Genomic DNA, 72,089 nt, shown 5'->3' with positions numbered 1-72,089 from the left:
AAAATGCTATAAAAAAATCACCAAAGATTCACTACGGAGACATTTGCAGCTGGTAAAAGAACTCAGTGTAGCTGTGCCAGGACTGATCACTTACCTCCTCTGAATCCTGTGGGAATAGTGTGAGAAACAAAGTTAGAGAATGTTTTAAATTGCATTGAGAGGCGAAGGTAGAAACAGTTTTATTCATTCTTTTAGGATACTAAGGTGCCACTTAAGAGTTTTGTCAGGCCCTTTAAAAGGTCCACTTGGGTACTGTGAGTGCACTAATTACGCGGGGTGATGTGACGACATTAAAACACATCCTTCAACAAGCAGCTTACTCTGGAAGAAGCTGGCTCAGAGGAGCACTTTGGCACTGTTTTAACAGTGCACGTCAGCAAGACCACCCATTTACTTAAAGATTCCACAGCAGAGCTTGGCAAGACCAATTTATAAGTTTAAGTAAAAGGTTAAGAAAGGTTCTGGTCTCCTTATTCAGCCCAAGAGAGACAAAAGCACTGGTGTTTGTGCTCATGGTCTGCTAAGCAAGCAAAGTGTTTTACAGGCCCTCGGAAGTACTGGAGTCCCAGCACAGTGCTGACGTACAGGGAAGGAAGCAGAAGGGGGTGAATAGCAATTGGAGCAGTTTAACAATGGGACTGGCTTTCTGAGGTTAGACTCAATAAAAAAATCATCAGTGAACAGAAGAACTATGGGACGGAGGTCTGCAACACTTTCCATTATTAGAACAATTGAAAACTGTTTCCGGCTGCGTGCCAACTGGGATGTATGGCATTTCTAATTTCTCTCAAGTATCCCACTGTTCAGTGTTACAGTCCCTATCTTGTGCTGTACTGTGTGTTCCCATGGACATTATGGTAAGTGACACATTTGTCCACAAATATTTAGGCCCATAAAGAACTTCTTGTTTCACTTAACTCTATCTGCAAATTAACTTGGGGTATTTTACTTACTATGCTTCCAGACTTTTCTGTAAAACTCTCAACCAGGAATCATGACCCATCCAGACCACTGTAGTGAGAAACAAATTTGTTCTCCCAATTGCCTCTTGGAGGCAAGTTGCCTGCTCAAGTAGTATGTATATTAAAAGGAGGACATTACATGATGTAAAAGGCAAGAAAACACAGGGGTCACTATGAAAACATTAGCATTTAATGAGGATAGCAGTGGAATGATATGTTCTTTTTAAAACAACCAACTATGCCAAATAATATTCCATTTTCAAGACCCTCCACTCATTCATGCACTCACTCACTCACCCACTCATTCACTCATTCACACTTTCAACAAATGCATAGGACTGTATGCTCTGTCCCTGTTTCCAGGTCTCCTCAGTGAAAGACAATAAATGAATGCCACCCAATCTTTGCCCGCAAAGAGAAAACAATCTCGCCCCAAAATAAGTGCTAATAAAAATGTTGAAAATGCAATACTTATTTTAAAGTACAATGAAATATACAGTGATAATGTGTTGTTTTCCTTTATAAAATTTCCAGAGTATTAAATTATATGTCACCCAGGTAGTAAATTACTGCTTCAATATTACATCAAAGGAACGGTTTAACATGAAATAATAAACATGACTTTTTAAATCTGCAGGATTTATTCATATAGTGTCAGAGTGAATTTTGCTTTTAATTTCTCTGTATCTTGAGTATTATGTTTATAAAAGGGACATAATTTGACTTCTAGGATTGGACTGAAGTTATAATAGAAAAGCTTTTGACTGTCAAATACAGCAAAGGCAGGCTGTTTGAGTGAGTCTCGAAAAGTAAGCCATTGGTTTTATTAAGTAAGCTATGTGGTCTGGTTTAATTCCATCTTCGGGGAGAAAGTATTTGTTGGAGTAAGCCATTGAGCCATTTTTTTTCCCAGTAATTTTGGACATAGGTCCAGGGAAGCAGGTTTCCTTGATGATTCCCAACCACAAATATGAGGGAGCACTTGTGAACAAACTTACAATTTGGGTCCCTGAGAAGGAAAAAATGAGAACCAATATTGAGAAAATGAATGTAATACCAAGTGATATGTTGCCAGCAAATCCCTGCTCCTCCACAGGCAAAGTCAACTTTGTATGTGCTTAATATGAACTATGGCAAGATCAAAGTTATACATTCGTGAAATGTCTGAATATTACGTGCTGGTAATAAAAGTTACTGCTCGAAAAGTTTCTACAGTGTTACCTATTTCCTCACACCAGACGCTTGACTCTCAAGAAATAAATTATATGGTCCTAGAAGCCATAGAAAGGGTGATGGAAAAGTTGTGTGGCTCTAGGAGGGTTTATAGGCAATGATCATTTGGGAGCCTGTATCTTTTTCAAAAGGCTTTGTGAATTATGACTTTGGAAAACCAACTTTGGATATCACTTTTCATTTACTGTGTATCCCAGAGCAACAGAGAAGTCATCAGCCAAAGCTTGGAGGGATACACAGCAATCTTTCCCCTTACATAGCTGCTTGCCTTCTCTCTACCCCATCGCTTTTCCTCCTCCTATTGCTCATATCAGTTTATATTTCCCTGTTGTATTTGCATTATGAAAGCTGACTTCTTGAATAAATATTGTTACCTTCAGATCCATGTCGCTGTGAAATTTGTTGGAAAGTAGTATTTTGAATAGAAGTTAAAAGATCTTATTCTAAGGATGTGGTATTTGGATCCATTTTGGCTAATAGATCTTCCATTTGTCACTTCTACAACTGGATAATTTCTTAATCTACTGAATTTTCTTCTTTCTTTGCTCTAAAGTGACAAGAACATCACTGTCCTTCATGCCTCAGGGGTTAAAAGGGCTAACAAACAGCCATAAAATAACATACATTAAACACTATGGGCTGAATTTATATGTTACAGTACTAATCCCCAGTATCTCAAAATGCATCCTTACTTGAATAATTATATTGCATATGTTATATTAACATTAATTAAGTGTTATAGTAACAAGAGATCATGGGGATGGATTGTAGTTCAATAGAACTATGTTCTTATAAACATAATGCTCACACATAAGACCATGGAAAACTGAGGTCAAAGGTCTAAATGGAACTTATAGTAAGACAAGAAATATATATATATATATATATATATATATATATATATATATATATATATATTAACAACTCCAACTCCAGAAGTGTCTACAGGCTTGTGAAACAGATTTCCCACAAGCTCTCAGTAGAAACCAACTGTGCTAACACCTTGTGTTAAACTTCTAAAATCCTGAAGGATGAAGCAGTAACACCTTTCCTCTTGTTAAGCTGTCAAGCTTATTGCCTGGTCATGGTAGTGCTAACAAACTAGGTGGCTAGGGACCAACAAGGTATTAACCAACTAAGAGCTTCTGCAGTGATGTTACTATAGATCACTGGTAATGCAAGCCTTGTTGTTGCAGAGACACTCACTGTGTATAACTTCAAAATATGTACCTGTATAAATAATTAAGCATGTACATTAATAGTACCAGTTGTTCCAAGTTTCAAAATGTGGTCACGTCACATACATTCTATGTAGAAGCAGTCACCAGCCTTGAATTCATCTAAAACAGCATAATGTTATCATGATATTCTAATGGAAATAGAAATGACAGTTGACATTTTCAATAATGACTCATTAACTGGAAAAAAATTTTATAACCAAATTTAGCTAAGTACTTTACAGGGCTGTCTTCCTAACCAGATTAGAATGTAAGCATTTTAAAAAATGAGAACTGAGTATGCATAGTTTAAGGGCTGACCACTCTGCGTTGGACAATCAATAAAGGGTCTCACACTGGAAGCTAATTCTCCCTCTCCCAGAAGTCATTAGTTGCCTGTAGTTCTTTGTCTAGGGGTGAAACTCCTTGACATACTACCCCCTTCACTTTAACATGCCTTTTGATATTGCCATTGTTCTGGTCTTTTTTATGCAGCCATTTCTAGGAGAGATCAATTCAAGGCAGACTTTCTGGTATAAAATAATGATTCCTGAGTACTTTTGAGACATGTTATTTGTTTGCTTCTTTGTTTTTGTGACATGCTCTTTTCGTAGAAGTATGATTTAGAAGAGTGTACATTCAAGCGTACATTTTTTTTCTAATCATCAGGCTGTGAAAAGCAACTCACATTTAAATTGCATTATTGGGAAAGCTGTAGACCCTGGGGCTATATAAAGATTCTGAAAAACATTTAGCAAGAAATGAAGTACTTACTGGCTGTGCAAGCTGGGAAGAGTCTCAGCTGAGTGGTATAAGGCTGTGGGAAAAACAACAGGAACATACTATCAAATATATAAAAGTCAACCTCTTTCCAAAAGGAAAAACACGAATGGGACTGAGTTTTGTTGTCTATTCCCTTATAAGATGTTTTAAACCACCTGAAACAGTGTTTATAAGACCTATGTGAAGGGGAGATGGATTTTTTTTCTGGGGGACTCCTTTATAGAAATGATTTATAAGTGTGAAATCATGACAACACCAATTTGCTTGCTGCCATTGCCACTGTCTAAGAGCCTCACCTAAAACAGACAACACAGCTCCCCCCAGAGTTGAAAACCTAGCAAAAGTTTGTTTTTGCCTTTAATTAAGGCAATACTATAATCAGAGCACATTTTATTCAAGATTCCTAATTGTGTGAGGACTTCAGGAACTAAGTATAAGTAACAAAAGAACACTTCTCATTTGAAAAAGCTGTTAATAAACCAAAGGTCCTATATCCATCCATTTATTCATTCTTTTAGCTAATGTGTGGTTGGATTCATCCTAAAGAAGACATACTGCTAAGTATTAGATATATGGATTTTTAAAAAGCAAGGAACATGCCTGGTGTCACAAGAAATGTCCTAAGCAATGGGAGTTAAAAGCAAATATGGATTTATTTAAGCTAAAAATTTGAAATTCTATAAAGAAAACAGATTAGATGCTTTAGAAGGGAATAGTGCGGTGGTTCTCAACCTTCCTAATGTTTGACCCTTTAATACAGCTCCTCATGTTGTTGTGACCCCCAACCATAAAATTATTTTGTTGCTGCTTAATAACCATCACTTTGCTACTGTTAGGAATCATAATGTAAATATCTGATATACAAGATATCTTATAAGTGATCTTATATAAAGGGGTCGTGGCACACAGGTTGAGAAACACTGTTCTAGAACATAGAAATAGTTCCCTCATTCAGTGTAGATGAAGAGGTCTCTTCACCAGCTGTGTTGGAGTCTTACCATTGTGTCTCAACCACTGCTACACTTCTGTCATAATGACTACAAGTTGAAACAAATAATTTCATCCCACATGGGTTGAGAACCACTAGACTAAAAATAAATTTTAAAAAGGTGTACTAAAGAAATTCAAGCTCATATTGGAGTTATAATTAACATAGAATTTGGCTCTGAACTGGCCTGGGGAAATCAGTAGGTTCTAACGATAGTTACTTCATCAATTTGAAGACATTGCTGACATTCACATGAATAAAGGATAATCAAGTTAAAAAATAATCCCAGGTGAACTTCCTGTCACTTTACGGTTGTGTGTGTGTGTGTGTGTGTGCATGTGTGTGTGTGTGTGTGTGTGTGTGCGTGTGCGTGCGTGTGTGTGTGTGTGTGTGTGTGTGTAAAAGAGTAAACCATTCCATGAAGAAACTGAGTTCTGCAAGTTTATTAGAAATTAAAATACTTAAATCATTTTTCGTGAGCATCTATTATGTATAAAGCAAACATTTAAGAGCTTGCATATCTCCCAATTTTCACTTCAGTTTCACACTATAGTTCAAAAATTAAGCTAATATAAAATTGAGGTTGTGATAATTACCAATTTCAGTCCCATTGAAATTGTTAATTGTATTTCACATCTCTCTGTGATTTTATTTTTAAATGCATTTGAAATGTGATGAGAACAAACCCCTTACACAGATATTACTAGAAAGTAAATTTTCAAAATTAACCTTCATAGAGAACCAGATCTTTGAATTTCATTCTCAATCAGTGGTTCTCAACCTTCCTAATGCTGAGACCTTTAATACAGCTCCTCACGTTATGGTGACCCCAAACCATAAAATTATTTCATTGCTACTTCATAATGTAATTTTGTTACTGTTATGAATCATAATGTAAATATCTGATATGCAGGATATATGATATGCAACCCTGAAAGCAATCTTGACCCATAGATTGACAACTGCTGTAAATAAAGGTACAGTGGTCAACAAGTTACTTTGATCATACATTGAAAATTCCTGTGTCTTTCTGTAGTCTAAAAAACATTAAAATTACTGAAAATTTTAAAATCTTAATCAAAATAAAATTATGGCTAACAAACTAAAACTCCTCTTTACTTTTGTTTTGGCAATTAAAGTATAAATAGATCTAATATGTTCTCTTATCAGCCTCTTTTTTTTTAAATCAAATAATCTGCTAATGCTCTTGGACACTGTGTGTTTCCACCCACCATCAGGAAGTTTGCACCTGATGTTAACAATGGGTTCATTCTTTTAATCCACTCATCATAAGATAGCATCTCTTTCTTGTAAACCAAAGACTACCTCACTGCTCACAATATTTTCCTGTCACAGAACTAATGCGAAAAAAGCATAGCTTGATCATGGTGTCTCCGCTGGGAAGCTCTGAGGAATCCACAAGGATGACCCCATCTTGGAATACTGGCAAATGTCAAGAGGGTTCCGGAATGGTCTACTAAGGTGACCAGTCTAGTGAATACCCTAACTGTCATCAAATAGCCTTCATTCAATGAGTGCTGGAAGCAGATGCAGAGATCCAAAGCTGGGCACCAGGCTGAGCTACTAGAATCCAATCAATGAGAGAGAGGAGGGATTCTGTGGTAAGGGACATCAAGATCATGATGAGTAAACATGCAGAAAGGACCAGCCACACTAGTGGAAACTCACAAACTGTGGACTAAATGCTGTGGCTCCCCCATAGGACTAGACTAGGCCCTCTGGAAATGGAGACAGTTGTTTTGTTGAACTGTTTGCAGGGATCCACCAGAAGGGGGATCAGGATCCATCCCTGGTGCATGTGCTGGCTTTTTGGAGCCCAGTGCCTAGGGTGTAACACCTTGCACAGCCTTGGTGCAGGGGTTAAAGGCTTGGACCTGCCTCAGCTGAGTGGGGCAGGCTGTGCTGACTCCCCATGGGAGACCTTGATTTGGAAAATGTGGGGATGGGGGTGGGTAGGGAGAAAAGCTGGGGGGTGGGAAAAGGGAACAGGGAGGATCTGTGGTTGGTATGTACAGTGAATAGAAAATTTCTTAATAAAAAAAAAGAAAAAAAACATAGCTCAATCAACATTCTGGGACATAAGACTGAGATTTAGTCTATCTTCCTGTTATGCCACTGTGCTGCCCTGCTTACGTACCCCAAGGGCCAAGATGCTCCAATTCTCTGGTAATCTGTGACATGAGTGAGTGGGTATGTGAGAGAATCTCTGTTCTTGATGACAGACTCGTTGCTTCTTAGGCTTTTCTCAGCTTCAAATCCATTTCAATCCTTTGAAAAACAAATAAAAGCCAACTATATCAGACTAACATGCCTAATGAAACATTGAGGCACCTTGATAGAAGGATCAGATGAAATCCTGTTATGGGAACAGACTCACTCCATTGCTATCCTCTTAGTTTCTTCTTGAATTTAAATTTGGCTTATATTACTTATAGTGGATTCATGTAAAATATGCAAAATAAATGTATTGTTCAAGATGATAAAAGGTTGACCTACTTTGTATGGTGGGAAAATGAAGGTAGAATTTTATAATTTGTTTTCTCACACTGATTTCTCTGTTGTCAGGACTTCTAAAACCAATGCTGGCATCAATGTTTAGGATGTGTTTTCTCATCCTTCTAATTTTTTAAACTACATTGTCATCTATGTAATCAGTGCTTTAATTCTTTATTAATATTTTAGGTGAAAGCAAAATTATACAGTGTCTAACAATAAGTCTTTTCCACACTCTTATGGCACAATAGGAATAGTTAAGAGATAGTGGTGAACTCGCATGAAAGAGACATGGTATTCACCAAATAACTACAAAAAAACATTCAAAAATGATATAAATCCATTTGAAACTTTGGCTATCATGTCTACTTCGCATATTATGGAGAAAACACAACAGTCAGAATTATCATTACTCAGGATAATATGTTTTAAGTAGGTTGGATTACAGACATAGTTAATAAAATGGAAAAAGAAAAAAAATGATAGTATGTACCTACGATTACAGACATAGCTAATAAAATGGAAAAAGAAAAAAATGATAGTATGTACCTACTTGGTTATCATTGTACTATAGTGATGGACAAGTAGAAAGTAGACTAAAAGTGAAGAAAGGAATCCTGAACAGTATTTGTGACAAGATGACAAATTCTAAGCAGAACAGGCATTTTGGAATTAGGATGCAGAGTTATAGAACAAAATAACAAACTGTTGTGAGATAAACAAAATACAAAGTAGGAATTCTCAGTGTCTACTTAAGGCAGCTTGACTGTGGCCACTCCATCTTTACTTACCTGGAAATAACAGCTTTTATTTTAATCTCTTGTGTGTGTGTGTGTGTGTGTGTGTGTGTGTGTGTGTGTGTGTGTGTGTGTGTGTGTGTGTGTTTATAAGAGTATATTACACTGCATATGTGGAACTCAGAGGACAACCTCAGCTGTCAGTTCCTACAGGTTCCATCTGGTTTGACACAGGTTCTCTTTGTTTTAAGAATGGCAGACTACAAGCTTCTCCCGCCCCAGACCACTATATAACTGTTGAAGCATAGGGTCTTCAAATACACTTCCTCACAAGGATTTGCATGGGTTCTGCAGAACTAAACTCAGTTATTCACACTTGGGGAGCAAGTGACCAATCCGCTGAATCTTCATCTCTTCAGCCCTGTCGATGTCATTGTTATTAGTTATGTTAGAACATTATAAACATTATAAAACATTATAGATACATACGCACATCAGCACCATTCCTTCTCCCTCCCGCTGAAGATTCAAAGTAACTAAAGGCAGCCATCTATGTAAATATATAATTGACTGCCTTTTAATGTAGTTTATGTCTTGTAAACTATCACAACTCTTAGTCATCTATTTGAACCAGTGTATTTGCTTCCTGGTTACATGCTAGCTTGCTTTAAATGATTGGCAATATTTAAAAGTAACAAAAGGCTTGTAATGACTGCTCTCAGGAGATGGGAAAAATAACTCACAGTTTTGTGAGAAAAGGGAAGAAAAACTAGGGAAGAGAAGAAAGGCATTTACTTCCTGTCCCATAAACTTGAAATAGCCATATACTCTTGAATAAAAAATGAAAATCATATAATGTCTCATTTAATATAAACATATTATCAAAGAAAAAGAGACTTTAGGGCTCTTTTTTTCAGTCTAAGCTGGTTTCTATTGATAAGTTAATACCAAAATCCAGTAAAACTTGAGGGTATATTCGCCAAAAGTAATTTGATTTCCATAAATGTGTTCTTTTTCTTCCCAGATGTTATTACCACATTTTCTGCTTTGAAATAATTTCCTAGGTGACTAAGTAACTAGTAAGCTTTACAAATTAGACTCTGTGGTCAAAATTAAAAAAGAAATAGTATTATGGTATGACCACTTCTCCATGAACCTGTCAAAATTCTCTATCATCCATCTATCATCTATCTGTCTGTCTATGTCTGTCTTTCCCACCCACCCTCCCTCTCTTCCTTATTCACATCTGAAATTTAGATATAGCAACCTAAATAAAATAAATGCAGCCTTATTAATACAGTGATATCAATCTTGATCATATAATCCCTTTGATTTTCCTAACACATAAACTATTTTGTCAATTTTTTGACATGGGGAGGAATCTTTATTATTTTGATATTCTTATCTGGCAAGTCTATCTTAAAATACTTCATCAAGGTCGTCTACTACATATAATTATGAGAGTCATAGATGTGTATTTACACTATATTTTGTGAGGATATGTTTATTTTCAGAGGTTTTTTTTTTCCCTAAGAACCTATCACCATGACCTGTTTTAAAGGGTTTCATTAGAGGCCTTAAGTGGATTGTAGAATTCTTGCTTTGGGAAACTCCCAAACTCAATGTACATTGGCATCTCTGCAGGAACTGTAGCTCCTTCCATTCTCAGGAGATGCCTCTGGGTGAAAGACTGGGTTGCCCGTTCCACCATCAGAGTGTCACCAACAGACTCTATACCCATAAAGTTTATCATCTGCAATTTTCCCTTTTCCATATGTAACTCGGTTTCAGACTGAGTTTCAAAACTCACAATAGAGCATTAAGCTTGTCTTTCTATCCTTAATTATACCCAGAAACTAGACTTAGCTGAAAGCAGATTTAGTAGACATAGCATTATTGATATCTTATAGACAGTACAGAAAGACGGAGAAGGATTGGATTAGAACTGATGGCAAGTTGACGACCCCTTAGTTTCCACAGCACAGATACTGAAACCATCCTTACCACAGACACCATAGAATAGCAGCAGTACTCTCACTCTGGAGGTGAGCATGGTAAAGATAAGTAGCCATGTTTCCTTCCCAATCCCACACAACTGGAAGGAAGTCAGTTAAGACTCTCAACCTCAATCACACCTTCCTCAGTCAGCTGTGCAGCCAGCCATGTATTTGAGGTGATTCACTAGGGACTCAACAAGTATGATACCCTGAGGAGAGTAACTGGAATACACATCAAGGTCAATAATTTTTTGTGTCATTTTTTATATTGATCCATCTCTCATTCCCATTGTCTTTGATAAAATACAGAACATTATAATGGGTATAGAGTCTGAAAACTAAATTTTAGTGCTGGTCTCTAGCCATGAACTCTGTTAAGATCCATTGAATGAAATGGTGAAAAATTAAAGTTGAAAATGATTCATTCTATATTGTCTCAGAAACACAAACACAGATGGCTTTTTTGTCTTTTTTGTCATTATTTTGCAATGCTGGGTGTTAAGCCCTGCATTGTACATGAAAGATTAACTGGGACCACAAGAGTATACCCTTGAAACACAGGCCATAAGTCTCTGGGAAGCACACACAATAAATAAATTAATTAATTAATTAATACATGTATACACACATACTGTAACTTTATTCAAATAAGTTTTTAAATCTTATAAATAGTATATCTTTCAATAATAAATATCTCTTAGAAATACTGAGGTAAAGGATCATTAAAGGTTTCTTCCCATAGGTGAATGTTGGTCCTCATTTATTTCCAAATATTCAGTGGAATCACAGTAAGCATTAGTGAGAATTCTTCTGGTGTCAAAAAAACATAAGCACAGCCCCCAAAGAATTGAGATGGAAAATAAACTTCAATATATTATGTTGGTTTCATGTAATGCAGCAGAATATCAAAAAGAACGTAAGTGTACACAACAGGATTTTAGGATCTCTTCATCTTGCACCACTTCCCCTTTCTTCTGTGGGTCAAGTCCACCTGGTTTAAAGCATGGTTGTAACAAATTCCAAGTTTGCATGTTTTCCTGTCTTCTTAGGAGAGAAACAATAAAACTTGCTTGGCTTCCACCTTCTGGGAAAAGAACTAATATGAGTCAGAGATCTGTCCTTGGACAACATTGTCTGTGAGACAGAGGGTAAGATCAACCAATAAAAATATCTCTGCCCCATTGTACCAGAAAAGTGAAGTCAAAAAGCAAAGTTAGGCAATTCCCAGAAACAGAGGAATGGAATGGGAACATAATAACGATGTGCATTTATTTGATTGAGAATGGATTTTATTAGTCATTGGACATAATTGTTAAGTCACTCAATTTTTATGCTCACTATAAAACTTCAATATATAGACTTGGAGTACATTCTTTTGCCAAGAGAAATAACTGGTCTATCTCAAAGTGTGGTTGCAAAGTTTCCCTAACAGATTTCAAAGCCTGCTGAATAGAGTATCTGAGAAACACTTCACTAAAGATAATTAATCCTCTCCTTGCTTCTTTGTGGAAGTGTCCATAACTATGGTTATAAAGCTCAGACTTCATTTTCAGGCAATAGGAAACAATTAATTGATGTTTTATGAGTTTGTTGATGGCCAGTCAACCACTGTTACTCTACTTTATTTCGTTGTTGACTTTTCAGTAGCTTGATAATACAGAAGAAAATGAGATTCAACTTAGCCTCTTCCTAATGGCAAGAACTCAATATGCTAAGCCAATGAATGTACTGAACTGAATTTTGTGCAGAGAATATTCTTCCAAAATCTATATTGTTTGCATTTTGACTAGGAAGGAAAATAACATTTAAAACTAAAATTGAATGGCATGGCAATGCATAATTGTTGAAATAGGAAACTGAAGAAATGCTTTTGCTGTGCTCTGATGTGGCTGGTGGCATGACCCTCCCTCTTGGGAAAGCTGGTGTTGGAGGACAGATTAAAAAAAGTGCTGATTTGGGGAGCAGGTGAATTCATAGAGCTTGTGTGTCCATCTCCGTCAATCAGTATTTTTCTTGCTTGGAGCCCCACAATGGTTCATTAAAATTATTTTTTTCCTTTTTAAATTTTCATCCTTTATTCTACATATTCAGCTTTGGAAATTAACTCACAACCAACTTTTATTTTGTTCTGTCTCTTTTGATCACCAGAAGATCTGTGTATTCTAGCTCAGTAGTTAATAAAATAATGTTGATTTTTATTATGTTTTATAATGTTCAGATAAAACATGACCACAGTCCACTAAAAACAGGGTTAATTAAAATATTACTACTTGAGACTGGAGAGATTGGTTCAGCGTTTGAAAGCACCGGCTCTTCCAGAAGACCTGGGTTTGATTCCCAGCACCCACATGCCAGTTCACAATCAGGTGCAACTCTGTACCAAGGGAACCACCCCCTTTCTGGTTTTCATTAGAAAATAAACAGGCTTCTAAGGGACAATAATAAAATATAATAAGATAAAACAAAAGCTAACATATTGGAATAGAACAAAACAGACAAAAAGAGCCCAAGAGAAGGCACACAAAAAAAAAAAAACCAGAAAAGCCCCATTTAAAAAACAACAACAACAACAACAACAACAACAACAACAAAAAACCCCACTAAACTGGAATCCATAATACATATGCAAAGAGCCCTTATAGTTTGTTTCTCCAGTTAGACTTCCTTAGGAAAAACTAAATTTTCATTTGCAAGGGGTTATCAATATCTCTGATAACACACAGAGTGGATATCCGAGAATGCAGAATGGTCTAGGATGTCAATGAACAGAAGACCAAAAAAGAGACTTTTTGACTAATACTTCTTTTGTTATGGAGAAAGAGACCACTAGATAGATTAAATTACAAAGGGAATAAAAAAAATGACAAAAGCCTTTCAGATGGCTCTGTGCTTTTTATAACAGGACGCTGCCTTCATTCTAGAGGCCATCTTGGATGAAGGGAAATAGATTCCCTCCTAGACTTGGATAGATGGTATGGAGTGGTTTCCAATGACCAGATGATCAAGTCACATGCAACTGAAGGTGTTCCTGGCAAACTAGCGTCCTGTTTCAGATGAGCAAATACAGTGTAAATGATGGGAGGAGGATTTTGTTCCTGAAACTACTCTCTTGGCAAGGAGTACATTTTGTGATGGTCAGAAGTGCTGCGCAGGAAAGGTACTTCTGGAATATCTTCTCTGAGGCAGAGGCTGAACTTCTTGACATTTCTCATAATCTAAATTACTCCTGATATTAGAATTAGGGTTTCCAGTCAGTCTGGAGACAGTCAGTGGCTCTCAATGTCTGCCTTAGTCAACCTGCAACATTTCCCACTCTATAATATCAGTGATGATAATTGCTTCACGGAAGATGTGTTCCTCTAGGAGACAAAAGTCATCCATTGGTGGAGAGATATAATGTCTATTCTTGGAAGTCTTGATCTTGTAAGGTGTTCCATAGGAAAGATCACAGAATTTAGTGACCTGCCTTTCAAATGGAGGAAAGAAACAACTTCATCTTTGGCAGCTGAAAGTCCAAAGATTATGCCATTTCCAAGGTTTGTCTTCCACTGGAAGACAGGGTTCTGACCTCCTGCTGTGGAACAGCTGGCTTTCTATGGTCCTCACCTTAGCTTACTTTGTTCATGTATTATCACCTTTTCTATTTGGTTGGGAGCTGTCCAAAATATCTAGGACAAGTGAAAAAGTGTATGACTTTGCATTTGCTAATAATATCAAAGCCAAATACACATTACTTCAGCAGAAACCCTTTAGAGTCAAGTGAAGGAGAGTAAATGGAGGCCAGTATTTAGAAATTCTAAAGCATAGAGGTGAATAACTCTTTAATACATGTCTGCTCTATTCTCATGAAGTAAAAATAGAACGTGTACTCTCAAGTCTATTTTCTCATTTTTATCAAACACATAAATCTTCAAAGGTTAGGCTTACACAGTGTGTAAATGCTACTGAAAGTGACAACAGAGAGACCTTGCTTCCCCAGGATTGACCCTGAAGCCCTGAGGCACACTGGGAATTTCATGTGCACATAGCATTTACTTCTGTCCTTCTGTGAGAGGCTCTCTAATTTCTGAACAATATTAAGCTTTTCACTTAAAAGTACAGATTCTATGGGTGATAACATGCTGCTTTTCATTTCTGTGTTACACTGATGGAGTCAGATTCCTGTGTATGTATAATTTCTCTCCACAAAAGCATGCTGTAACATATGAATCGAATGCCTATGGGGAGCCAAACCTTGAAAATAATACAGAATAAAACCATTTGGTGGTTAAAAATAAGTACATAAAAAATTGATGTCACTAAGTTCAGTTACCTTGTTTTATATAACAGCTAAAGTTGACACATTCCTGGAACTGTTAAAATTTGTCATATTATGAGTGTATTATGTGCATCTCTCAGCTCTCCTGAAAAACCTAATGAAATTGTAAATTCATTGCAACTTCCATTCCCTGTAACTGTAAACAATCTTCTGGGGGACAAAACTCAATGTGATAGATTTTCTGGTTGTTTGTTCTTTGTCCTATACCTTTTCTGAACTTACAGGCAAGGAGAGTCTTCTACAATCCAAACATTATCTCAATTTAGTAGTCTCATGTTAGCATTGGTTACTCAGGAGCTTATAGATTAAGTCATTAGAAATAAGTCCTGACTAGTCCTAGAGAGCTGAACTTTGGCTTTGTTCTGGGAATGAAACTTCCCTGTCATGCTGTGACTTTCTTTTCCATTCTCTGTGTTTTGTTTGTTTGTACTTTCACCTTTTACTTTTTGTAAATTTATTTATTTTATATATGTGTACCACATGCATGCCTGGTGACCTGAGAGAACAGAGGACAGCAAAAGCATCAGATTCCCTGGAACTAGAGGTATAGACAGTTGTGAGCTACAGTGTGCAGCTTGGGAATTGAACCTGCATGCTCCATAAGAGCAAGTGCTCTTAATTGCTGAACCATCTATCTTCTGTTTTTTACTTTTAATCAGCATTTGTTATTTTCTCCTTCCTTTAAAATTCAGTGTTCCAGAATTTCATACAGCATGTAATGTACTTTTGTCAAATCCACCATCATGTACCACTCCATTCCTGAGGTACTTCCTCTCCCAACTTTATGTACTCTTTCCAAGGCCACTAAGTCCACTTAGTGTTGCCAGTATGTGCATAGGGCCATTCACTGAAGGATAGACAGCCTGTCAGGAAGCATATCCCTGAAGCAGGCTGCCATTCTTCCTTCCCTAGCAGCCATCAATTGTCAATAACATTTCCAATAGGTATGGAACTTTGCAAGACCCTCCATCACCCATGTGATACCGTGCATGTTTTCTGCTCCTGTGAGTCCATGTCTTGCACCAGCCTTGTAACATCTGGCAATTTTTTTTCTAGCACTGTCTCTAATATTCTTTCTGTATGCTATTCTGCTATGAGATCATCGCTGAGCCCTGGGGTGGAGGGAGTGTGCTATAGATGTCCCACTTAAAACTGAGCACTCCACAGTGTCTTATTGCTTGCACGCTGACCAGTTATAAATCTCTGTATTTCAGGTTTATTTCATTTACATAATAGTGGTCATTACTATTCCTGTGTGTTGGGTCCATGTATGTTTATGGTATGTGTGTGTATTTCTTCATTATATCTTTACAACTCCGAAGTGAGTTGGCTATTCTTTGTTTCTACTTTAAAAACTGAGAGACAGAATGAAGAATGTATCCTAGGAATACAGTGTTTGCTTATTATACCATGTACAAGGCCCTTCATTCAATCCCCACTACAAAACCTGGGCAAGGAAATATGAATGTCAATGACAGAGATAGGACTTGAACTTAAGACTGAAGCTGAATTTCCCATCTGGAATAAAAAGAGGCAACACTCTTTAAATAGCTATTAATAAATGTACATGGTTTTGCTTCATTTGCTATTTTTATGTTTATTTATATACTGCCTTCCTTTCTGAATAGTCTGTGTTTGCTTCTGACCCAACCGAATTACCGAAAGTCAGATCCTTGTGGATCCTGTGCTTTAGCAGTTTTTGTTAGATGATCTTTTCTAAGGTGTGGAGCAACATCCCTAAGCCCGATCATACATCCTGGGATCATCTTCGTTTGTTTCTTTCTGTGCCTCCATAGAAGGTCTTCTGCCTCCAAAGTTGTGTACAGGCTCATTCCTAGTCATGTAGCTCACTTTACTGGGGCAGACATCATTAGTTGCTGCTTCTTGGATGTCATTCAATGTAAATCCCTGTCTTTATTCTTATCAGATTTCACTGCTGTTGCTTCTTTGCACAGAACTCCTTGATTCCACATCCTAGGAAAACAACATATTTCAAAGCTATTTAGTTAACTTTGAGACATGAGAGTAAAAGGTATCCAACTGACTAAAAGCTATACTGGCACATGAGCTGTGTATTCCATCTGTTCTCAGCATGACTGTGTGAATGATTGTGCTACTTTTGCATACCCTAACCCCAAAGAACAGTACACATAAAGGTCCCACTAGTCATTTGCTTAGAATTTCTGTCATCAATATTTATTTAAAAGACTATAATACTAAATATAGCTACATTTATTGACTTACATAAGTATTCACAATATTATGCTAGATACTTATCAAAAATTATTTTCATATAAAATACTGGAGAGTATTGTAATTATCCCTTTTTTGTGTATTTGTTCTATTGTGAATTTTTGTGGTTGTTCTTGTTATTTTCCAACTACTGCTTAGAACTTAGTGTTTTGGTGCTAAACATTATTTCTATAAATTGTAGTGTCATGGTTTAACATATTTTCGCAAAATTCATAACATGTAGGTGCTGTTTTTCTGTGCACTTAGAGATGTGATTAACCCCCTCCTTTTTTCCTAAAACAATTACAGAACTTACTTGGGTAGATAAGGCAGTGTTAAATAATCCTCAAAGTGTGATATAAAACTTATGTAGCAGCTATTGCTTGTATGAAAAATAGATTCAATCAGTATTCTTATCCAGGATGACAGAGGGGGTTAGCCATCCTTAGCCATAAGATCTGAGTTGGAAGGAAATTATGCTGCTTGAGTACCAGATGGATGGCCCTGGAGGTAGCTGGAGCTTGAGGAAGAAGGATGAGTTATTGTCAAAGTAGGAACTATTTACCACAGAGAAAGATATTAAATGGACTTAAGAACATTGGAGTCAAATTTCCTCAGAAGCTAAGACATGTTCCCAAGAGGAATATACTGTTCAACTAAGGTGCTGACCCAGAGGTGCCATCCTTATCCCCATGGTGACACCCAGAGCTCACCTAAAAAAGCTCCCATGTTGCTGACTCCTGTAGCCACACTGGGTCTTTCTTTTCTGTTAGTAGTGATTACCCCTACTAACACATGGAATACAAACATATTCATGATATTATTTACCACTTAACTTTCGTCAAGTTGACTTCTAAATAGTCTTATAAAAGAATAATTCTGTTAACGTGCACTTACTATTTTATTGCCAATCACTAGTAATGTAATCCATCCCATAGCCCCTTGTAATGGGAATGAGATTTGTTTTGGTCATCACAAAGCACTGAGCACAGTTTTCCAAAGATGATTTACAGAACTAAATTTGACTGTTTCTTAAAAGTATGTACTTAATTACATCTGTACCAGAATACTGTTTGTCACAGGGAGGTCCTGAAAAAGAAATAGTTACAGACTTCAGTTATGTATCCACCTGTGACCCAATCAAGTTCCAGTGTGCATTTCCAATCCAATGGTCATACAGATGGCTCTGGTTTAACTCAATGGTCCACAAAATAAAATCAAAATCATGAATCTGGGAAAAGCACTGGTAAGGAGGAGGGGAAGGGGATAGTGATATAAAAGAGATAAGAGCTGACAGGCACAAAGAATTTTACAATAAGTATAAATTATTATTTGGACTCAAACGTTAAATGATGCTTATAGAAACTCCAAAAGTGAAAAATTACTTATATGGATAAAAGAATTGCTGGATAATTTATGTGGATAAAAGCCAATTGACGAGACACACATTGAAAGTACTAGATTGAGTATAATGCCTTTAAAATGATGGTTTCTATATGCCTTGCAATTTGAAAATTGTCCCAAATGGTACTCGACATTTTCCTACCTCTTTAATTTTCATTAGAACAAATCACCAGATGCAAAAACTGAGAGCATGGGATGCTGATGCTCATCTTTAAGTGTATATTGTTCTTTAACAACATTATTTGTATATAATTCATCTTGAGTAATCTCTCCCCCAGTTTGCTTATATTCTTCCAATCTCAATCAATGTTCTCTCTTCCCTACCAGTTGTGTATGTCACAGATATATTTTATTAATATAAACAATAACTTTAATGTAATGACCTTTTGTAAAGATAAATGTAGTCTCTTAAATGAACATTCCCCGAGTTCCAAATACTACATATCTAAAAACAAAATTAATTGAGCATCAGTCAGAACCCCAAGCAATTTTTTAGATACCAGAGATACATTACATAAGAAAAGATGCTCTTGTCTGAATTACACTAGTTCAATTCATTTATTCTTTCATTGATGCTTATTGAATGATGATTACAAGCCAAGATCTAAGATATCCCTAGGAACATAGAAAATGCAACATTATTCAGAATTATGTAGCACATTAAGCTACATAATCAACACAAACATAATATCATAGTATGTCTATTCTATGATAGGTATAAGTATGAAGCTGGAGACACACAAGAACTAGATCTCATTTTTATTTTGGCAGAAATATAAGGGAAGATGGGATTCCTGAAAGATCTGATGTTTAGGCTGCCATAAGAAATAGCAGGAAGATTTACCCTTGGAAACAACAGAGAGGGTGGAGTTGGTAGTTGAGTGTAAAAGGTAAATCCAGAACAATTCTATGGCATGTGCAATGGCAAATACTGAAAAAACAGTATGAACAATTAATAAAAATGAAAGTAACTGGGGGTGAAGAGATGGCCAAAAAGTTAAGAGTACGTATTGCCTTTGCAGATGACCTGGATTCAGTTCCCAGCACCTTATGGTGGCTCACAGCCATCGGTAACTCCAGTTCTAGGAGATCAGAAGCCTTCTTCTTCCCTCCACTGGCATTGGTAAAGTAATGCATGTGGTACACAAACATACATGTGAGCAAAACGCTTATATACATAAAATAAAATACATAGCTCTACAAAATATCTTTAAAAAGTGAAACTAGATCAATATGCCTGGATGAGAGAAAAACAGAAGACTGGTATCAGAAAGTGGTACTGCAGGGTATAATGTAGTGACCAGAATACAAAGAGTGGTGTGTATTTGTTGAACAAAGTGAACATATTCTACTAGAAGCTGACTGTCTCTGTGCACTAAACTTCAATAAATTACAGTGCATGGTTATACACAAATGCGTATATTCTCCTAAGTTCCACAAATATTTATATGCAACTTTTGTGTTCAAGATATTGCACCACATGCTGTAGGAAAAGAAATTATGTTTGCTTGTCTTTCTGAATAATTTAATTTTTAATTAAAATATAATCCTATCATTTCCCTTCTCTCTCTCTCCCCGCTCCAACATCTGCCCTGTCCTACACCTTTCTTTTCAAATTCAGTCTTTTATTCTCTAATTATTATTGTTACTCATATATATGAATCAATATAAAAATGAAACTTCTTAGTCCACTTAATATAGAGTGCAATTTATTTTAGGGCTGACCAGTTGGGATTGGATAAACCATTTAGGAGGCTCATCTCTAGAGAAGACTAATTTTCCCTCTCTTAGCAATTCTGAATTGTCTGTCTTGTCCTCAGGAAACATATAGTTTATGAGTACATGTACTAATAATACAAATGATACCTTAGTAATAGAATATAGTCATGTATAGTAACAGAATACAGTCAAAGTCCAAAGAAGATGTTCACCCCACATGATAGTGAGGGAAAGAAAACATGAGAACTGCATTTGAGTCAATATGTAAGGAAAAGTTTTAATAGTGATCTCAAGGTGAAAAAAATTGTCAGTGGTATAATCATCATAATCAGTAATGATAAAGTTAAAAAATGTTGAAATCAAAGACAGACGTAGTGTTTCTGCTTGAGTATGCAACATGTGCTGTAGCTGGTCCACATCTCCTGTTCTCTGACATCAGGCCAGCCTTTTCATAGTCAGCTCCTTCTGATTCAGATCTCCTCTCAGCTCAAATTTCTGCTATAGAGAAGTCTTCCCACTTACCCATATGAAATACACAATTCTCTCCTCCTTTATCTGATCTTATTGTTTTTTGTTCAATACTGACAACTCTGTCATCAATGTCTGTCTGAAACATAAACAGAGATGGAAGATGCTCTAGTGTATAGTATACTATCAGTTGTCTCTTGTTGCCTATTCATGGAGTGATTAAATAGAAAAGTGAAGTGGAGAAAGCAGTTTGAGGCCACAGCACAGAGAGAAAATATGTGAAGCAAATAAAGCCACTAAGGCTATCTTGGTGGTGGGGGCAGAAGAGGAGGGGCTTTGTTTAATAATGACTTAAGTAGAGTCTTATTTGTGGTAGGCATTAGGAGGGTAAATTCAAGAATGAAAGAACCTGATGGAAGAAATTCCAGAAGCTATTGCATTACTGCCAGTAAAATGATTTTGAGTCATAATTTGATAAGTATGAATATAGATGTTGTCATATTAGAATTAGGAAGACAGGAATTGTCAGATTCAGCAACTGACTGAACATTCAGGCCAAAAAAGAATCCAAATGAATTTCAATTATCCGGAATAATAAGTGAAGAAACAGTAATTTCACGGGTATTGTGAGTTTACAATGCTGGAAGACGTTGTAAAAGATCATCTATGGCATCCAGCAGAGAGGTCAGGCATAGACTTGTCTGTGTCTGTCAGCTGATTTGTGGAGATGAATCGAGACTTTCCACCTAGAGTCATATCCTTGATATGAGAATGTCTCAAAAGTGGTCAGAAATTCAACAAAACTCATGATTCTATGCCCTGAGGAACATCTTCCCCATATCATTTTCTTTTCTTTTTTGCAGGTGACAGTGAATTCTAATGTAGTTATGCTCAAAATGTACAATTTGGCATCACACACATTAGAAAGGCCAAACAGTTTGCTCTGGGTCAATAGCTAGTATGCAGATGTTTGCAGATGTGACTATTGCTACATTAGACTCTAGCTCTTCAAACTATCCATTTACAAAAGTAAAAGAACGGAGAAGGGAAGGGAGGGAAGATAGCAAGGACATGTTTTAAGAATGGAGATCAGAAGCTGGGCAGTGGTACCACACACCTTTAATTCCAGCACTCAGGTGTTGGAGGCCAGCCAGGTCTACAGAGCATGTTCCAGTAAAGGCAACAAAACAGAGAAACCCTGTTTCAGAAAAAAAAAAAAAAAAAGAATGGAGATCAGGTATTTCACATTCTGAAAGTAAATAAAATAAATAAATGAAAATAAGAGGAAAATTAGTACCTGTGATAATTAAAATTCCATTAATAACCTTTGAGAAAACTAATATAAAGTAATAGTAAAACATATATCTTATACATAGCAATTATTACTTATATAAACAGAGGTCCTTAGGAAGAAAAGCTGAAAACTAGTGTTTAAAATATTTACTTCAGACTCACAATGACTTATTCCAGTTTTTCACATTAAGATATGTTAATCAAACTGTAGTTGAAAATCTTGTGATGCTGTATTGCTCTTCATTTTGCTGTATGTACTTCTGCCTTGACATCTGCCCATCTCCTTGTGGTTCCTTCTTGGTCTTATCAGTGTACTTGTTTCACAAAGAGCTGACAGACTCAGGAAGACTCTCTCTCTTGTCCAAAAGGGAGTTCTCTTGTCCAACTCTTTGGTCCAGAAGGGAAGTCAGGGGCAAGCTCTGGTCCAGAATGGCAGTCGGGGACAGGCTGGGAGCTGGGGGCCGGTCTCTAAGTCTCAGGAAGTGGCTGGGGTCTTGGGCAGATGGGCGTGGGAGCAGGGCGCGGAGATTGCAGGGGCTTGGGGGAGGGCTGGAAAGGGGGATCCCTCCCGGAGTGGCTGGTGCCCAGGGATGGGGTCCGGGCTGGACCCAGGCACTCACCTCTGGTCCAGAAGGGAAGTCGGGGGCAGGCTGGGAGCAGGGAACCGGTCTCTAAGTCTCAGGAAGTGGCTGGGGTCTCCGGCAGATGGGCGTGGGGGCAGGGCGCGGAGACTGCAGGGGCTGTCGGGGGGCTTGGAAAAGGGGATCCCTCCCGGTGGGGCTAGAAGGGGAGCTGCCCGGTGGCCAGAACCCAGCGCCAAGCTGTGCAGGCCTCCCCGGAGTGGCTGGTGCCCAGGGATGGGGTCCGGGCTGGACCCGGGTACTCACCAGAACCTAGCTCGCCTCCAACATCTAGACCTGAACACCAAAAATTGGAAGAAGCAGAAGAAAGTAGCCTTATGAGTAACTTCATGAAGAAGGTAGAGGCTTGTGTAGAGGAAAAGACAAAAAAATTGGAAGAACGCTGTAAACAACTAGAGGAAAGGGCAAACAAATTAGAAGAAAACAATAAAGCCCTCCAAGAAAACAATAAAGTCCTGGAAGAAAACATTAAAGTCCTGGAAGAAAACAATAAAGCACTGAAAGAAAATCATGAAAAAGCAATGAAACAAACAAAGGAAACAGTCCAAGAACTGAAAAGGGAAATTGAAAAAATAAAAAAGACACAAACAGAGGGAATGCTGGAAATAGAAAACCTGAGTAAAAGATCAGGAACTTCGGATGCAAGTATAACCAACAGAATGCAAGAGATGGAAGAGAGGATTTCTGGCATTGAAGATACAGTAGAAGAAATAGTTCCATCAGTCGAAGGAAACACTAAAGCCAACAAAGTCATGAACCAAAATGTCCAAGAAATCTGGGACACCATAAAAAGACCAAACCTACGAATTATAGGGATAGAAGAAGGTGAAGAATACCAACTCAAAGGCACAGAAAATATATTCAACAAAATTATAGAAGAAAACTTTCCCAACTTAAAGAAGGAAATGCCTATGAAGATACAAGAAGCCTATAGAACACCAAACAGACTAGACCCCCCAAAAAAGTCCCCTCGACACATAATAATTAAACAACTAAATGTACAGAATAAAGAAAGAATATTAAGAGCAGCCAAGGAAAAAGGCCAAGTGACCTATAAAGGTAAACCCATCAGAATAACACCCGATTTCTCAATGGAGACTTTGAAAGCCAGAAGGACCTGGACAGATGTAATGCAGACACTAAGAGACCATGGATGTCAGCCCAGACTAATATACCCAGCAAAACTTTCAATCATCATAGACGGAAGGAACAAGACATTCGAAGACAAAGCCAGATTTAAACAATACCTATCCACAAACCCAGCCCTACAGAAAGCACTAGAAGGAAAATTCCAACCGAGGGAAGTCAGATACACACTTGAAAACACAGGCAATAGATAAAGCCACAACAGTAAACCCCAAAGAAGAGAAGTACACACACACTACCACCAAAAATAACAGGGATGAAGAATCACTGGTCATTAATATCCCTTAATATCAACGGACTTAATTCACCTATAAAAAGACATAGACTTACAGAATGGATACGAAAGCAGGACCCATCTTTCTGCTGCATACAAGAAACACATCTCAAATTCAAAGATAGACACTACCTAAGAATAAAAGGCTGGGAAAAGACTTTTCAATCAAATGGTCTTAAGAAACAAGCAGGGGTAGCCATCCTGATATCCAACAAAATAGACTTCAAACTAAAATCAATCAAAAGAGATCAAGAAGGACATTACATCCTCGTCACAGGAAAGATCCACCAAGATGAAGTTTCAATTCTGAACATATATGCCCCAAACACAAGGGCACCCACATATGTAAAAGAAACATTACTAAAGCTTAAACCACATATAAAACCCCACACATTAATAGTGGGAGATCTCAACACCCCACTTTCACCACTGGACAGATCTCCCAAATCGAAACTTAACAGAGAAATAAAGGACTTAACCGATGTCATGACCCAATTGGACCTAATAGATATCTACAGAACATTCCATCCTAACAAGAAAGAATATACTTTCTTCTCAGCACCCCATGGAACTTTCTCTAAAATCGACCACATACTTGGCCACAAAGCAAATCTCAACAGATACAAAACAATCAGAATAACCTCCTGTGTTCTATCAGATCACCATGGTTTAAAGCTAGATTTCAACAACAACAAAAACTACAGAAAACCTACAACCTCATGGAAACTGAATAATGCTCAACTGAATCACCAATGGGTTAAGGAAGAAATAAAGAAAGAAATTAAAGACTTCCTAGAGATCAATGAAAATGAAGACACCACATACCCAAACTTATGGGACACTATGAAAGCAGTGTTAAGAGGGAAATTCATAGCACTAAATGCCCACATAAAGAAGTTGGAGAAATCGCACACTAGTGAATTAACAGCACATCTGAAAGCTCTAGAACAAGAAGAAGCAAAGTCTCCCAGGAAGAATAGACGCCAGGAAATTATCAAAGTGAGAGGTGAAATTAATAAATTAGAAACTAAGAGAATAATACAAAAAAATTAATGAAACAAAGAGTTGGTTCTTTGAGAAAATCAACAAGATAGACAAGCCCTTATCCAAACTAACCAAAAGACAGAGAGAGAGAATCCAAATCAACAAAATCAGAAATGAAAAGGGGGACATAACAACAGACATTGAGGAAATCCAGAGAATTATAAGGTCATATTTCAAAAACCTCTACTCCACAAAACTGGAAAACCTAAAAGAAATGGACATTTTTCTGGATAGATACCACATACCTAAGTTTAATCAAGACCAGATAAACTATTTAAATAGTCCAATAACCCCTAAGGAAATAGAAACAGTCATTAAAGGTCTCCCAACCAAAAAAAGCCCAGGACCAGATGGTTTCAGCGCAGAATTCTACCAGATCTTCAAAGAAGAGTTAATACCAATACTCTCTAAATTGTTCCACATAATAGAAACAGAAGGAACATTACCAAACTCCTTCTATGAGGCTACAATTACCCTGATTCCTAAACCAAACAAGGATGCAACAAAGAAAGAGAACTACAGACCGATCTCCCTCATGAACATTGATGCAAAAATACTCAATAAAATACTGGCAAACAGACTCCAAGAACACATCAGAACAATTATCCACCATAATCAAGTAGGCTTCATCCCAGGGATGCAAGGGTGGTTCAACATATGAAAGTCCATCAATGTAATACACCATATAAACAAACTCAAAGAAAAAAACCACATGATCATCTCACTAGATGCAGAAAAGGCATTTGACAAAATCCAACACCCCTTCATGATAAAAGTCTTGGAGCGATCAGGAATACAGGGAACATACCTAAACATAATAAAGGCAATATATAGCAAACCAACAGCCAACATCAAATTAAATGGAGAGAAACTCAAAGCAATTCCACTAAAATCAGGAACGAGACAAGGCTGTCCACTCTCCCCATACTTATTCAATATAGTACTTGAAGTTCTAGCCAGAGCAATAAGACAACATAAGGAGATTAAGGGGATTCAAATTGGAAAGGAAGAAGTCAAGCTTTCCCTATTTGCAGACGACATGATAGTATACTTGAGTGACCCCAAAGATTCCACCCAGGAATTGATAAAGCTTATAAACACCTTCAGCAACATAGCAGGATACAAGATCAACTCAAAAAAATCAGTAGCCCTCCTATATACAATGGACAAAGAAGCTGAGAAGGCAATTAGAGATACATCACCCTTTACAATAGCCAAAAATGACATAAAATACCTTGGGGTAACACTAACCAAGCAAGTGAAGGACCTATATGACAAGAACTTTAAGTCCCTGAAAAAAGAAATTGAAGAAGATCTCAGAAAATGGAAAGATCTCCCATGCTCATGGATAGGCAGGGTTAACATAGTAAAAATGGCAATCTTACCAAAAGCAATTTACAGGTTCAATGCAATCCCCATCAAAATACCAACACAATTCTTCACAGATCTGGAAAGAACAATACTCAACTTCATATGGAAAAACAAAAAACCCAGGATAGCTAAAAGAAACCTGTACAATAAAACAACTTCTGGAGGCATCACAATCCCCGACTTCAAGCTCTACTATAGAGCTACAGTAATAAAAACAGCCTGGTATTGGCATAAAAACTGACATGTGGACCAATGGAATCGAATTGAAGACCCTGACATTAACCCACACACCTATGGACATATAATTTTTGACAAAGAAGCCAAAAGTGTACAATGGAAAAAAGAAAGCATCTTCAACAAATGGTGCTGGCATAACTGGATATCAGCATGTAGAAGGCTGCAAATAGATCCATATCTGTCACCGTGCACAAAACTTAAGTCCAAGTGGATCAAAGACCTCAACATAAATCCAGCTACTCTGAACCTGCTAGAAGAGAAAGTAGGAAATAGTCTTGAACGCATTGGCATAGGAGATCACTTCCTAAATATAACACCAGTAGCGCAGACACTGAGACAAACAATCAATCAATGGGACCTCTTGAAACTGAGAAGCTTTTGTAGAGCAAAGGATACGGTCAACAAGGCAAAGCGACAGCCTACAGAATGGGAAAAGATCTTCACCAACCCCACATCTGACAGAGGACTGATATCCAGAATATATAAGGAACTCAAGAAATTAGACATCAAAAGGACCAACAGTACAATTGAGAAATGGGCTTTAGAACTAAACAGAGAATTCTCAACAGAGGAATCCCAAATGGCTGAAAGACATTTAAGGAATTGCTCAACTTCCCTAATCATCAGGGAAATGCAAATCAAAACAACTCTGAGATACCACCTTACGCCTGTCAGAGTGGCTAAGATCAAAAAACACTGAAGACACTTTATGCTGGAGAGGATGTGGAACTAGGGGAACTCTCCTCCACTGCTGGTGGGAATGCAAGCTTGTACAACCACTTTGGAAATCAATATGGCGCTTTCTTAGAAAATTGGGAATCAATCTCCCCCAAGATCCAGCTATACCACTCCTGGGCATATACCCAAGAAATGCTCAATCATACCACAAGAGCACTTGCTCAGCTATGTTCATATCAGCATTGTTTGTAATAGCCAAAACCTGGAAACAACCTAGATGCCCTTCAACTGAAGAATGGATAAATAAATTGTGGCACATATACACAATGGAATACTACTCAGCAGAGAAAAACAATGACATCACACGGTTTGCAGGCAAATGGATGGATCTAGAAAAAATCATCCTGAGTGAGGTAACCCAGACTCAGAAAGACAAATATGGTATGTACTCACTCATAGGAAGATGCTAGATGTGGAACAAGGATGACTAGACTGCTACTCACATCACCAGTGAGGCTACCTGGAAAACGGGACCCCAAAAAAAGACACGGAGAAATGGACGAGATCTACATGAATAGCCTGGTCATGAGTGGGAACAATGAAGGGCGACAGTCGAGGGAAAGAGTGGGAGATCCTAGCTGGATCAAGAAAAGAGAGGGAGAACAAGGAATAGGAGACCATGGTAAATGAAGACCACATGAGAAGGTGAGAAGGGGAGGAAGCAGAGAGCTAGGGAGGCCCACGGAGATCCACAAAGATACCCCCTCAAAAGACTGCTGGCAATGGTCGCGAGACGGCAGGAACTGACCTACTCTGGTGATGGGATGGCCAGACACCCAGATAGTGGTGCCATAAACCCCATCCAAGGACTGAGGAATCTGAAGGCAGACATCCACGGCTGGGCCCCTGGTGGAGCACTGGGAGTCTAATTAGTGAGTAAGAAGAGGGTTTATATGAGCGAGAATTGTTGAAGCCAAGGTTGGATGAAGCACCGGGACAAATAACCAAATGAATGGAAGCACAGGATCTATGAACCAAAGGCTGAGGGGCTCCCAACTGGATCAGGCCCCCTGAACGGGTGAGACAGTCATTTGGCTTGATCTGTTTGGGAGGCAGCTGTGCATTGGTGCCAGGTCCTGGGCTCGTTGCATGAGTTGGCTGTTTGAATCCTGAGACTTATGCAGGGACACTTGGCTCGGTCTGGGAGGGGGGAATGGACCTGCCTGGACTGAGTCTACCAGGTCAACCCCGGTCCTCGGGGGAGACCTTGATCTGGAGGAGGTGGGAATGGGGGGTGGGCTGGGGGGAGGGGTGGGCGAGAGGGGGAGAACAGGGGTTCTGTGGCTATTATGTTGAACTGAATGGTGTTGTAAAATAATAATAATAATAATAATAATAATAATAATAATAATAATAATAATAAAAGAAATAAAGGGGAAGCTGATAGAAAAAAAAAGAAAAAAAAAGAAAATCTTTCTGAGAACTCCAACTTAATTATAATGAAGGGATAGTATTATGGACAAATTAAGCTGGGTGGTGTGTGGCACAAAGTTCTAGATGAGTAAGACTCTTTATAAGTTAACACAAGGCGGTAAGTCTACCATTTCTGAGGTGAGAAGATGAATTTAATTGTAATTTAAAATTTTCATTAGAACCCTTTTATATTGAGCTTCCTGAGTCTTAAGATTATCATTATGTTGCCTGGTCTATGCTCTAACATTTTTGTTATTTTGTTAGAATTCTGTTGCAGCAATTGTTTCAATAAAAAAAGATATCTGACAGTAGTGAGTACTGATAATTTTAAAAAAGTCCGTATGTATGTTTGAAACTGGTTTGCATTATTACAGTGCATGGAGAAAGCTTAAAAGGCACTGCACGTATATTTACACAAAATTCAAACTATTTACTTTTGGGAATTTAAGAGATTCCTTGGATCCTAAGTCTGCAAAACAGCACCTTCCGTAAGATGGACAGGGGCGCAGATTGGGTTTTCTGTTTGGGAGTTTCCCTTAGATTCCTCCAATGACACAGAGAATGGTATGGCTGCCTTGGAGAATTTGTTGACTAAAGTCCTGATATATAAGCTCAGCAACTTGAATGGAAGTCTATGTCATAAACTATGGAATACTAGAAAATAAAATAATATCAAATTTATCTTGGAGTTTTCATAAACCTATCAGTGAATACATTAATAAAATGTTTATCAAAGAATTAGACATTGAAAGACACAAAATGTAAAATAGTTTTTAAATGGTTACTTAAAAATTCATGAGAGAGACAGACAGGTCCAGCGGCAGCCCGCAGAGGCAGGTAGGCCCAGCGGCAGCTGGCAGAGACAGACAGACCCGGCTGCAGCCGGCAGAGACAGGCCCAGCAGCAGCTGGCAGAGGCAGGTAGGCCCGGCAGCAGTGGCCCGCAGAGGCAGGTAGGCCCTGCAGCGGCAGGCAGAAACAGACAGGCCCGGCGGCAGCCCACAGAGGCAGGTAGGCCCAGTGGTGGTGGCTCACAGAGGCAGGTAGGCCCGGTGGTGGCAGGCAGAGACAAATAGGCCCGGTGGCTGCCCGTAGAGGCAGGTAGGTCTGGCAGCAGCCCACAGAGGTAGACAAGCCCGGTGTGGAGGCAGGCAGGCACAGCAGGCAGCAGCCGAAACACAGTTGCAATAAAGACCAGAAACTGAGCTATTAACTGCTGAAGAGCTAGTGAAAACAAGCTCTTAATCAGGAACTTGGAACAGGAACGCCTTTAATCACAACATCCGGGGAAGAAGCTATCTTTGTGAGATGGAACCAGAACGAATCTGAACACTCCATCTGAGGCCAACCCAGGGCCCAGCTGCTGATCCTGCAAAACCCAACAACTTGGATGTGTTGGTGAGACTACCCTGCTCAGATGAAATCTATCCGGCAGAGGATTCAGATCCCTACAGTTTGAAGTCTGAAGAAACAAGATCAGCTGAGGAGTCAACGAATGAACAGCACGTGACCTGGGAACACAGAAGAAGGCGCTGCCCAGCCACCAAACCAGATCACCAGAATCATAAGTATATACTTCACCGACTGAGATCAGCTGCTCCTGAAGAAACAGCCCAACAGCACCAATTTAACCAAGAACTCCTACTGAACCAAGACTAAAAATTAGAACAAGAGAGGCACTCTCAGACACAGACACCATCTGCACCGAGCAGAGGAAGAGATGAGTAGATGCCAGTGCAAAAATACAGGCAACAACATAAAGACCTATATGGCAACATCAGAACCTAGTGATTCTACACCTGCAAAACCTGAACATACCAAGACAGAAGAAACAGAAGAAATCAATCGTAAAAATGACTTTAACAAGATGATAGAGACCCTTAAAGAGGAAATAAAAAATTCCCTTAAAGAGGAAATAAAAACTCCATTAAAGAGGAAATAAAAAATGTACAAAAAATGGGAAGAAATCAAAGAAAGCCAAGAAAAATCAATTAAACAGATGAAAGAAACATTCTAAGATCTGAAAAATGAATTTGAGACAATAAAGAAAGCACATGCTGAGGGAATCCTGGAAATAGAAATCCTGACTAAATGAACAGGAACTACAGAAACAAGCATAACCAACTGATTGCAAGAGATGGAACAGAGAATCTCTGACACTGAAGACACGATAGAGAAAATAGATTCGTCAGTCAATGAAAACACTAAAGACAAAAAAGTGTCTTAACACAAAACATCCAAGAAATTTGGGACACCATGAAAAGACCAAACCTAAGAATCATAAGGATAGAAGAAGGAGAATACCAACTTAAAGGCACAGAAAATATATTCAACAAAATCACAGAAGAAAACTTTCCTAACCTAAAGAAAGAAATACCTATGAAGATACAAGAAGCTTACAGAACACCAAATAGGCTGGATCCAAAAAGAAAGTCCCCTCGCACACATAATAATCAAAACACTAAACACACAGAACAAAGAAAAAAAATATTAGGAGCCACAAAGGAAAAAGACCAAGTAACATATAAAGGCAAACCCATCAGAATAACACCAGACTTCTCAATAGAGATTATGAAAGCTAGAAGGTCATGGACAAATCTTATGCAGACACTAAGAGACCACAGATGCCAACCCAGACTATTATACCCAGCAAAACTCTCAATCACCATAGGTGGAGTAAACAAAATTTACCAGGATAAAACCAAATTTAATTAATACCTGTCCACAAACCAGCCCTACAGAAAGCACTAGAAGGGAAAATCCAACCCAAAGAAGCTAAACACATCCATGAAAAATCAAGCAGTAGATAATCCCATAACAACATACACCAAAGAAGGACAACACAATACAACCACAAAAAATAACAGGAATTAACAATCACTGGTCATTAATATCAATATCAATGGTCTCAACTCACTTATAAAAAGACACAGGCTAACAGAATGGATAAGAAAACAGGACCCATCCATCTGCTGCATACAAGAATCACACCTTAACTTCAAAGACAGACACTACCTCCAAGTAAAGGACTGGGAAAAGGCTTTCCAAGCAAATGGACCTAAGAAACAAGCTGGTGTAGCTACCCTAATATCTAATAAAATAGACTTCAAACTAAAATCAATCAAAAGAGATCAGGATGGACATTACATATTTATCACAGGAAAAATCCACCAAGATGAAGTCTCGATTTTAAACATTTATGCTCCAAATACAAAAGCACCCACATTCATAAAAGAAACACTACTAAAATTTAAAACGCACATCAAACCCCACACATTAGTAGTGGGAGATTTTAATATACCACTCTTACCAAAAGACAGATCTACCAGACTGAAACTTAACAAAGAAATAAAGGACCTAACAGATGTTATGACTCAAATGGACTTAATAGATATCTACAGAATATTCCATCCTAACACAAAAGAATATACCTTCTTCTCAGCACCCCATGGTACCTTCTCAAAAATTGACCACATGCTTGGCCACAAAACAAATCTCATCAGATACAAAAAAAATTGGAATAACCTCCTGTTTAAGACCACCATGCCTTAAAGTTAGACCTCAACAACAACAAAAATTATAGAAAACCTACACACTCATGGAAACTGAATAATGCCCACCTGAAACATCAATGGGTCAAGGAAGAAATAAAGAAAGAAATTAAAGATTTCCTAGAACTCAATGAAAATGAAAATACAACATACCCAAACTTATGGGACACTATGAAAGCAGTGCTAAGAGAAAAAATCTTAGCTCTAAATACACACATAAAGAAGATGAAGCAATCCCATACCAATGAATTAACAGCACAACTGAAAGCTCTAGAAAAAAAAGAAACAAACTCACCGAGGAGAAATAGATGCCAGGAAATAATCAAATTGAGGGCTGAAATCAACAAAATAGAAAACAAGAGAACAATACAAAAAATCAATGAAACAAAGAGTTGGTTCTTTGAAAAAATCAACAAGATAGACAAACCCCTAGCCAAATTAAATAAAAGGGAAAGAGAGAGCACCCAACTTAACAAAATCAGAAATGAAAAGGGAAACATAACAACAGACAAGGAGGAAATCCAGAGAATCATAAGATCATACTTCAAAAACCGGTACTGCACAAAATTGGAAAATCTGAAAGAAATGGACGATTTTCTAAATAGGTACCACATACCAAAGTTAAATCAAGACCAGATAAACCATTTAAATAGACCAATAACCCCTAAAGAAATAGAAACAGTCATCAAAAGTCTCCCAACCAAAAAAAGCCCAGGACCAGATGGTTTCAGTGCAGAATTCTACCAGACATTCAAAGAAGATCTAATACCAATACTCTTCAAAGTGTTCCACACAATAGAAACAGAAGGAACACTACCAAACTCTTTTTATGAGGCTACAATTACCCTGACACCCAAACCACACAAAGATGCAACAAAGAAAGAGAACTACAGAGCAATCTCCCTCATGAACATTGATGCAAAAATACTCAACAAAATATTGGCAAACAGAATCCAAGAATACATCAAAACAATTATCCATCACGACCAAGTAGGATTCATCCCAGGGATGCAAGGATGGTTCAACATATGAAAATCTGTCAATGTAAAACACCATATAAACAAACTGAAAGAAAAAAAAAACCACATGATCATCTCATTAGATGCTCAAAAAGCCTTTGACAAAATCCAACACCCTTTCATGATAAAGGTCTTAGAAAGATCAGGAATACAAGGAACATTCCTAAACATAATAAAGTCAATTTATAGCAAGCCAACAGCAAACATCAGATTAAATGGAGAGAAACTCAAAGCGATACCACTAACTTCAGAAACAAGACAAGGCTGTCCACTCTCCCCATATTTATTCAATATAGTACTAGAAGTTCTAGCTAGAGCAATAAGACAACAAAAGGAGATCAAAGGGATACAAATTGGCAAGAAAGAAGTCAAACTTTCACTATTTGCAGATGATATGATAGTGTACATAAATGACCCCAAAAACTCTACCAGGGAACTCCTACAGCTGATAAACTCCTTCAGTAAAGTGGCAGGATACAAGATCAACTCAAAAAAATCAGTAGCCCTCCTATACACAAATGATAAAAGGGCTGAGAAAGAAGTCAGAGAAACATCCCCCTTTACAATAGCCACAAATAATATAAAATACCTTGGGATAACACTAACTAAACAAGTGAAGGACCATTTTGATAAGAACTTTAAATCTCTAAAGAAAGAAATTGAAGAAGATACCAGAAAATGGAAGGATCTCCCATGCTCATGGATAGGCAGGATTAACATAGTAAAAATGGCAATCTTACCAAAAGCAATGTACAGATTCACTTCAATTCCCATCAAAATCCCAACACAATTCTTCACAGACTTGGAAAGAAAAATACTCAACTTCATATGGAAAAACAAAAGACCCAGGATAGCTAACAGAATCCTATATGATAAAGCAACCTTTGGAGGCATCACCATCCCTGACCTCAAACTCTACTATAGAGCTATGTAATGAAAACAGCTTGGTACTGGTATAAAAACCGACATACAGACCAATGGAATCAAATTGAAGACCCTGACAGTAATCCATGCACATATGAACATCTGGTTTTTGACAAAGAAGCAAAAACTATATAATGGAAAAAAGAAAGTATCTTCAACAAATGGTGCTGGCATAAGTGGATGTCAATATGTAAAAGATTACAAAGAGATCCATATCTGTCACCATGCACAAAACTCAAGTCCAAGTGGATCAAAGACCTGAACATAAATCCAGTTACACTAAACTTAATAGAAAAGAAAGTAGGAAGTACTCTTGAACACATTGGCACCAGAGACCATTTCCTAAATATAACACCAACAGCACAGACTCTGAGTACAACAATTAATAAATGGGACTTCTCAAAATTGAGAAGCTTTTGCAGGGCAAAAGACACAGTCAATAAGACAAAAAGACAGCCAACAGAGTGCTAAAAGATCTTCACCAACCCCACATCTGACAGAGGATTGATCTCCACAATATATAAGGAACTCAAAAAACTAGACATCAAAATACTAAACAGTCCAATTAAAAAATGGGCTAAAGAACTAAACAGAGAATTCACAAAACAAGAATCACAAACGTCTGAAAGACATTTAAAGAAATGCTCAACATCCTTAATCATCAGAGAAATGCAAATCAAAATGACTCTGAGATACCACCTTACACCTGTCAGAATGGCTATGATCAAAAACACCAATGACAGTCAATGTTGGAGAGGATGTGGAGCAAAGGGAACACTCCTCCACTGTTGGTGGGAATGTAAACCTGTACAACCACTGTGGAAATCAGTATGGCAGTTTTTCAGAAAGTTAGCACTCGAACTACCTCAAGACCCAGTCATCCCACTCTTGGGCATATACCCAAGGAATGCTGATTCATACCATAAAGATACATGCTCAGCTATGTTCATAGCAGCACTATTTGTAAGTAGCCAGAACCTGGAAACAACTTAGATGCCCGTCAACAGAAGAATGGATGAAAAAAATGTGGTACATATACACAATGGAGTACTACTCAGCAGAGAAAAACAATGAAAGCATGAAATTTGGAGGCAAATGGATGAAACTAGAAAAAATCATCCTGAGTGAGGTTAACTCAAACCCAGAAAGACAGTCATGGTATGTACTCACTCATAAGTGGATTCTAGATATAAAATAAAGAACAATCCGACTACAAACCACAGAACCATGGAGGCTATATATATATAGCATGGAGGTCCCTAGGACGACTGTGGCCTATAATAAATTTCAGTTTTACTCAATTACTGAGCAAGCCTCATTGAAACATCTCACTATTAAGATAAGAATGCATATGCTATCAAGCTGATAATAGAAAAATAAATTAATTAATTAGTTTTAAACAATAAGAAATGAATAAAAAATTAAATTTTGAAATTGTAAACAAACAAACAAACATTTTACTAAAGTTAAAAAAGGGAGAACTAGGAACTCATCATTCCTCTCCACATTCTATTCTTTCCCTTGTTTTATATATTTAAAAAATTTTTTATCGGTGGATTCTGCTGGAGTTTATCGGTGGATTCTGCTGGAGGATCCAATGCAGATAAGCACTGGAGGGCTCCTGTTGCAAATCACCCTCTGGAGCGATGGAAGACTCTTTCTACTAGCATATAGAGGAGACCTGATCTAGTGTTGGTGTTCCTGGAGTTTGGTTTATGTCTTTCCTCAGGACAATGAGGTTCCTCTTTGGATTCCTGGGCACTGAATGTGTCCTGTGGCTGCTGCTGAAGCCCAACATGACAGAGACCTAATGGGTCTTCATGACAATATCTACCCTTCTGATGCCAATGGAGATTGAGAGCCCAATATGGCCAGCTTTGGCAAGCATTCATGTGAACCTAGGAACTGTAGCCATGAGATTGGATTCTCCAGAAGAGCTGCCAGCCAAAGTCATGCTGGGATCAAGAAAACCGGATCTTGGTGGTTTGTGTTCCTGGAGTTGTATCCATGCCAGTGGATGTCCACACAATCCAGAAGAGAAATTGACATTGCTGCTGACGCTGTTGCTGTTATAACAATGGCGCACACCGCTGCTACTGTTTCTGGGATTACCATTTCATAATTGCTTACTACAGCTGGCACAGTGGAGACCCTGGCAACAAAAGTAGCTACCACAGTTAGCTAATCTTTCATTCTATTGGGCATGATAAATTTAATTCAGTAGTTATATACATCTCGATTGGCTTTGAAAATTATAAATTTATAAACTCAAGTTCCAGTTGCTTTTGGGATACTATCTTACAAGGACTCCAACGTACAGTATGGCTCGTTAAGGAACGGAATGGCTCAGTTGCCTTTAGCCTACTGGCTATAGGTGAGATGGGACCTGTGTTGGTCTTTTCTGTATTGAACACACAGATTGCAAGCCCAGTGCCACTTTGAGATCTTTGGCAGCAATTAACCATGCAGCTCACACACGATTGAGCCGGTATGATAATGAGTATTCAGAGACGGGTAATGCCTGGGGGGCACTCACCAACCTAAGACAGAGCACCTGTGTGGCCTGGGCAGGTGTCTCCATGATGGGTAAAGTGACCTGCTAACATCCCATGCAACCCAGTCAGAAGCTCATTTTTTTTAATAAAAGGGGGACCTGCAGGGCCCTGGCCCCCATATTGGATAACTGTTGCCTTGCTTTCGGACCTTGACCTTGATATCCTCCCAGTGCTAATTCCCTGCCAGGTTCCACCCTCCTGAATGCTTAAGGGAAGTTTCTGTCTGTGCATCCTGAATAATGGGCGTTCACAGCTTGGATGCAAGATTGTAAAACATCAGTAGTGAACTTCTGCTCTCCAGGGTCCTCCCATTGTGCTGTAAGCCTGTATTTAAGACCTCTTAGCCCCTTCAAGAAATGACATTTGACATTTAAAATTATATATATATATATATATATATATATATATATATATATATATATATGTGTGTGTGTGTGTGTGTGTGTGTGTATATGTATATAATTTATATATGTATATATTTTATACATATATAATTGAATGAATACTGCAAATGTAATCTATGAATACAACAAATGTGATTAATATCATGAGTGTAAGTAATGAATATCATGAGTGTAATTTAAAAAAAGATATTAGAAACAAAAAAATTCATGATATAATAGAAACACTTAGTTCACTATGATTTTTAAGGGGACTCTGAAGATCTAATGATAATACATCTAAAATTGTCCAAGACTCAATAATATCAGGTATAGATGAGAAAATACTCACACTTTTTCCTTTACTGTTGATGGCCAAGTGTAGAGAGAAATAACACAATTGCTTTTAAAAGAATATTGGCGTATATTTCATTACAATCAATTGTGGTAACAATCACTAACAAATCGAGCTCTTCCTCTTTATTCATTTGTGACTCAATACCCATTTCCTCAAAGGAATCAGTTTCTTAAATAGACCAGAAAGGTAGATAATAGAAAGTGTCATTTAAATGATTATATAGAAAATAACCAGCTTTCACATTCTGCCCTTATTACACAGATCTCCCCAGGCTTCAAGAACATGGTCCTGCCCAGCTTCTGTGTATTGACACCCACAGGCATCTTAGCACAAACCTGCATGATCAGCCTCAAAGATGAGAGGTACTGCTTTATTTTAAGTTATTTCAGTGTAATAAAACATACATTGGTGAGAATGGATTCTTGCCTGGGAATAGCTTTCAAGAATTACTGTCCAATCATTTAGCACTTTCGTACCATTCCCCCATCTCCCTCACACCCGATTTCTCATATACACATACAGCTTCTCTGCTAGCAGCAGACAACGCCCTCTCTATTGCAGTTAACCACGGCTTAACAAATGGAGTTTTTTACTGTCCAGTAAACTCAGCAGTAAAATCATTTTATCATTTATGATTAAAATACATAAAATTCTATGCTTGGTTTATGTACTCCAAACTGTTTTCAGTCTTCAAACACTAGGAAATATAAGGTGTATTCATGATAGTTGTGTTATTTCAGGTGAGTATTAATTCACTGTTATCTCCTCCAGTTATCCACACTTACTTTCTTCAGTCTATGCAGTCACTGGGATCTCCAACTGGACACAGAATCAACAGACTTAAATTCACATATCCTGTCCTTTCTATATTTTAGATACTTTGTCGTCGGTGCCAGTGAATTTCTAATGATCTGCATGTTTTTGAGCAGATGCCTGATTAATGAAAAAATATTTTTAGATGTGAGTGAGGCATCCTACATTCTCTTCCTGTGATTTCTATATTCCTTCTCTGTCTAAACTACTCTCCTCTTAAAATTTCTGCTATGTAAGATGATGGCTATAAATTTCCTTTCAGAAACACCATTGCAGTTTATATCTGATGTGACTCAGTAAAAGACATTCCACATTCTTTGGTCTTTATCATACACATTGGAAAAGGCAAGTAGTCATGCCAAAGGGAATCTCAATTGGAAAAATATATGAGCTTTGGTCTAAAACACTTTCTTGATGGAATCATACTTGTGCTTATTCTCAGAATATAAAAATGACTTATTCATGTGAAATTTGGATATACAACTCAGTTGAAACATGCAGATCTTATCAGCTGTTAATTAGATCTCTCTAATGTAATAGTCACAGAAGCTCTCTGTGAACACTTTGAAGTTTTCTCTCATCTTTCTCAGATCAAGTGAGTGGGGGAAAGTAAAACTTTAATTTTGAATACAAGCTGTGTAAGCTCAAATGGAATTCACCAGCATCTGAACAATACCATTTGTATGGTTTCATGGCATGACTAGGTAAGCTCCATTGGGGTTGGGGAAGAAAACATATTCTTTGATAACTCTGAAGTTCAAAAGCTGCTTCTGGATCCTACTGAGTCTTAACATGTGATCTTATGTGAGGTGAAAGAAAATTCAGAAATTAATGCATAGATTTTTATAACAAGACAGGAGTAAGCAAAAAGCCTGAAATATGATTTATTGCAGAGTTGGCTGTCATAGTCCAGAGATGGAGAGCCAGAGCTGGTGAGTAATCTGAGACTGAGGTGGGGTTGTTCAAATAGATACAGACCTTGCCAGTAATGGAAGAAAATGTTAAGAACAACCAACATCAATTTTACTTGTGTCAGTAATTTATACAAAGTACATGATCCAAAGCTATGGTTCTCAGCCTTGACAACACAATATAGGTTTTCAAAATGTACTTGTTTTATGCAGAGGAAAATCAAACTAGAATGTCCATCATGGGATCAATGTTTCTTCACGACATAAATCTATTTTTAGCAATGTGTGTTTCCTTGCTTCACCATTTCTGTTAGTGTTTTCTCTTTCTGAAGGTTTCAATTTTCAGATAGTGCAATAGTTTATACAGAAGCATCAGAGCCTTTAGAAACTGGCATAATCATTGCATTTGTTGCCACAAGAAAACAACAAAATGTTCTCAGGGTAACCTATGGTGATATAACAACACGAACAGTCCATATCCACGGTGTTACCATCTATCTACTGAACTGAACTCAGGATTGCTCAGAATTATGATATCATTTTTTGCTTGGGTGAAAGAACCAAGAGAGTAGGCCAAAACATGACTGGAAAATATCCACCACAAATGGGAGAATGGGAGGAAGACAGCAAATTAGTCAAAATCACCTTTCTTAGTATCAAATGTCTGAGGAAACTTTCTGGTCTAACTAACAGTGTATAAAGAATGCAGTGAACAGGGGAGGAGCATGACGAAAAGCACCAAGCTTAGGAAATCAGAAACAAATCCAGACTCCAACGACTGAATAGATGACAGAGCCTTTCATCAGTAATTTACACAGGAAAAAGAGCAGTGATGGGGGGAAAGGGCTAAAAAAGGAGGGAAGAGAGAGAGAGAGATGGAGGGAGCAGAAAAGAAAGTTAAGAGAGTCAAGACTGGTGCAAAATGCAAAGTGCAGCCTGAGTTTGATTAGGATCAAAGAATAAATTGCCAGAGATTTCACTGATTCTGTAGCTTGCCTTGGTAGGATGGCTATTTTCACGTATTAATTTCATAAATTCGTCATCATGGGATGTCTTTACATCTGTCAATGTCTTCTTTAATTTATTCCTTGAGTGTCTTAAAGTTTTCACTGCACACGTCTTCCCCTTCCTTAAATTTATCTAGAGATCTTTTTAAAGGCTGCTGTAAATAGGACTATTTCCCTCATTTCTTTCTCTCTGTGTTATTATTTATTTACATTTTTGGTGGCATGTAGGAAGGATTTTGTTTGTCATTTTTGTATCTTGCTAATTTATTGAGTGTACTTATCGCCTGTGGGAATTTTCAGGTGGCATTCGTGTCTTTTTTTTTTTTTTGTAGAACTTTATCATCGGCACAAAAGGTCCTTTTGTCCTTTGCCTTTCCGTTCTGCATCCTCATCATCTCACTCAGTTGTCTTACTGCTCTAGACAAGACTCCAGAAACTGTATTCGGGGATGGGAAGAGTTGACATCATTGTCTTTGTTGTTTGTTCCTGATTTTACTGGAAATGCTTAGAATATTTTTCTTTACCAAGATGTTGGCTGTGAGGTTGTTGTATATTTCCTTTACTGTACTGAAATATGTCCCTAGACCTTCCATGAAGGCCATGTTAGATTTTGTCAAAGCTTTTATTCAGCTAATGTGATGATCACAGGGTTTCTGTCTCTAAGTGTATTTATGTGGAGTTACAAGTTACATTATTAACTTACAAATATTGAATCACCCCTGTATCTCCGGGATGAAGCTGATTTGATCATGATGGATAATCTTTTTGAAGTGTTTTTGAATTCAGTTTGCAATTATTTTATTGACTGTTTTTGCATCTACATTCATCAGTGAGATTGGCTTATTATTTTCTTATTTTTTAATCTTTATTTGATATCAGTCTTCATAAAAAGAATTTGGAAGTGGTACTTACTTTTCTATTTTAAGGGAAAGATTTACAAGTATTCCTGTTAGTTTCTTTAGGGTCTGACAGAATTCTGCATTAAATCTTTTTCAATCTAGACACTTTTTAATAGGGGGATTTTGAACTATTGCTTATATCTTGCAGATTGTTATGGGTTTATTTTAATTGATTAGATCATATGCATCAAGACATAAAATTAAAATTAAATTCTTCACAGAAAACATAAAAATAATCTTAAAATTCATATAGAAACACAAAATACCCATGATACCTAAAACAACATTCAACAATAAAAACATTGCTGGAGATATCACTATGCACAATTTTAAATTATACTACAGAGCTATAATGATATAAACATCAGGTTCCTAGCCAAAAAAAATATATTTATCAATGGAATAGACTTGAAGACACAGATAAAAGCCCATGCTCCTACAACCACCTTTTTAACAAAGAGGCAAAATATACACACGGGAAAATAAACAACACCTTCAATAACTGGTACTGGTCAAACTGAAAGCTACTTGTAGAAGAATGAACCTACACCCTCATCCTTCCCACTGGACAATTCAATTCCAAGAAGATCAAGGGCTTCAAGATAAACCCCATACTTTGAATATATTAGAGGAGAAACTATAGAAGATGCTTCAACTTATAGGCACATGAAAGAACATTCCAAACAGGACCGCCATAATGCAAGCATTAAGAATAACAGTTGAAAAATGGAACTTCATGAAACTGAAAATTTTCTATATAGCGAAGAACACCTTCATCTGAGTAAAGAAGCAGCCTGAAGAATTAAGAATATAGTTACCAGATATACATCTGACAGAGAGGGTTTGCATCTAGAATCAACAACTAAGATATACAAATGGCTGAGATACAGTTTTTTAAATGTCCAACATCTATAGTCATGAGGGAAACAAATTAAAACCACTTTGAGATTTCATCTTATTCAAGTCATGATCTAAAAGACAAATGACAACAAATGCTAGCATGAATATGGGGAAGGAGAACTCTTTATTCACTGCTGAGTAGAACTCAAGCTGGTGCCACCACTACAGTATTCATGTAGATTTTCCTCCAAGTTCTAGAAATAGATCTAGCACGTGGTCCTGCTATACCACTCTCAGGCAGGAGGAACTAGGAGGCATTGGGGTAAGGGAGACTGTAGTTAGAATATATTTTATATATTACATGAAAAAAATGACTTTTATTAAAATATTAAAAAAGAAGTAAATCTGAATATTGTTTCAATGTGACAATTGCAATATAGTTATTGTGTTTAAGTTAATCACTTCTAAAAATATGTAATAAAATATCTGTTGATGAAATGTTACAGTGTCTAGATGTAAAGAAGTTCAGTGAGAGAATCAAGAAAATGGCATTTTCTATAAAGGTAATTGTTAAGCCTGAGTAGAGGGCACAAGGCAGTTTGTGGTACTATTCTGATTGCTTTTGTGAATATTTCTACATCAAAAAGTCAAATAGAAACTTCAATTACAGATAAGATGAAGTCCCAAAAATGGAAGTATCACATACTTTCAAAATCATCATGTTCATTACAAACAGAACTACCACAACTAAATGAATAAATAACAATCTAAATTGACTTGAGAATTTGCACATCATTTCCTCTCACTATTTAATTTAGGCCAAAAAAGTTCCACCACAGGGATTCATTGATCTGTTTATATTATGTCTTTGTAGCTATTGCATTTTATTTTGCTTAAGAGTGTCTTAGTTGAGAGTATCATAAGTGTGTGTTTCTGTTTTTCTCATATTATACATATATATTTAAAAAATATTTGGCTTTCTGTATTTTTTTTCTGACAGAAGCACATTTTCAAAATAAGTATATAACATGATCAGAGCAGAGATGAAACAAAACCAAGGCCTGACAATTTATGAAATTCATACTGAAGACCAGCATTTCTTGTTTTTTCATTAAATCTTTTTTATTCATTTTACATATCAATCACAGATCCCCCTCTCATCCCTCCTCCCACTTCCCCATCCTCCTCCCTGATCCACACCCCATTCCCTCTTCCAAAAGGGTAAGGCCTCCCATGGGGTGTCAGCAAAGTGGAGAGGGTACCTGAAAACCTACATTTCAAGTTTGTCTCTCAGGGCAAAAATATTTATTGATGATTATAATTTGTAAAGTTACAGTGTTTACAGGGTCTGAGAAGCAAAATGATAAAATGCTTTGTACATGTTTTGAGTGTCCAAAAGAGCATAGGCACAATGAAATAGAGTAATAGTAGATTATTCCACAAGATGGTATTCAGGATTAATAGTCTATTTCATTAGTGGAATCACATAATTGACACTATCAGAACACAATAAAAATGATGTATTTTGTATATATAAATGTGAATTAATTTTCTATATTTCATATCTTGTATATTTTTTAAAGAAGGGCCTTATTCACTAATGAAGCATTAACATCACTATGTTTAGAAATATATGATATAAGCATTGTATAGACAGCAGTTTGTTACTCTTGACTCTACATGTTTAAAAGTTGTCAAAACCCCATGCCTAGAAACAGAGTAAATGGTACACAAACAAGCTACTGCTGTTGAAGCTTCTTAAAATATATAAACATATCAAAGGAGAATAAATGGAGTCACCAAATAATAAGAGAGACAATGTTCCAACTAGACATTGTTAATTGCTGAGTGAAAGTTCCAGTGACAGGAATGGGTTGTATCTAATTGAGTTGTTGTCCAAAGGGGCCTCATGGAAACCCCACAAACAACTCAGATTATTGCCAAGGCTATTGGTTGCTATACAAACCTGATGTTAAGGCCCTATTTTATCTTAGGTTATTTAATAGCATTCATTAATTATTTACAACAGTTTACAAAATTAATAAGTAAATACCTTTTTATTTTAGTATACATTTTAAAGATTATTTAAATTTTCTATATAAATAAACATTTGAAACAGGCAATTTTGTTGTTTCTCTTTTGAAAAAAATTTATTTGCCTTTTTAATGTCTATATGCACAGCTAGAACCACTAATGCATTTTTCCACAAAACTTATGACATTGGGAACTGTTTACTTGTTTTTATAAACTCTTTATAATCTTTAGAATTAGGTTTGTTTATAGTTTTTAGAATACATTGTTGGTATTCATGTGAGATTTTGCATATGAGCTGACCATTCTTATAAAGTCTAAATTTCCATAGCTTATACTTTATCCACAAAACTAATCAATGAACAATCATGACTGCCACGAATTCCACATATTAAATTCTAAACACTAGCCAGGCACTGTGGGTAATAACTTACCCACAATGCATATAGGCAACAATTATATTACTAAGAATTACTCTTAGTTTCTGTTTTATATCATGATAAACTGAACCATGTAGTACCAAAGTGATTTCACTGAGAAGACATAAAGTAAAACCATTGTTTTGAAATTAATGTTTTATTTATGTTTTTTTTCTTTTTATTGAAAATAGATATTTTTGTCACATAATATATCCAGATTATGGATTCCCCTCCTTCAGCTCCTCCCAGTTCCTCCTCACCTCCACTCCAATCTATATCTGTACCCTTTCTGTCTCTTTAGAAAACCTACAGGCTTCTAAATGATAATCATAACATAAAACAAGATAAAACAAACCTAAGACATTGGAACAGAACAAAACAAGCAAACAGAAGGAAAAGAGCCCAAGTGAAGGCACAAGAAACAGATCCAGGAAAAAGAAAGTGTAAAATTGAATGTGAAACTTCACAGTTTCCATTTTAAATATCAGTTGTATCCAGATATAACTTCATAACATTGTATAGAGTTTGGATATGGATTAAAAACTATACATTGATGGCCGGGCGGTGGTGGTGCATGCCTTTAATCCTGGCACTCAGGAGGAAGAGCCAGGCTGATCTCTGTGAGTTTGAGGCCAGCCTGGTCTACACAGAGAGATCCAGGCCAAACCACCAAAACTACACAGAAAAACCTTGTCTCAAAAAACCAATAAAAAAATAAATAAATAAACTATACATTGCTGATATGTCTTACAATCTCAAAAGTGGCATATGGTATACACTGGGCTCCAAAGGGAATTGAGGATTGTTTTTCGCCTGTTAAATACTCAAAATAAGAATATGAAAAAAAAATTGAAAAGAGAAAAATAAATCAATAACTTTGTGTTTGTGTGGATGAATTTCTAGTTATTATATTATATGGAATAATTTACCTAATTTCTAATAAGTATTCTAAATGTAGGCTTACTCATTTTCAAAAAAAAATAGTTTGAAATGATATTTTTATAAATTTCCAAATCAGAAAAAAGCAGCTTATGAAATTAAATTTAATTGAGGCTACCCTCAATTAAAGATACTTTAAAGTATACCTTTAAAGATACTAATCACCAAAATAGAGAAAGGAATAAATTAATTATAAAATTAATACACTACATAATCTTCTGTAAAATTCAGATTTGTTGACAATATGCTCCATTTAAAAGCTGTGATTTTTCAATTATGTATAGCATTCAACAAAATAAATCTCAGTTTTTGAGGGTGAGACAAGGATTCTTAGATGAGTATAAAGAGCACAAAATCCTTAGAACATAGGTCTCAAAATACATACTTTCCAAATTCTCCTCAGAGATGAAAATTTCCACCAAGCACCTTTCATGAGGCAGCCTACCGAGGAGTCAGAAACCTTGAGTAAATAACTGCTTTCAACAACAATTTTCAATCAATTGTGATCCACGCCCCTTGTGACATCAGATACTAAATGACAGTAACCTCCAAGAAAATTGCCATAAAATGTAGTGCAGCCAAGGATAAGAAGAGGTTCAGAGAAGAGAAAAATTGGAGCTGAAACTCCTGTCAGAGCTTTTTGTAATTACTGCCATGAGCAGAACTCATTGAGTATAAAACTTTGGAAGTAAGTACAAGAGGACAAGATCAAACAGGAAAAGAAGTGGAAAAGAGAAAAGAGAAACAATATGTGCAAGAGAAAAGGTGTGTGAGTTTGAAAGGAGTTATGTTTAAATTTTATTATTCTAAAATAATATAAAGTAGCTGAAATATGGTATCCATGTTTTCTTTTCCTGCTTTGGTATTTACATATAGTCATCAAGAATTAAACTATTTGAAAAATTCTGAGGAATTATTCTTTTTATCTTCCTGCTAATTTTATAATAAGTTTTCCTTATCATAAAACAAATATATATATATATATATATATATATTCACATACATATCACATTCCATGAGTTGAGTGAGATAAATATGCATATATATATGTGTGTGTGTGTGTGTATTATGTATATGTGTGTGACATATATGTGTCATGTATATAAATATAACCATGTAATAGATGTAAAAATAATATATTTCCATCTCAGAGAAAACTATTGTAAATGTATCATTTCTTTAAAATGAATGTCATTTTCTTGTGGTAAGAATGCAATATAAGTCTTTCTGTTTAGTTACTCATTTAATAACTTCTTTTTAGTGTATACTACAGCATAGAGTTGCTATAATTGCCAGGCCTGTACTGTTAAGTCAATTATATGTTTTTATTAAGTCAAACATTTTTTTCTGTTGCCCTACCACTGTCTTAGCATTCTTGAATAATTTTGCAATGACATGTACAATGAATATCTTTCAAAGAATAGATATTTTTCTACAGTTCTTACAAGCAGTTTTGTTCTTCATATCTCACATTCTTGTTTGAATAGATCCCAAAGACTCGGGCTAGGTATGAAGTAGTATTTCCTTTCTTGGTGATTCTTAATATCAAAGTAGAAGATTATTATGTTAATAGAATATTTTTGAAGGAATATTTATTGATACATATTAATCTTAACCTACAAAAGTGGGAACTGACCTCCAAGTTGTTTTAATTGATTTCATTTTTCATTTAAAGCCTTATAAATTAAAAACACACCTTCATGTGGTCCATATTTCAATTTCAACAGATCAAAGGAACTCTCATTTTTCTTACTATGAAAAATTCATTTGAGCACTCAGCAAGTTGGTATTTTATTATACAGAGCACTATTCAAGGGAATTTCAAATATATTAGAAATTCTCTTTTATTTACCTATACTTCTATTTATGGGATTAGCAGAGAAATTTTTATTATTCATCTATTTATTTTTACATCCCAGCCACAGTCATTCCATCATTCTCATCTTCCAGTTTCTCTCTCTATGCCCACCCCTAACCATCAATCCACTCCTTTTCTGTCTCCAACCAGGAAGAGGCAGGTCTTCCATGAGTATCAATAAAACATGGCATTTCAAGTTGCATTAAAAACTATGTACCTCCATATGTATTAAGGCTTGGCAAGGCGACCCAGTGTGAGGAGTAGGGTCCCCAAAGCCAGTAAAAGAGTCAGAAACATGGCCTCTATTCCCGCTGTTAGGAGTCCCACAAAAGGACCAAGCTACACAACTGTAACATATATGTAGAGTGCCTAGGTGTGTCTCATGTTGGCTCCTTGGTTGTCAGTTCAGTCTCTGGGAGCCTCTAAGAGCCCAGGTTAGTTCACTGTGTGAGTCTTCCCATGATATCTTTGACTCCTCTGGCTCCTACACCCCTTTCTCTTCTTCTGCAGGATTCCCGATCTCTGCCTAAATTTTGGCTGCGGGTCTCTGCATCTGCCCCCATCAGTTGTTGGATGGCATCTCTCTGATGACAAGAGCCAGGCACCAATCTGGTCACAGGAGATGGCCAGTTCAGGCTATGTATCCCCTATTGCTAGGAGTCTAAGCTGGTGTCCTCCCCTTAGATTCCTGAGAGATTTCCCTGTGCCAGGCTTCCACCCAATCCCGAAATGCACCCCCACCTGCAGCAGTCACCCTCAGGAGTCTCCCCCTCCGTGCTCTCTGACTTCCAACCTGATTGGTCATTTTCCCATACCCACCCTCAGTCCACTCACAAAATTTCTTTTATTCCCCTTTACCAGGAAGATCTTGGTGTCCCCGCAATGAACCCTCCTTGTTACCTAGTATCTCTGGATCTGTGGATTATAGCATAGTTATCCTTTATTTTACACCTAATATCTACTTATGAGTGAGTACATACCATGTTTGTCTTTCTAGGTCTGGGTTACTCTAGAGAGAATTCCATTGTGTAAGGTACTTGGGAATCCTTACAAATCTGTGACTGGTAAGATTGTTGTCTTAGTTTTAAAGGTCCCAGAGGACTCCCCAACGGAGAAGACTTCAGAAAAATTTATGGCTAGGTTACACACCTATGTACCTGTTTTAAAATTTCTTACAAATAGCATCACTGGCTCCAACAAAACACATATATTTAATCTAAGTATGGCCACTTACACTTGTAATCCCAGCACCCTAACATTTGAAGAAGAATGATTGCCATGAGTTCAAGGATAGCCTCATTAGAAAGTGATTTCTAGGCCAGCCTGAGCGGCAGTGAAAGTGTCACAAAAGGAAGCAAAATCACATACTTATACTTTATAATTTAAAAATCTTATAAATTTGTAGAGAAATGCAATAACCATCATAATCAAGACTAAAGAGTATGAAGTGCTCACTACTTACTTTAATTTCCTTTCTAGGAAAAAAATAGATATTTCAAAAGTAAGTATTTTTCTTAAGTCTTTGAAATTTATTTTACATCCAGTTTGACACTCTGTCACTTTTCAGAAGTATATACAAATTTACTAAGGTAACTGTCACTATTTCAAAGTGAAAACAACAAAATTCCAGCAGGCCTTTTTCAGAAGGTGTGTCTAATCTCAGGGTTGACCAGATGGTGTTGGATAACCAAATGAAGTATTCTTCCTTGGGGAAGCCCATTTCTCCCATTCTCAGCATTCCCTGGCTGCTTACAGTTCCTTGTTGAGGGTTGGACCCCAGTGAGCTTTTCTCCCTTCCCTGTTAGCATGTCCATTGGTGCCTTCAATTATTGTTGCCATGATTCTGGTCCTATTTAGGCAACCATATTGGTGAGACTTCAAGGGTGTAGTTTCTCTTACATTTCTAAGTAAATAAATCTCACAGCAAATTTCCTGTTCTTCTGGCTCTTACAGTCTTTCTGTATGCTCTTCTACAATGACCCTCAAACCTGAGGTGCAAGAATTGTGCTGTAGATGTGTGACCTGGACTGGGCACCACGGGATCTCTTGTTCTGTGCATTTGGATCAGCTGTGCTTTTCTGTAATGATCTCCATCTGTTTCTTTGAAGAGGGGTGGAACTGCACTTATTTGTGGATATAACGATAAATATTTATAATGTAGTTATGAATCACAGGTTTCTGGTGGTTGTAGGTATTTCTCAAGATCCATGACTTCTCTATCCCCAGTTAGGTAGCTTATTTCAGTACCAGATTTGGTTTCTCTTTTGTTGAGAAACCCTCAAGTCAAATTAGAGAGCTTTCAGAGCTTTGAATAATGGAGGCTTTAAAAAGGTAGATAGGACTAGATGACAGACATTATAAGGATGATATCATATTGAATGCAGTTAGTGGACAAATATACATCACAATAAAGTTTGGCATGGTGGCACATACCTGGAATCCCAACACTGAGAGGCTAAGGCCAAAAGTCTCACAAAGTCAAGACCAGCCAGGGCTATAAAGTAAGATGCTGCTCTAAAAATTTTTAAAAACAAAGAAAAATAAAAGAAAGAGAAGAGAAGAAAAGGAAAGGAGTAAGTCATGATACACAGTGTTCTCTGGTTTATGAAGCTACAATGAGAATTTAGTAATCTCCAAACAGAGGGGCTGTCTTTAGAACTTGACCATGCTGTCATCTTGACACCAGACTGCCTACTTAAAGAACTTTGAGCAATCTGCTTCTGTTCTGTACAAGCTGCCCAGAGCATACTATTTTCTTATAACCACAAAGTAAAAAATAACTTCATATTCTGAATCAGAATCTATTTCTTTTCAATTGAACATGATAGCTTTTCTCCACAATAAAATTGAATGAGCTGCCTGATACAGCTTCTGTCAAGTAGGGTACTGTGAATTGGAAATGGACTTGGTTGAGTCCAGTGTAGCAAATGCCCATGTATATAAGACGTTATATAAAGTTGCAGTACTCAATGAATTCTGAGCCTGTCTCCTATGATTCAGGAAGCTTCTAGAGTAGATAGAGTGTTGTTTGTGTTTTCTTCACCTACCTCACAACTGTAAGATACTGGGAAGCAATCCACCCTGAATTTACCTGACATATAATGGAACCCACTTTCTGTAGTAATGGAAGCCTAACTGATGCAGAACCCATGTCATCCTGATTAAATCTCTCTTGTTTCAGTAAGCGGAAATCCCAGCCCATTCTGTCATTATTCCTCAGAATTACAAAAAAAAGAAGGGGAGATATTTGTATCCAGCCATTAAGAAATTATAATTAAAAAATCTTTACATTTTCATAGAGTAAAACTTACTTTTTGATATACCATTACATGATCTTTTACAATTGCAAATATTTATAATAACATAACATCAATAATAGTGTAAAATATCAATAGTTCAACCCTTTTCAAATAGCTCTTAGGTTACTTCTCTGTAATTAAAATTTTTTGCCATCCTTAGACTTTAAAACCAATGATTAACCAAGACTAGACTCATCAAGACTAGACTTATCAGTGGATATAAGGAAGGAAAGATTTTAATGAGAAAAATATTTGTGTTTGCCTTAAATTATCTTCCTTCTCCTAGTAGGTGGCCTGAAGAAAGGTCAAATAGTAATTAAATAGGAGGGAGAAGCTATAATACATTTAATAAACAATAAAATTAGCATCTTCAATGAAAGATGTGGGGAGATAATGGGCTTCCAGTTGTGATACACTGTGAAGTGTGCAAGATCATGCATTCAATAATTGAAACTGGAATGGTTTCCTCTTACTTATACTAATAAAAACCACTATCTAGCAAAATGAAAATGGAATTTCCTGTTTAAAAAGAGATTTAGTATTCAAGAGCAATGATATAACAGGTAAGTTAAAGCAAGTTAAAGAGACATGAGAGCCAAACCCAATTATTGTTCCTAATTGGACATTATCTGTAGTGCAGCAATATTGTCATAGACATTATTAGATCAAGTTAAAAATCAACTAAGTACAAAGGAGTCTAGCCATCAAATAATGAATGCCATAACTGTGGGTATTCAAGAGAAGACCACAGCTGTTAGGTAATACAAAAATGAAGAAGGAGTTGAAGGGAAAGAACCAGGTGAGTGTAAAACTCGAATAGTTTAGTTAAAAATCATTAGCAGCACTTAAACCTTGGGGAGATTTTTTTTAATTTAAATTTATTTATTTAATTAATTTAAATTATCCATTTAAACAAGCTTTTTTTTAATATAGAAACAAAACATTACTCTGGAAAGGAGTGATAAATATTGTTGAAACTTTCCATTGATTTCAAATCAACATATAAATAAAATCCAAACAAAATTATATTGATTGGGAGCAATGAACAAAATTTTATAATATCTAAATAAAATATTTAGAATATTTATACCAATGTTCAGGCAACAATAACTAGAATTCTATTTCAGAAACATAAAGTAATAGTAGAGGCATATACCAGGTAGTAGAGAATACTGCAGGGGACTGGTATAAAGATAGCACCGTACTTTCTGAAGTCAGACAATGAGCAAAAGAGAGCATGTAACTCTAAAATAGACATATTATACAAAATAATACATTCTAAAATCAATCAAATACTGACAAAGTGTCCATCCACCATATTTAGAAGAAACCCTCTCAATCTAAACATGATTCCAAAAGTATTCTCTACTTATCACCTTGTATAAAATACTATAATATCATAGAACTTATTTTTAATTTAGAAAACACTATTTATTTTTGTTGTTTTTTGAGACAGGGTTTCTCTGTGTAGCTTTGTGCCTTTCCTGGAACTCACTTGGTAGCCCAGGCTGGCCTCGAACTCACAGAGATCCTCCTGGTTCTGCCTCCCGAGTGCTAGGATTAAAGGCGTGCGCCACCACCGTTGGGCTAGAAAATACTATTATTATTAAACATAAGAAAAGCTTCAGTGAAAGGGTTCTCATAAGACGTGATTAAAATTAATACCTGCTCTGTGATGAAAGACTATGATTATGTTTATAACTGTCAGAAATACAGAAACATACAAGAAGCAGTTATTTGTTGAAGTAAACAAGAATAGACTGTGCTACAAAGAAAAAGAAAAACAAAAGCAATTTCCATGAATGGTCATGAAATGTATCCTTAGTACTTACAGAACATAGTTATCCAGAAAGCATACCAATGCATCCAGAGTTGTGAAAGCATATCTCAGTAAACATATCAGTGTCAAAGTCAGAACTAAGAAGTTGTCCCTGAATGAGTAAGGTGCTCTCTGTGGGAATATCACTTAGAAACATGTGAGACTACTTCCTATACTTTGGTATATTTGAGCTAAAATGGACAGACGTCTTTCATTCTTTGTCTCTGGAGATTTTTAATATGAGTTTTTGAGAAAGTTTTTCTTCTTTATTAGTCTGAAGCATGGAGGTGAAGAAAATGAATTTCAATCAAGTATGTTTTTTTATTATATTTTTATTAAGAAAATGTAATTTAAATATATTTGATCCTATTGTTACCTTTACCGGAGTCCTTTCAGATCTTCCCCCATCCCTACCCACCCAGCTTTAAGTTCTTTATAAAAAAATCCCCAACCAAAACAACTAACCCCCAAAACCAAGAAAACAAAATAAAACATCCAAACAGAAAAAGACTAAAAACCTACCAATCTACCAATCTGCAACCAAATAAACACAGAGAGAGAGAGAGAGAGAGAGAGAGAGAGAGAGAGACAGAGAGAGACAGAGACAGAGACAGAGAGAGAGACAGAGAGACCGAGAGACAGAGAGAGACCGAGAGACAGAAAACAAACAAAACAAAACTGTGAATTCTGCTGTATGCCAGTCAACTGCTCCAGAACATTAGGCCTACCTGTGAGTGGTTGATGTATCATGTTACTCCATTGGAGAAAATTGATTTTTCCTCTCCCAGCCAGTATAAATAACAGTTCAGTTGTTAACCTTTACCCTAATGACAAGGTTTTCATTCATTCATTCATTCATCCATTCATTAATTTTTTAAAAAACTATAACAAAATAAAATAAATAAATACCACATTGAATTTGGACAGGACAATCCAATAGAAGAAAAACAGCCCAAGAGAATGCATGAGAGTCTGAAATCCACCAGTTTGCACACTTGGGAATCTCATAAAAACTAACTAGAAGCCGTGTCTCAACAGAGTGTTTTATCACCTCAATAGAAAGTGAAGTCAACATTTTCAAGTATAGTTAGGAATCTGAACAATTTTCAGTCCCCTCTCTGTATAAGAAGAGGTGAATGGCTTGCTTAAAATAGTAGCTTTTGTTATGTTAAGATTGTTAGTGAGTAGACATGGGCAGTACTCATCATCATGCTGCTAAACTAATTACGGGTTATTTTCAGTTTTAACCTGTCACTAATAACAGCTTTTCATTTCATGGGTCGGTAGTGAATGACATAAAAGGATTTTTTTTCTTTGCTCTCAAGATTGCTAAACATATACATGAAAAAAAAAAGAATTTAGAAAGTTTTATGTTTACCCATTTCTTTATTTTTTTCTTCCTTCATTTCCTTGTTGTTGATCCTCACTAGGGGCAAGAGGGCAAGGCAGCTGTGAAGAAAGTCACAGAAAACTGCAAAGCAGATTTCTCAGAACTGACTCTCTGTTTATACTTAAGGAGTATAGTCTCGCTATTTTAGAAACAATTTCAAATGGAGATTTTTGGAATAGAGCTTTGATGGTTTTCTACTTGGAGTTTTAATGGGATCTAAAGATTGAGAATAGTAGGTAATGGTGATTTAGTCCTGAAAGGAGAATAATTGATTTTTAAAGTTTAGGTTAAATTTAGTTTGGATAGAGGGGTTAAATGAATGTAGCTGTGGACTATAAGAATGAAACATATGCATTGCCTTGTGTACTTGCCCCAAGCCTTTTTTCCCATTACCAATGAAATGGAATAGGAACACAAGCACACAGCTTGTGAGTTTGGATAAACTTGATCTATTACCTAAATTAGCTTTCTTTATTTCCTTTTCCATATTTTAAATTAGCTGGAAGGGCCACTGGAAATTCCTGTCAGCTTCGTTTTAATGCACTCTTTAGCAATTGAATAAGCCTGGCTCACACACTGTAACAGCAAGGGGTTTTCTATTAGGAGCCCATGGGAATTAGCAAAATAAATTGTAAATTGCAATAGATTTCCCTGGCCTGACAGAATCAAGAAATTTTCCTCAAAGCTGCTTCAAATGTTGGCTTGTTCTGATCTAATGTCAATCTGAGGAACAATTTAGATATGTGGGATGGGCTTCATATGTCAATCATTTCAGAATGATGAGCATAATAAGATGGTCATGGGCTCATTTGCTTTTCCACACATTTTACAATGGTAAAGTTAGCTTTTATGTTTTATTGAATTCAAGTACCATAGAGTTGTCTGATTAAACAAAGGCCATAGTTGTTACAGATGATAATATTTAGTCTATGTAAGTTTAGTCCTTCGGACCAATCAGTAACAGAGTACAACTTATGTAATGCCTAAATCTCATCAGGCCCCAACCCCAACTCTTTATCTCAATTTGTTCCAAGTTAATCCTCATCAACTTTCCTAAAAACCTTTTTTCCATTCAAATTATTTAGGGATAGAGAAATATCCAATTAATATGGAAAAGTCTGTTTCACTAAAAATAAGAGGTAAGTGGAATGTGAATTAGCACGGTATAATATAAAACATTATTTCCTTAAGTTGTTAATGTTTAATTTTTTCCCACTCAGAAAGGGAAACCCTTAGAAGCCAGGACGGGACACAAAGTTTTACTAAGCAGATGGTCCAACAAGAGAGTCAGGCTATCAGACTGAAGTCAGACCCAGGGCTACAGACTTCTCTCCTACCTACTTGAGAGGCTGAGGGTGGAGGCTCTTAAGTTCCATGTCCATCTAGGATGAGAGCAAGCACAAAACCAGTCTACTCAACTCAAGTGATTTAGTGAGATCCTGTCCAAAAAGAGAGAGGGAAAGAGAGAGATAAAGGAGTTGTGGGTAGCTCAGAGATAGAATGCAGTTAGAATACAGCATGTGAGAAGCCCTGAGTTCAATACCTAGTATTGAAGACAAACTTAACTGTCTTCCCCTCTATCCAAACTAAATTTAACTTAAACATTAAAAAAATCAATTATTCTTCTTTTAAGACTAAATCACCATTACCTACTATTCTCAATCTTTAGATCCCATTAAAACCCCAAGCAGAAAACCATCAATGCTCTATTCCAAAAATCTCCATTTGAAATTGTTTCTAAAATAGTGAGACTATACTCCTTTTGATATGGTTCTTATCATCTAGAATCCATAAAAATGCAAGTAGACATGGGAACATCCATGTTAACTCAGTGTCATGCCAACCTGTGAAATATATGATATTTCATGTTTTCAGGTGGCATTTTTTATTATCTTATTTTGAGTTTTTAGAGTAGGTTGCATAATATCAACATTTTCCTTACTTCTCCTTCTTGTGCTTAGCTTCAATAATTAATGAATTCTCCCACAGCTCTGAAATCAATATATATATTGATTTCATATATATATATATATATATATATATATATATATATATATATATGTTCAAGTCAAAAGAAAGTGTTTGAGTAACACTGAAAATTCATCATGGTAGTAAGACAATGTAGAGGTAGGGTCTGCAAGTCATTACACACTATGCTCATTACTATGCACTTTTCTAGTGCATGAATACTGGGAAAGACCTCTGGTTTCAGTGATTTTGATTCTGAAACAATTTTGATTTTAAAACAATAGAACAACTGTCAAAAACCACTGGGAACATGGACTTTTAAAAAATCCATTCTCAATGACATGAGAGAGGATCCCAAAAGTCACAGTAGAATCTTCAAAATGAGAAGTGATGTTAACTATGTCAATGATATCAAGCAAAGGGGTTTGGAACTTGGTTATAAACTTTTCTGCAAGTATTGTATTTTTCCTCAATGCCTCATGAAATCTGCCTTTTCTTTTACAATGTTTATTGGAAAGAAAGTGAACAATATGCTGAGAAGGAAACATAAGAAGAGTGTTCAAATGACTATTTTTTTCCCTTCAAAGTAATGTGAATTGCTGGTGAAGTGGCTAAGAGAATATGGAAGCAGATGCTAAACTAATAAACATCTTGCATTATTTCATTCAGCGGAAGCTGCATAAATACCATCATAAAGTAAAGTACTTTGTGCACTCAGAAAAGTATGTCATCATCAGACAAATGTCCTTTTTATTACAAACAGGAAGAACACAGATGGCTTGGTCTGCTTGCTTTGGTATTTGTTAAAAAATAAATGTACTAGAGATCAAGTAGGTGGCTAATTATCTTTAATGTAGAATCCAAGACTTAAAAATGCAGAGATCTCTCTCAGAAACCCCTGAGGGTAAGGTACCATGGTCTGGCTTAGTGGTTCTCAACTATCCTAATGCTGCAGTTTATCCTGTTGTGGTGACCCTCAACCATAAAATTATTTTTGTCACTACTTCATAACTGTAATTTTGCTACTGCTATGAATTGCAGTGTAAATACCTGGTATACATGGTATCTGATATGTGACCCCTATGAAAAAGTGGTTCAACCTCCAAGGGGGTTGAGAACCACTGGTCTAGATGATGGTGTTTGATGGAAAAGTGCTTTTTCTTTCAAGTAACTATAATAATCAATATAATTAAAATATTTTAACAGTTTCAAAAAATACCAAGATTTGATCTAACAGGAAACATTAGAAATGAGTCACATTAACTATTCTTTACTCTTTACTAAAGAAAACAAACAAAAAAGACAGGAACATAAAACTTAATTATTTTCATACCTAAACTTCAGTTTTAAACTAAAGCATAGTCTGACAGAAGACAAATTTTTCTCTGAAGCACACTAACATGGCTGAGTTCTTTGCTTCCAAATTCACTGATATTAGAAACAGTTATCGATCCATTTACATCGAAACTAATTCTGAACAAAAAGATTTTTCTCTTATCTGTTTATCTTGCCATGGATTCAGAAATTATACACTAAATACTCCTACTTAAAAAAAAAAAAACAGCCGGGTGGTGGTGGCACACGCCTTTAATCCCAGCACTTGGGAGGCAGAGGTAGGTGGATCTCTGTGAGTTCAAGGCCAGCCTTGTCTACAGAGTGAGTTCCAGGACAGGCACAAAGCTACACAGAGAAACCCTGTCTTGAAACACCAAAATAAATAAATAAATAAATAAAATAAAATAAACCAACATATTTTCTCTTTTATATTTTACCTACATCTTCCTCTCAAAATTATATTATTTCATTTTTGATAGTATACTGTCTTTGATTGGAGGAGTTATTTTGGTATAACTAAACATTTCTGTCATTTTTTTACTTGAAAAAGATTGTTCTAAAATACTATGTGTGAAACTAAATGACCAGAGAAAATATATAATCTTACTTGTTTCAGAATTTTAATACATAAAACAGTCTGTTTTTACCCTGGGAAAAATAAAGCAATAGTTTATAAAATGCACTGTTGAATATAAGAATGGCTGAATAAATAAATCACAAATATGTTTTGTCTGGCCATTTTTCAGATAATTGCCTGTGTTCCCTGTTTCCCTGAGGTAAATGTGCATAGTCAAAAGCAGATGCTATGGTTTATGCTCTTGGGGTCTGATATGTGGTTCTCACTAAATAGAATCCATAAAATGCAAATATCTGAACATTTGAAATGCAAATAAATCTTCATAATTAATTATCACAGGTTTAGTGATTTAGTTATTGTCTCTAACAATAAACATTATAGTCACCATGTACATTAATACTTCATTCTGATCTAGTCCAAGTTCAAGATTTTTTTTGATCTGTTTATGAAGGGGAATATAGTTCTTACAGTGTGTTCTGAATGCATGTCATCATCTCTTTAATATGTTTATTGAATGAAAGCATAATTTTGAGGGAACTGTATTTACAGCTGTGATTCTTCATTGTAAATCACAGACTTCCAAGGTTTTTTCAAGGTTTTGACTTCTGAGATTAGTGTTCTTCCCCCTTGATAACAGTATCACCCATGTATTCAGTGAATGAACTGTAACAATTTCTCCACTGATAGCAACACAATTTTGATAATCAAGTGTGCCTCTAAAAACATCTGTTCTTCAGTGGAGGCTATCCTCTGCCGGGCAACATTTAAATCCATAGTTAAGTCATGAAAATATCTTTACATGAACAAGGTTTGAGAGGTATAGTTATACAAAATGATTTAAAATAGCACTTGAATCTGCTTTCCCTGGCATGTCTGTAGTTGTAGTATCAACTGTATAATGTGCTTATATGGTAATATATAAACATTTAATTAATAATTACTAAATGTCATTTATTAGAGTTGAAAACATGAAAAAAATGTGTGATAGTTACAAATTGTTTTTTGCTGTTTGTTTGTTTGTTTCTTGAGCATTGAAATTCTCTTTACAGAGTTCCAATGCATTTCTCTATTCATTTGCTGTTTTACAAAAGTTGTGATAATTTTTATAAGAGAAGGAAGTGTCTCAGGTTTTTTTAACCAACAAATCAAAGCAGGAATCTATAGTGATTAGGAGATAACTGGAAAAAAGCAAATGAGAGACAAATGCTCCAGTGGCATCACTGCTTTGTGGCCCTTCAGACCTCAAAGATCCTAACTAGTCTCCCCAGACATCAGTCATCTCTTCTTTTATTTATTCTTCTCTCATCTATGACATACCAACCACAGCCTTCCTTCCCCAACACCACCACCCCAACTCCCCTCTCACCTAGATCCCCTGCGCCTCTGTTTCCCTTCAGAAAAGAACAGACCCTCCAGGGAGATCAACCAAACATGGCATAACAACTTGAAATAAGACCAGACACAGACCTTCACATCAAGGCTGGATAAGTAAAACCAATAGGAAGAAAAAGGTCTCAAGAGCAGGCAAAAGAGTCAGAGACACCCCAACTCTCATTGTTAGGAGTCCCACAAAAACACTGAGATATAAAACCAAAGCATGGATTCACAGGACCTAGCACAGACTTATATCTATGTTATAAACTATTGCCATGGTGGGTGTGTACTTATCAAGAAGAACAGAGGACAAGTTTTCTACTCTAAGTCTTCAGAACATAAACTCTTCATTTCTGTTTTCAGTTCACAAGCTCTAAATCCATAGACCTTAAATCTTTTAATATTTGTCAATTTTGTTTTTTGATGTTGGAAAAAGTCACTGTGTCTCTGGATTTTTCATGCACAATTAAAGTATTAAAATAGTCCTTAAAAGGACTATTTATTCCTATTGTTATCCTATTCCAACATTTATTCTAGCTGTTAATAGTTGTGTTTCCCGGAGTAATATCTTAGCATAATTTGCTTTCTCCCAAATTCTTTATTGTCTAATTTTTCCTAATTCTTCAATATAGCATGTTTTTCACATATTAAAAATCTTGTAAAGGAACAGTCTATGTTGTTATAGGGTGCTGCCATCTACATGTCAATGGATCGATCCAATATCTTCCTGGTATTATTCAATAACATGACTTCAATTTTTTTGATTGCTTCTTGTACTATTTCATATTCTTGTCATTTTATAAAATGCACGTAATGAGTACATCCGCATTCAAAGTAATTCAAAGAACATTTTAAATTCAGAATTTGCATTCATATAGTTAATATGAGTGGAATGATAGTAAGAAAATGAGCATGCATTTTCATTTTCGTAATTATTCAGATTCTCTAGAGATATTAATTTTTAAATTTAGGTATCTTCCAATGAGTGAGCAACCATAATAAGCATGGTCCTTGTACTACTTTAAATGGAATCTGTTTTATTAGTATATTTTCCTGCTGGTGGGTAGAAAGTTTCTGAATTATGTGTATTTACTTTGCATTATATATTATTTTAGTTCTAAAGGGTTATTTGTTTATTTCATTCTGGGGGGGGGGCTAAGTATGTATATATACCATGTGCGAGTGTGCAGGTGCCTATGGGACCAGAAGAGAGTGCTAGATTCCCTGGAATCTGAGTTGTGAGGCTCCAGATGTGGCTAATGGGAGTTGAAGCTGAGTCTTCTGGAAGATGAGAAAGCAGTCTTAATTGCCGAGTCTTCTCCCCTAGCCTCTATACTTCCTTTAGAAGATATATGTTTATTAAATGGTTATTTGGGTTTCAAATGTGTCTACTATGCCACCCAAAAATAATGACAAATGTTTCTGTTTTCAAACTTAATTTCTTCTAGTTATTTATTTAGTTTTATCATGTTATTGGTTCCATTACAGTAAATGTGAATGCTTGAATTTTATTTTACATTCTTGGTTAAGGGAAATTATCTAGACATTACCATTGAACGTGATGATGGCAACTGGCAACTGCATTTTTAAGGCAGCATCCCATAAGAGGATATGAAATTTTTTCTATTTTTTTTTTTTTACTTTTGGATGGCCTGGAATGCCATACATGTGAGGCAAGCGCTGTATTACTGTCCTACTGCCCCAGCCCAGGAAAAATTCTTCACTCTCACTTTATAACATTTATAAAAGGGAAAAGATAATAGCTAAATAGACAGGGTTCTACAGACGTTGAGTGATCGATCAGGTAACAGATAGTAAAGGCCATACATAAGTAAACAACTTAATTGTATATCTATTCTTAACATAGTCTGTGATTTGCTAAGAGAAATTCCATATTACACATAATTATATTTCTGGTTAAAGTTTAATTATTGGCTATATAATCATTAATATTTTATTGCTAGATTATGAACATTGAGGAATATCTTATCTATTCTAGGACAAGAATACCAAGCAAGGCATAAAAATAACTTTGATAACACACATATACATTGCAATTGGGAAGTCATCTTCACCTCATATTTATTCTTATATCTCATTGATAAATGTTATGTACTTCTAGGTATTGAAAAGTATTGATAATAGTAAAATAACATACACTAGGGCTTTAGTGAAACCTCTTACTAGTCTTTATGTGTGAGTGGAGATGGCCCACACCTATAGCCTCAAGATTTCCATACAGACTTTATGACAAAATTGACCTCTCATGGTCTAATAGTGAATCAGGAACTCCAAGGTTGTCACAGATGTAAAGTCATATTGTGTATTATTGGTGTTATGTCCTTGGAAGAAGAATTTTACTGAAGAGAGTAGAAATTCATGACATAGTACCACCACATCATCCATTCCATTGCAAATGTAGGCTGGAGCTTTGAATTGTGATATAATGATTCATTTTCCTCCTGTTTGGGTGGGAGCTCCACCTCAGTCCCTGGCACCCTGGCATCCCTATACCCAAAGAATCTGGAATGTTTAGGAGTCTGGGGGAAGGTCCACCTCAACTCCCCTCCCCATCTCTTTCCCTAAATCTGTTCCTTCATTCATGCACTCATGTGAGTGTGTACACTTATAAATTTATATCTCCAATAGAAAATTTAGCTAACAAAAATATAAGGACTTCACATCATTTTAAACTCAAAAATCTTGGCAAAGCAGTTCTACTTATAGCATGCAATCTGCCTTGCCATGCATCAAATAATTTTAGAAGTATGAAGTATAGGTTAAATAAGTTTATTTATAGTATCTAGGCATTTTGCTAAAGGGAATTTGTAAGATCTGTCCAAGATACAGACACCAATAATAACTAATTTAAGAATAATACATAAAATCTGAGTTTATTAATGTATAATATATAGTATTAATATTCAAGAGAATGAATAAAGACAGAAATTAGACATATGGACAAATAGAAAATGTGATGTGTTTATATCTTATCACTAGGCTTAGAAATCCAAAGAGGGGGTTATCAGAATGTCCAGTTTCTTTAGCTTTCAGCAAAGTATTGACTCAAAAGGAATAAAATGTACAGAATGATGGGTCTAGGATTACTCTGTAGGGCAAGGATGCTCTAACAGAATTGAAGAAATTAAATAGTGTAGGGTTCAAAGAAGATACATGCAGATCCAATGATTCAGAGACTGTCTCTATGATGTAAAAAGAAAAAAAAAACATAGCAAATAAAAACATGGTGGGCCTTCCCTTGAGCAATGAGCAAACCCTGGATGAAAATGAATGCATTTCAGGGCAATGTGGGAATGGAATTCAATGGCATGTTCTACTCTAGTCTCATTCTCAGCCAAAACAAGTTACATTTTCTATAACCAGGATATGGAGGCATCAAAATGAAGAAATAAATGTTACCTTTGTTAAAGTAACAGCTCAAACACACAGTCTTCAACTCTATCTAGGACTTTCTGGATATAATTTTATTTTCTCATCACATAGACCTAACTCAACATTTTGCTAACCAATGAGGATGTACTACATTTCTTTGTCTTATCTGATGGCATTGGCTAGGGAGAGGCTCTATACTGGGGAATAGACAGATTATCGAAAAATTCACAGATTCTCAATTTCACTGTGATTTCAAAACTTTTAAAAATGTAAAGTCTTCTCAATTAAAAAGAAAGTAAGCAAAGTATAAACCAAAAGTATTCTCAAACAATTGTAGTGAGCAAATAATGACTTAGAAATAAAGGAGAATTGCCACGACATCAATACAAATCAAGTGAAGCCAAAACATTAAATGTTTTGGCCAATTTCTTTTAAATTACATTTCAAATAAGCTAAGATGTCACAGAAACTGAAGAGTGAGTATTTACACGTTATTGTTCCTGATGAACTCATATTCAGGCCATTATTTGCATTTTAATTCCTGCAACTGGAAAATAGCTGCCAGGTAAGTTAATCTCCATGCTAAGCCAAAGCTGGCAGGCTTCCTTACCATTAAATCAGAGTTGACAGGGACGCTAAGTCAGAACTTCAATTATAACACATCCTGCTATATTTAAAGTCTATTGGAAATATGATTTGAATATTTTGATTTCTAAAGTGCTATGAGATAAACAATTCTTAATAGTCACAAATACTTAATGATACTGCTTAACAAAAATTAAAATTAAGGTAATGTATTTTTAAACCACAACTAAATGTGGTTTAAAATATAGACATACACACACACACTCACACACACACACACAGCATTTGTTTTTGAGACATTAGGAATAGCCTCTTAAATTATCAGCCTCATACTCATTCAACAAATTTGGCTTTTAGGAAATAAATATAGTTCACCTTATGTATTTGGAGAACAAAACACTGGAGAAGGGAAGAACTTAAAGATAAAATGTCTATTATCCATGCTGCCAGCCATGCCACTCATTCCTCGTGTGATATACATGGGAGTGGAGGTGGGGCTGGAAGACAGGTATTCTATTTAGGACTAAGGGGCATAAATTAAAGGAAATATTTCGACAATAGCTTAGCAATTTGGATTTTTTTGTTAATTTCAATATCTTTTAAAAAGTTCTTAAGGTAGAGCCTACTACTATTAAGCTGCTAAATGGTCATAGTATAAAACTGACTATTAATGACTCATTGTTATTCTCAAAGATCAATGTATCCCTCTTCCCTCATCCGAGAAACCCACATTTATAGTAGATTGTGACTTAACACAGTTACCTACAGCTGACCAAGGTGCAAAGGTTACGAAACTGCAGTTTGACCTTAACAGTACTGGATGCACCTCAGCCAAAACTTGGTGACCCTTGTATAAGAGGAGATAGGGCAAAAAAATGTAAGAGATGGAGGTGGTAGATGACTAGAAGTAAACATTATCTCCTGGACAAAACATGGCACCTGTACACATGAACTCAACACAGCATGTTCAAAAACTGTGTAAGCCTAAGCCAGACCAGCTACCAGCAAGGGGATGAGAATCTGAACACACAGACCTACCCCAAGCTGTGGGAATGTAGGCAATCATTAACTTCTGGGAGGAGCAGAGCCTCTCTAAGAGTGTAGCTCCTAGTAAGTTAAACATTCTTGAGTGGAAGACCACAGTCCAAGAATATTTGCACATCACAAACTGGTCTGGAAGGATTTTAAAAATGACACAAACCTGGGTGAGTAGGGATGGGGGATTACTATGACCAAACTATATTGTATGGAACTCTCAAAGAACTAATAAAAACATAAAAAAATTACTGCCTCTCCTCTAAACATTGCCTTTGGAGAAATAATAAAGGATGTAGTCCAAGGTGGATATATGCCTTCCTTACACAATTTTCCAATCCAGAACTTTAAGTCCTTTTTCTTGCCCTTCATCTTAGGTGTTGTAAAAACTCAGGAGGCAGTAGTCTTCTTTCCTTAGTTATCAGGGAGGTAGGTACTAGAAAATCAGGTGTGTTGATGATTTCTTTTGGTTTTACCATGAAAACCCAATTGAATGCTGTAGATTCAACTTTTCTCAAGTTATTTTTGCTTTGAGTTTCCTGACTCTTCTGTAGGACCTAGTGTAATCTGCAATATTTTCTTTCTGTGGGTTCTGAGTACAATACTCTGTCTCCCTAAACCTCCCCTTTGTTCTCTCTTGTGGTTATATAGATGGATCATCACAGATGAGAACACAAAATATTTTGCCCTGTTTTTCTGATATTGCAATTTTGAATTGCAATAAGAGAATTAAAACTGGGTACTGCAGAAAAGATTTCATAAGACCTACTATGAGACTATGATACATGTAGCTCTTCAAAATTGTCACAATCTCCTTTTGTCTATAACACAGTAGGTGATGAGGCCATATTTTGTTCAGAGCATAAGACTTCACGTACACTTGATATATTATAAGCCATCCCTACAACAAGATATGGGGGAAATATGCTTTTTGCCTATACTCATGAAGACTAAGTCTTCAAATTTTCCTTATTTAGTGGGCACATTTCTAAAGGACTTGTAGGTGAATATGAAATATAATCCTGACCTTTCAGACTTTACATACAAAATTCTATAGTCTAAAACTTAACTTTTCATCTTTTGCCTCAAATTTTTACCGTTAATTTCCCCATCTTAGCTTTAAAATGTCAACCAAGTCACTTAAGACAGAACATTTTGCATCCATCTCAGTCTCTGTGATTTTAAATCTTGTATGCAGTTCATTTTGAGATTTGTAAGTATCCATAATTTAATAACATTCCAACAGACATGACACCTAAAGGAAATGTATTGCACATTTTGTGTGTATTATGGAATTTTCAAAGATGCATTAAAAAGAAGTGACAAATAAGTCAGTTTAATTTCTCAAATACATTTTATGTAATTCAAAATATATATTTAAAAATTTTATTTATTTTAAATGTGTAGGTGCTTTGCCGATATGTGTGTTTGTGTATTATATGCATGCCCAGAGCCTGCAAATGCCAGAGGAATGTGTAAGATCCTTTGGAACTGGAATTACATATAATTATGAGCAACTATGTAAGTGTTGGGAACAAATCCAGGTCCTTGGTATGAACACTTTTGGAGCACTTTTAACTCCTGTGCCATCTCTGCATCCCCAATTTTTAAGTATGTTTTTTTAAGATGTTTGAGATACTTTGTCCTTTTTCCTATTACAATTTTACATATCAGCTCTCAATATAGACAGTACCAAAACAAACAACAGGCTCCCACAGTATCCTTTTAGCTTGCCTCTTAAATTGACCAGCAAACATCCTAATATAACCTTTAAATGATGGTTTTTAAGTTTCTTCTAAAACATGAACATTGTATGATTCTCTTGAATTTAAACCATTCAATTCTTTCTGCTCTCATCTAGAAATAAATTTAGTAGAAATGCTTTGTAGTCAGATGTTTCTCTGTGTCCCAACTTCCAACTACATTTGGAGTACCAAGGCGGGGCTCTCAAATTTCCATAAGGCCTAAAAGAGTGTAAAAAGTGCTTCTCAACACACAATAATGGAGCCAAAAGCAGCTTTCTATTTTATTTCTCACGTGGGTTGAGATAGAGAGATGCAAAGGCACAGAGATGCCATGGCGTGTGGACTTGAGCTACAGTATGGCTTGAATGAAGCATGGTGGATTCCTGCTGCTGCACCCAATGGCATCTGCAAGCCGAGTAACATTGTGTATGGTAGATAAAGCTTTTGCTACTACAAAAAAAAATGAAAGGGTTTTGGGCTATATGCTGCTGGATGGAAGCATAGACCCACTGCTTCACAGAGTCAGCTATGAGCATGGTTCCCCTAGAGCTGGCGGTAAACGCAGTTCCGCGATGTTGGGAAGGCAGAGCCAGCAGCCAAAGCTGCCATTTCAGTCCTAGTCATTTTGCAGTTTAAAATAATAGATTCACAAAAAGACAGATTCAGATGAAATAAACCTCTAAATGGTTTACATTATGTGTAAAAATGCACATGGCTTGGAAGAGAGAGGAAAAGGATAGACAGTTACATAAAAAATATAAATTAAAACTTTAAAGTAATATAAAAAATAAGCCACACAAAATGGAAATCACACAGACAGTCTGGATTATATTGTCTTTGGGATTTTTTAACAGCAGAGAGACATTTGATTGTAAAAAATGCAGAGTAAAATCAATATGTATATTTTGAAGATATTTTGATTTCAAAAATTATGTCTAAGGATACATTGCTTTGGAAAGGAGGTTCTGCTTTTGCTTTCACAGAAGATGAGAACCTATAGATTGCTTCTAGACTAATATGGTTTGATCAAGAAAGACTCCCTGAGAGGTCTCCAGATGATCCAACATCGAGAACAGCTTCAAGGCAACTACTTCAGAGAATACAGCATCACAGACTATTCAGTCGGAAAGAACTTGACCGTAATTCTTTTTTTTTTTTTTTTTTTTTTTTGGTTTTGTGCCTTTCCTGGAACTCTCTTTGGAGACCAGGCTGGCCTCGAACTCACAGAGATCCGCCTGGCTCTGCCTTCTGAGTGCTGGGATTAAAGGCGTGTGCCACCATCGCCCGACTTCGTAATTCTTAATTTTTTCAGGATACCCACAAGACTACGGGTGCTCTTTATCAGCAAGAAGTAGCCTAGAAAATTACACCTATATTCCCCAAAAATGGATTATGGATGCTTGTCTTTGTTTAGGTTGTTGGTTACAAATTGTTATTGGTCATAGTCAATCTCTTTCTAAAAGAAGAAAGGGAGATATGATATCGAAAAATAGGATATAGATAGGATGAAAGGGTAGATTACTGAATCTACTTTTAAAGAGCAACAACTTGCTTAAAATGTTTTACATTGCTATTACTATAGTTTACTGATACAAATTTAAAGATAATTTTGTTATACTGTATGTATATTTCTACTTTTATTTAAAGTATTTTGTTTGTACTACTCATTTGAAATTGTAGTGTACAGTTGAGAGATACAGATTAATAATTAGTCTTCTATGATAATCAAACTTATAGTCATGTTAGTTAAGTTTTCTAGGTATACATAGATTTCAGTTATGTAAGTAATCTTCAAACACTTCAAAGACTTACAGAATAATACATTTAAAATGTTTTAAAAACTTAGACTTTCTGGACAATGAGACACATCTGCTCCTGGTAGCACTGATTTACTTCAGAGAGAAGGATCGGCATCGAATACACTCCATGTGGAATTTATCTTCTTCTTTATAAAAATAGCCATTTGAACAAGAAACTGTTCTTGCTTGGACTGCTTGATAAAATGTTGTATTGACTGGACATGTAGGACCCATAGGAAGGTGACCACTGAACTTTGCAAGGCAAAATGGTCCTTCAGGTTCCTGCTTTACAAAGGAGACTGCCAGATATTCTACAGGACACAGGAAGAAGCAACTGAGAAACTCTAGGCCTATAGGCTGAAGATGGATGCCCCAATGTTGCAAAGGAACTTTGGATGACTGTCCAGTCAGGCAGCTGTCTCTGTAATTTCCAGAATTTTGGAAGTTGCTTACAATGCATTTCATGTTTACTTAAGTAATATTACATACTTCTAGGGTCTTTGATGTAGTTTAAGACTAGATAGTTACAATTTTCCTTGGTTATGATAAAAGATAAATTAGATATGAAACTTTAGACTCACAAATATGGGATAGATGATAGAATTTTTTTTTTAATTTTGCCAAATACAAATAGGCTCAATATTGTAACTGTGATTCTTGCTTGATAACTGTTTTGTTATAGGTAATTTTACTATGTTAAAATTAAAACCTTCCTTTTTGGTTAGTCAGAAAAGGGAGAACGCTGTTGGATAAAGCTTTTGTACATTGGTTTAATAAAACACTGATTGGCCAGTAGCCAGGCAGGAAGTATAGGCAGGACAAGTAACAAGGACAATTCTGGGAAGAGGAAGGGCTGAGTTAGGAGTTGCCAGCCAGACACAGAGGAAGCAAAATGACCAGGCAGAAGAGAGAAAAGTTACCAGCCACATGGTTAAATATAGATAAGAATTATGGGTTAATTTAAATGTAAGAGCTAGTCACTAATAATGCCAAGCAGTTATAAATAGTATAAGCTTCTGAGTGATTATTTTATAAGCAGGCCATGGGACTGCAGAAGTTTGACAGGACCAGAGAAACCCTCTGACTACAATGTTTACAAAACATTTGTCTAACTTACCACCATCAATTGTTTGGTGTTCTCTACCTTCCCATTTCTCCCTCTATCTCTTTTTCCCTCTCTCCCTCCCGCTCTCTCTCCCTCCTTGTTTTTATTTTCTCTACTGTCACTTGCCCTCTTACAGGCAGTCTCTTCCTTAAGCCTGCGTTGAATGTCTCAAATGTCCACATATCAGTTTTTGTGCCCTTGTCTTCTCTCTGTCTGAAAAGCTCTTTCTCTAGTTTTCATGTGACTATATGACTCCTCAGTTATTTCAGATTTATTTCCAAATTTCCTCTTGTCTATGATCATCAGATGTTTATCCACAAATTTATATAAAATTTAACATCTCTAAATCATCACATATACATTATTATTGTTAAATCATTTTGTGTAGTCTTTATTGGCTATATTTTAAATATTTTCTAGGCTTAAATGCCATCTTCCATACAAAACATGTTTACTTGTTCATTTTTACTTGTGAAGGAAATAAAAGAATAAGAGTCCTAGTTTTTCTTTGTATCTTCAATGTTAAGCTCATCACCTGGCATAGTGGTCAAGCAACAAAGATTTTTGAATGTTTAATATGTGATGATTTAAATGTGATATTTCCCATTCCTTTAAAAGAAGTTGATATTCAAGTTACTTTGAACATATTGGCTCTGATTTTTTTTTGTCATCTATCAGCAGTTTGTTTATAAGCAGGGCAATGTGAGAATAATCCCCTTGGCAAGGTTTTGTTGTTTGTTTGTTTTAGCTGTGGGGAAATCTCTTTTATTTTTCACACAGAGTTTGGTATGTGTCCCAAGTCACCTTCAAATCTTCAGTTCCCTGACCTCAGTCTCTTGGGTATCTAAGCGCCAGAATATTTCCAGGGGAAACCGTCTGAGATAGTAAAACAAATACAATTTAAGCAGGGTTAACAATCCATGGCTTCTTTATAAGATGCTAGCATTCAAGGATTTTTTTTTAAAGTTTTTAAATATGTATTTGGTTTTCTTTCTTTCTTTTTTTAAAATTTATTTTATAATTTAATTTAATTTTACATATCAGCCATGGATTCCCCTGTCCTCCCTCGTCCCACCCACTCCCACCTCTCCCCAGCCCACCCCCCCCATTCCCATCTCCTCCAGGGCAAGGACTCCCCTGGGGATTCAGCTCAACCTGGTATTTTCAGTTCAGGCAGGTCCAGTCCCTATTGGTGAAATTATTAAGGCCACTCCACGTAGTTAAAAGGAGATTTATTTAATGGTGTAACTTCCAAATTAAGGGATAGGTAGGTTGTGGGGTCTGGGGAAGGTGTATCACAGTCTAACAGTGTTCTCTGGAACTCTGCTCAGTCCACCTCCACTGTTCAGCGTCCTGGAACAGAGAGAGCGCTGGCCCATCCAGATTTCAGGTCTCCAGGCACCTCCCTTGGCCCTGCCTTGTAGGCATGACAGTTGCCGAAGTCTCAATGGGGGTTGGAACTTCCAAATCAAAGCTGGAATGGCTACCCACTACATCTCCCCTTTTTTGTCTAAATAAGAAGGTTCTAACCTAATACTAGACTATATACAAAGGAATGTTTATCAAATATTATCCAGGAATGATGAGGGATAATGACCTAGATAAGATGGAACTACACCAATGCAAACAATATCAAGCAAGAAACGCATACTAAAATCCAGAGAAGTATAGAGCATAGGTAAATGGCATGTTATAAAGGTCGTTCCAAAAGGTGTCCTATCCTAAAGAACCTGAATCTAATACTTAATATGTTCTATCTAAGATTTTATATATATATATAGTCTTCAATCCCATCAAAGACCTGAAAAAGAATATAATGGTACCTGAAAAATGGTAGATGGATGCAAGCAACTTTTGGGAATCTTGCAAGAGTAGACCGAGACAGCTGGCAGCCTAGACAGTCACCTAATGTTTTTCAGCATTGTTGGTGCATTCAAATTGGCTACAGGCCTAGAGTATCTGACAGACCATTTTCAGAAGCAGGAATTCTGAAAGACCATCTTACCCTGTCTTGGCAGAGTACAGTGGTCGCTTTCCTTGTGTCCCGCTTGTCCAGAAAGGACAGCATTGCATTCGTACTGTCAGCCATTGATGCAAGGGCAGTTCTTTGCCCAGTAGGCCATTTTGTACCAAGAAGACAAACTTCCAAATGGAAACGTCTTAGAAGCCCAACATTCTCTCGGGGTCAAATTGGTGCAGCCAGGAGCAATTGTGCCTCACGTCAACAGAATTCTAAGTTATTTCAATGCCATATTCTCTAGGTCTATTAAGTGTTTGAAGATTACCTGTCCATCTGACCTATGTATCTGTAAATCTGGATTACCTAACTCACGTAACTACAGAGATGACAAGCATAGGTGACTATAAATCTATAAGTGTATCTACCAAAATAACCTAAGGACTAAGGCTTCACGTAAACAAGGTAAACAGTCTATAAGCAAATGTATGGTAAAGAATGATGACTTCAAAATTGTGACAATACACAAGATGTTTATAACAGAGGTAGGAATATATAGTGCGATATGCAATATGACAATAATCTTGAATATACATCAATATACTGAATATGCTAAACAGAAGTAGAACATACATAAAGTATGACAGATATAAATTTACATTTGTATCAATATAAAAATATTTCAAGTAAGAGTAGAAATATGTGTACATTATAACAAATATAGTTCTGTATTTGTATCAATATACAAATCATCTTAAACAGGAATATAAAAATAGTTTACATTTGTATCAACATATAAGAATCCATAACAGTGCAAATTATCTAAGGTTGCTATTTTACTAAATTTGTTTACTAGTATATACAATAATCAACCATAATATCTTATACCTATCCATTCAATTTCTTCTTTCCCCCCTTTTTTTTGAATACTGAGTCTAATATTTTGTTCCACCCCCAACCCTATAACCATCATTCATAACCCTGAGAATTATGAAACCTAAGGAAGAAGGGGCTTCATTTTCTTAGAATTGCTTCCTGCTGTTTAGGGGATAATGTTATCTCTGTTGGATATTGTGAGAAAGCTCATATAGTTAAATCTCAGACTAACTGTATGTTCTGCAGCAAGTCTTAGAGTAATGGGTAAGATTGTCTGAAATTCTGGCAAGAAGTGTAGTATGATGATGATTACCATGGCATCATTCTGGATTGGGTAGAGTTGTTGTTGTTGGGGCCCCATCTTCCTTCTGGAGAATTCCGAGATTGCTGTTGGAAAAACTTATTTGTTATCAAAAATGGAAGGTTTGGATTTAAAGAGGACATAGCATGTAATAAATGATTCTGAGAAATCAAGAGTAAGCATGGAGAGAATTAGAATTTAGAAGACAATGGTCCCTTTTTATTGGTTTCCTGCTGTCCCACACCAGAAGGCTCTTCTGATATGGGACTGAAGAACCTCTCAAACTTTTCCTTTAGCAA

At 36.4% G+C, this 72,089-nt stretch overlaps 1 long non-coding RNA gene across 1 annotated transcript; it reads right to left on the bottom strand.

Moving 5' to 3' along the window:
• Window positions 1-16,320: 16,320 nt before the first annotated feature.
• Window positions 16,321-45,828, bottom strand: LOC143269110 (uncharacterized). The gene is made up of 2 exons (XR_013045470.1): window positions 45,760-45,828; window positions 16,321-16,723 (listed from the first exon to the last, which is right to left on the bottom strand). It is a non-coding gene; the product is annotated as an uncharacterized LOC143269110 (long non-coding RNA).
• Between the last annotated feature and the right edge of the window lie 26,261 nt (window positions 45,829-72,089).

This window comes from Peromyscus maniculatus, chromosome 17 (genome assembly GCF_049852395.1).
Source record: "Peromyscus maniculatus bairdii isolate BWxNUB_F1_BW_parent chromosome 17, HU_Pman_BW_mat_3.1, whole genome shotgun sequence".
NCBI lineage: Eukaryota > Metazoa > Chordata > Mammalia > Rodentia > Cricetidae > Peromyscus > Peromyscus maniculatus.
Note: the sequence above shows the minus strand (reverse complement) of the source record. Positions and strands in the feature narration are given on the sequence as shown.